At 45.7% G+C, this 72,089-nt stretch overlaps 7 pseudogenes; 1 reads left to right on the top strand and 6 right to left on the bottom strand.

The window, feature by feature from the left end:
• Window positions 1–38,445: 38,445 nt before the first annotated feature.
• On the bottom strand, window positions 38,446–38,565 carry LOC129633458 (uncharacterized; annotated as a pseudogene).
• A 3,431-nt stretch (window positions 38,566–41,996) lies between these two features.
• On the bottom strand, window positions 41,997–42,116 carry LOC129633408 (uncharacterized; annotated as a pseudogene).
• A 3,249-nt stretch (window positions 42,117–45,365) lies between these two features.
• LOC129633407 (uncharacterized) lies at window positions 45,366–45,485 on the bottom strand (annotated as a pseudogene).
• Window positions 45,486–48,734: 3,249 nt separating this feature from the next.
• Window positions 48,735–48,854, bottom strand: LOC129633406 (uncharacterized; annotated as a pseudogene).
• Window positions 48,855–52,103: 3,249 nt separating this feature from the next.
• LOC129633405 (uncharacterized) lies at window positions 52,104–52,223 on the bottom strand (annotated as a pseudogene).
• Window positions 52,224–55,472: 3,249 nt separating this feature from the next.
• Window positions 55,473–55,592, bottom strand: LOC129633404 (uncharacterized; annotated as a pseudogene).
• A 15,612-nt stretch (window positions 55,593–71,204) lies between these two features.
• Window positions 71,205–71,323, top strand: LOC129633455 (uncharacterized; annotated as a pseudogene).
• Window positions 71,324–72,089: the final 766 nt, after the last annotated feature.

Here is a 72,089-nt window from a genome sequence, read left to right as displayed (position 1 = left end):
CCCGATGCTTTCATTGGTAAAATCTAACAATTTTAAAGGAATACCAATTCTACACAATCTCTTCCAGAAAACAGCAGAGAACTAATCCGAACAAATTCTACGAAGTCCAGATTACTTAATATTCAGTTCAGTTTAGCTGCTCAGTCATGTCCAACTCTTTGAGACCCCGTGGACTGCAGCAAGCCAGGTATCCCTTCCATCAGCAACTCCCAGAGTTTACTCAAACTCATGTCCATTGAGTTGCTGATGCCATCCAACCGTCTCATCCTCTGTGGTCCCCATCTCCTCCTGCCCCCCAATCCCTCCCAGCCTCAGAGTCTTTTCCAATGAGTCAACTCTTCGCATGAGGTGGCCAAAGTATTGGAGTTACAGCTTTAGCATCATTCCTTCCAAAGAACACCCAGGACTGATCTCCTTTAGAATGGACTGGTTGCATCTCCTTGCAGTCCAAGGGACTCTCAAGAGTCTTCTCCAACAGCACAGTTCAAAAGCATCAATTCTTTGGCGCCCCAAAAATCAAGACACTGTGGTAGTGGTGGTGAAAGAGGCACAAAGATCAACAAGACAGAATAGAGAACCCAAATATAAATCTATACAAGGACAGATAACTGATTTCTGAGGAAGAAGCAAAAGCAGTTCAATGGTGGAAGGATAGATAGCCTTTCCAACAAATGGTGCTTAAGCTAGTGGATATTCACAGGCAAAAAAACGAAACTCACTTGATACAAATCAACTCAAAATTGATCATAGATTTAAATGTGAGACATAAAGCTATAAAACTTCAGAGAATTTGCAGACCCACTGAAGAATTCTTAGAAACGACACCAAAAATGCAGTCCCTAAAAGGAAAAACACTTGGTAAACTGGACAGTGTTAAAATTTAAGACTTCTAGTCTCCTAGACTTTCTTAAAAGGCTGAAAAAGCAAGCTATAGACTGGAATAAACTATTTACAAAGTATATTTCCAACAAAGGATTTGTATCTAGAATCTATAAAGAACTCTCAAAGCTCAAAAGTAAAAAGCAATTCAACTGAAAGTGAACAATAGACATGAACAGACATTTTATCAAAGAAGATACATGAATGGCACATGAAGATGTTCAATACTATTAGTCGTAAGGGAAATGCAAATTGAAATCATGTAAGGTATCAATCACATCATCTGAGAAAAGCTGAATAAAACATAGTGAAAATACCAAACGGCGGTAAGAATGCTGAGAACATACGTCTCTCATACACTGCTGGTAGAATGTAAAATGGTAGAACTTCTATGGAAAATAGCTGAGTAGTTTCTTAAAAATTCAAATACATGCTTATCCTGCAACCCAGCAATCACACTCCTGGGCATTTATTTACATGAAAGGAAAATTTATGTCTGCACAGAAACCTGTACATGAATGTTCAGAGCAGCTTTATTTGCAATAGCAAAAAGCTGGAAACAACTCAGTATCCTTCAGTGGATGATTAAACAAACTGCAAACCATCTCTGTAACGGAATACTACTCAGCAATTAAAAACAGTCACTACTGGTACATGAAGCAACTTGGATGGGTCTCAAGGTATTATGCTAAACGAAAAAAGTCAATCTCAAAAGATTATACACTGTATGAATCTATTTATACAACATTCTTGACAAAATTAGAGGGACAGAGAACAAATTAGTGGTTGCCTGGGAACAGGAAAGAGTGGTAGGGAGAAAGGAAGCACAAGAAAGATGTGGTGATAAAAACAGTTCTGTATCGTTTTGGTGTTTTGTTTTCTTTTTGCCACGCTGGGCGTCTTGTGGGATCTCAGTTCCCCAACCAGGGATCTGAACTCGTGCCCCCTGCAGTGGAAGCACAGAATCCTAACCACTGGACTGCCAGGGAACTTCCACAGTATCTTAACCAAAGTGATGGCTACATGAACTTATACATGTGATACAAATGCAAAGACAATAAAAATACATGGACATGTGCATATACAGACACAAAAATGAGTACATGTAAAAACGGGTGAAATATGATAAAGGGCTAAAGCGTATACCTATGATAACTTTCCTTTTTTTTTTTTTTTTTTTAAGATCACCTGTGCCTTTAAAACTTTTTATTTATTTATTTGGCTGTGCTGGGTCTTCACTGCTGAGTGCAGGCTTTCTCCAGCTGCAGTGAGTGGGGGCTACTCTCTAGTTGCGGTGTGCGGGCTTCTCATTGCAGCGGCTTCTCTTGTGGCAGAACACAGACTCTAGGGAATAGAGGCTTCAGTAGTTATGGTACCTGGGCTTAGCTGTCCCGAAGCATGTGGGATCTTCCTGGATCAGGGATCAAACTGGTGCCCCCAGTATCAAACTGGCAGGAGGATTCTTAACCACTTGACCACTAGGGAAGTCCAAGGTCCCAGTTTTGATACTAATGGCTACATAAGAGAGCAAGACACAGTTCCCCAGCCCCCCGCCCCCAGTGAAACTAGCTACAGTATATAGAATTTCTACCCGCCTTTCATTTCCTGAGCTGCTGCTGTTGCTAAGTTGCTTCAGTCGTGTCCGACCCTGTGCGACCCCCATAGATGGCAGCTCACCAGACTCCCCTGTCCCTGGGATTCTCCAGGCAAGAACACTGGAGTGGGTTGCCATTTCCTTCTCCAATGCATGAAAGTGAAAAGTGAAAGTGAAGTCGCTCAGTCGTGTCTGACTCTTAGCCAGCCCATGGCCTGCAGCCTACCAGGCTCCTCCATCCATGGGATTTTCCAGGCAAGAGTACTGGAGTGGGTTGCCATTGCCTTCTCCCTGTGAGTCTATAACTATTTTAAAGTTTAGGGAGTCCCTGGTGGTCCAGTGGTTAAGAATCCACCTTGTAATGCAAGGGACACCAGTTCAATCCCTGGTCTGGGAAGATCCCACATGCCACAGGGCAACTGAGCCAGTGGGCCACAACTAGTGAGCCCGAGCTCTGGAGCCTGCAAGTTGCAACTATTAAGCCCACGCTCCATGACTACTGAAGCCATGGCACTTTCGAGCCTGTGCCCTGGAACAAGAGCAGCCCCTGCAACGGAGAAGCTCTTAAACCACAACTAGAGAAAGACTGTGCACAGCAACAAAGACCCAGTGCCACCAAAAAAAAAAAAAAAAAATCAAAGCTTAAAAATGCATTATATTCACATGCTGATGTATGTATAGACTTCACACATACAAGCATATGTATGCCCTAAGTAAGTCTCAAACTTGCTTAGTCCTCAACTACACAATACCAACTATTCTGATATTGATATGTTACCATGTTAGTAAAACCTGCATTTGTGAGCCCCATCATGAATTATAAAACTGACTTGAATCACCATTTTGTGCTGTTTGCACTGAGTATAAGGCTTTAAGTGTACGCTTCTGTCACTCACTAGCTGTAAGTCTCTTGTGCTGTGGCTCAGCTAGCATTGATGGACACTCACTACAGGCTGGGCAGCGCTGTAAGTGCTTCACACACCTAACTTAATCTTCTCAACAATCCCATAAGGCAGGTACTATCATTAGTCATACCATTTGAAAATAAATGTGAAGAAAAGAAGACACAGAAAGCTAAGTAGCTCGCCGAAGATCACATAGCTACAAAGACAGTCCCAAGAGTTAAACCTTGGCATTCTTGTCCAGAGCCCTTGAGCTTATTAACCAGTTTGTTCTCTGTAACCTCTCTCAATTTCAGCTTTTCCTCTATAAAATGGTGTTAATATATATAGAAGTATTAAGGAGATCAAACCAGTCCAGTCAATCCTAAAGGGAATCAACCCTGAATATTCACTGCAAGGACTGATGCTGAAGCTCCAATACTTTGGCCACCTGATGTGAAGAGCCGACTCACTAGAAAAGACCCTGATGCTGGGAAAGACTGAGGGCAGGAGGAGAAGGAGATGACAGAGGATGAGATGACTGGATGGCATCACAGACTCAATGGAGATGAGTTTGAGCAAATTCCGGGAGATGGTGAAGGACAGGGAAGCCTGGCATGCTGCAGTCCATGGGGTTGCAAAGAGTCGGACACAACTTAGCGACCAAACAACAACAACATATACAAAGAAGAATATATAAAATAGGATACAGCTCCTAGTAAATGACAGCTTAAAAACAGATTAGGAACGAGTTACAAATTAATAAAGCTGCAGAAGGCCTATTTGATGGGCACCAGGAACCCTGCTCAATTCCCTGTGCTCAACTACCGAGTGAAAAAGTCAATTGTCAACTGGAATGGTGTTTTTAAAAAGCAAAATAAAACATGCATTAAAATCTAAATCACAATTCTGGGTGAAAGAAACCAGACATAAAAAAGTAGATGCTATATGTACATTCATATAAAACTCTAGAAAATGAACACACTCATCCACAGTGACAGAAAGCAGATCAGTGGTTGCTTCCACAGGGAGTCAACTCAGAGGGGTGGACTACAACGGGCACAGGGAAGCTTTTGCAGCGTAGTAGTGTTAGTTGCCTGGAGAATCCCAGGGACGGGGAAGCCTGGTGGGCTGCCGCCCATGGGGTCGCAGAGTCGGACATGACTGAAGCGACCTAGCAGCAGCAGCAGTGTTAGTCGCTCAGCTGTGTTTGACTCTGTGTGACCCCACGGACTGTGGCCCACCAGGCTCCTCTGTCCGTGGGATTCTCCACGCAACAATACTGGAGTGGATTGCCATTCCCTTCTCCAGAGGATCTTCCCAATCCAGGAATCGAACCTGGGTCTCCTGCATTGCAGGCAGATTCTTTAGTGTCTGAGCCACAGGGAAGATCCCTAGGAAGCTTTGGAGGTGATGGAAATGTATGATATCTTGATAGTGATGATGGTGTCACAGATACATACTTCTGTCAAAACTCAAGCTGAACGCTGTTCAATGGGTACAGTTAACTGTATACAAATCATACCTCAACAGAATTATGTCAAAACAAAAAACATTAATATTTTTCAAATAAGCAAACTGCCCTCATTATAACTCTTAACAAATTTTAACTTCATCAAAGTAAAAATTAAATGTTAGCCAGCATACTGCCAAGTTGAGAATATATATAAGGAACACAGACTATCAAAGCTCTATAAAGGAGGAAAAAAGAATCTTCAGCTGATAAAGTTTTTAGAAGAGTCTTACTGAGTACTCCCCTAAGCAGCAGCACTTTTATTCACTAAATTGAGACCAGGGTATATGAAGTTTACAAACTGAAAAATAACTTTCTAATATTAAATTTCTGGTTTCTTCAACAAAGGTGCAAGACAGGGAACCTTCTATTTTTTGTTCAAGTTCAAATCAACCAAGCCTTTGTGCTCCTATTCTCTTTCTTCTTTGAAATTTCCATTCCAAGCTTAGCAAGGAGTGTGAAAGGGGAACAGAGTCAAAGGCCAAAATTTGACTCGTGAGATTCAGAATTCCAATCTCTGTCACTCTACAAAGGGTCTGAGAACCACAGAAACTGTATCCTACTGGGTTTGGGAATATTATGACTAAATTTACTAAATGCGAAACCAAATGTGGAATGGCCTTGAAAATTCAAAAATGGTATTCATTCTATTTTAGATCCAAATTAGAGTAAGAAATTATTTTAAACAATTTTTTAGAATAATTTTAAGTGACGTAAAATAAGACCTTTGAAAACGTTTTTGTAAGAAAAAAATTCTAAAGAGATGAGGTCTAAAACTTTAAGAATTACTTTATATAGACTATATAAAAAATTCTACGTTTGTAAAATACCTCTAGTCCCATAGATTTGCTTTTCTTTTACAAATGTATTTTGTTAATGTCTTATGACAGCATATTAAATACTTTCCAATATTAGTTCAGTGAGCTAGTTTGCAGAAACATGACTTTATCACAGGAGTATATTTATCTTAAGTCAAAGGGGAGCTCCTGCAGCAGCCCATAAAATCTGACTTTGCTTCAGGAAGTACTTTTAACATGTCAAGTATCATGAATGGTTGTGAATTATAGTCTGACTCAAAAGATAAAACTTTACAAACCAAATTCATCACAATTAATACTTTAAAATAAGCATTTTAAGGCATTCTTTTAAAGTGATCTAAAATGCAAGATAATCAATTAAAATTTTAAAAGCTTATTTCTTCTTAAAGTCAGAAATCACTAAATGCAATTAATTCTCCACTACTTGTGTATTTTCCACACTTTTCGATTTAGAAGTTTCCTAATTCCTGGCTGGTTTCCCTATCACACAATAGGCTCTTCAATCCATTTCACCAGGCTGTTGTTTGCTTAGGGAAAACCACCGTAATAATACTAACCCAAATAGAAGATAATAAGTCAGTCTGCTGGGTCATGCACGTATCCTAAAAATATAAGCCATGAGCTTAAAGAATAAATACAATCAAACAAATTTCATTTCCTCAAATGCCTATCCACAAAATGTTAATCATGGGTACAAAGGGGTATTAAATTACAGTATCCTCTTAAAAACAAAACAACAGAAAACTCTGTCTTTCAAGGTCAAGTCAAACATCATCTGCAACTGATCCTTTCCACACATGATCCTTTTCTCTTTGAATCCTCGCAGCACTATATGCCTATTTATGGCATTTACCAAGTTCTTCCTTAAGTTTCAGTCATTCAGATAAAAACATATTTAATAAAAGTTACTAAGTCTTAGACACTGCAACTGGGAGCTAGACAAAAAAGGACAGCTGGGATTTTTAAAAATAAAGTTTCTGTACTAATTTTACTATTTTAAAAATACAATGTGTTTCTTACAAAAAAACCAGAAAACACAAACAGTAAATGAAAACCACAGAAAACACAATAAACTGTGCTAATGCAAGAACAATCACTGTTGGTCTTGACAAAAATCTTTCCAGATCACTTACACTACATGAACATGAATACACTTCTTTTCTTCAACAAAAACAGGATGATACCATATATAGTATTTTATGATCTCTTCCTATTTATTTCCTATTAATTAATGTATCAGATTTGGCTTCCCTGGTGGCTCAGTAGTAAAGAATCCACCAGGAGACTCTGGTTCAATCCCTGGGTCACAGAGAGTCCCTGGAGGAGGAAATGGCAAAGCCACTCCCGTGTTCTTGCCTGGGAAATCCCACTGACAGAGAAGCCTGGAGGGATCCATCAAGTATAACCATTAGAATTTGACAGGCAAAGATGGAGATGAGATGATTATTTAGGCAGAAAGAGAATGAGAGGTCTAGAGATAAGAAAGCAGGTTTGTTTTAGTCCTTTACTTTACTATACTACTTACAAGTGTAAACACATACTGTCGAAAGCTTCAAGTCACTTTGACCTCTCCCCGCTCCAAAAAAAAAAAGGGGGGGGGCCCAAGTAAAACACTGGTGTTCACAGAAAAGTGGTATCTCTGGTACTCCTGTCAGGGCTACCATTACTAACCCCAACAAACCCACAGCTACTTACAATTCCAGGAGATCATGTGCTTGGGTACAGCTCTACAACCTCTACACAACTACCACCACCTCTTCTGGAATTCACAGTTTATGAAGTTCATTAACTCACTCAAACATTTACTTAGCAGTTACCTATGACTGGTTCCAAATACGAAAAGGAGTATGTCAAGGCTGTATATTGTCACCCTGTTTAGTTAACTTATATGCAGAGTACATCATGAGAAACACTGGACTGGAAACACAAGCTGGAATCAAGATTGCCGGGAGAAATATCAATAACCTCAGATATGCAGATGACACCACCCTTATGGCAGAAAGTGAAGAGGAACTCAAAAGCCTCTTGATGAGAGTGAAAGAGGAGAGTGAAAAAGTTGGCTTAAAGCTCAACATTCAGAAAACGAAGGTCATGGCATCCGGTCCCAACACTTCATGGGAAATAGATGGGGAAACAGTGTCAGACTTCATTTTTCTGGGCTCCAAAATCACTGCAGATGATGACTGCAGCCATGAAATTAAAAGACACTTACTCCTTGGAAGGAAAGTTATGACCAACCTAGATAGCATATTCAAAAGCAGAGACATTACTTTACCAACAAAGGTTCATCCAGTCAAGGCTATGGTTTTTCCTGTGGTCATGTATGGATGTGAGAGTCGGACTGCGAAGAAAGCTGAGCACTGAAGAATTGATGCTTTTGAACTGTGGTGTTGGAGAAGATTCTTCAGAGTCCCTTGGACTACAAGGAGATCCAACCAGTCCATTCTAAAGGAGATCAGCCCTGGGATTTCATTTTTTTTTTTTTTTTTTTTTTTTAAGCACAGGAAGAGTTTTTTTTTTTTAATTCCAAAAATCATTTACTTTGTTGCAAGTATAGGAGTCAATGCACATTTTGCCATTTAAGAGGAAAGAATGTGTGGATATCTGAGGGAACATATTTGTGGCTTGTTTCCATGATAGTTCAGAGCTCCCTATCCTGCCTGCCTAAAAGAGATCAGCCCTGGGATTTCTTTGGAAGGAATGATGCTAAAGCTGAAACTCCAGTACTTTGGCCACCTCATGCGAAGAGTTGACTCATTGGAAAAGACTCTGATGCTGGGAGGGATTGGGGGCAGGAGGAGAAGGGGATGACAGAGGATGAGATGGCTGGATGGCATCACTGATTCGATGGACATGAGTCTGAGTGAACTCCGGGAGTTGGTGATGGACAGGGAGGCCTGGTGTGCTGCGATTCATGGGGTCGCAAAAAGTCGCACACGACTGAGCGACTGATCTGATCTGATGTGTTAGGTACTATGTTACCTGCTGGCCCTACAAAGATGAATAAGGACCTCAATAGCAAGTTCTGCTTTCAAAAGCAAATGTCCTGCAGTAGGACCTGAACTAAAAAATGAGGACGAGTTCGTACCCAATACAATGGCTATTATTCCAAAACAAAAACCCAGAAAATAACTAGTGTTGGTGAGGATACAGAGATACTGGAACCCTTGTGCATCGCTAGCAAAAATGTAGAATGGAGCAGCTGCTATACAAAACAGTTCGGAGGGTCCTCACAAAATTAAACAGAATTATCATGCTATCCTAAAATTTCACTTCTGAGAATAACCAAAAAAAATTTAAAGCAATGTCTGGAACAAATATTTATACATCTGTGTTCACAGCAGCTATATTCGTAATAGCCAAAAAGTGGAAGGAACTCAAGTGTCTGATGCATGAATGATTAAACTAAACGTTGGGCATAAATATGCAATGAAATATTATTCAGTCTTAAAAAGGAAGGAAATTCTGACACTTGTTACGACGTGCATGAATCTTGAGGACACTGGACAAAGTGAAATAAGCCAATCACAAAAGGACAAATATTTTATGATTTCACTTAGATGAGGTACTGGAGTAGTCAAATTCAGAGAGAAAGAAAAAAAGTAGAATGGTGGTTGCCAAAGGTTGAGGGGAGGGGAGAACAGAGAATTAGTGTTTAATAGGTACAGTGTTTCAGTTTCAGAAGCTGAAAAAGTAAAGGATAGTGGTAATGACATACCAAGGTGACTGTACTTAATGCCACTGAACTGCACACTTAAAGATGACTGGAATGGGGGAATTCCTTGGTGGTTTCACGGTTAGGACTCTGAACTTTCACTGCTGGGGACTGGGTTGAATCCCTGGCTGAGGAATTAAGATCCCACAAACTGTATGGCATGCCAAAAAACAAACAAGAAAAGATTCAAATGGTAAATTTTATGTTATATATATTTTGTGTACATGCATGCTAAGTCACTTCAGTCATGTCCAACTCTTTGCAACACTATGGATTGTGGCCTGTCACACTCCACTGTCCATTGGATTCTCCAGGCAAGAATACTGGATTGGGAAGCCATGCCCTCCCTCGAGGGGATCTCCCCGACCCTAGGCTCGAACCCACATCTCCTGCATTGGCAGGCAGTTGCTTTACCACTAGTGCAACATGTATATTTTGCCACAATTAAAAAAAAATTCTGAGGAATATTATCTATAAGTGCTACTATGAAATAGCCAGGATATATTGTTAAGTAAAAAAAACAAGGTAGAGAAAACAAACAGTATGACACTATACCAAAAGAGCGTGGAAGAATATATAGCTATACACAGATATTATATAGACATTTTCTACAATTACTATAACTTTTAATGGAAGGATAAACAAAAAGCTTTAAAAAAAACCAACTACCCCCAAGGGAAGGAAAGAATAAGGTTAGGATTCAGCTGGTAAAGAATCCAGCTGCAGACTCGGGTTCAATTCCTGGGTCGGGAAGATCCCTTGGAGAAAGGATAGGCTATCCACTCCAGTATTCATGGCCTTCCCTGGTGGCTCAGATGGTAAATAATTTGCCTGAAATTCGGGAGACCTGAGTTCAATCCCTGGGTTGGGAAGATCCCCTGAAGGAGGGCATGACTACCCACTCCAGTATTCTTGCCTGCAGAATCCCCACGGACACAGGAGCCTAACAGGCTCCAGTCCAGTGGGTCTCAAAGAGTCAGACACAAATGAGTGACTAAGCACAAACACAGTCCAGAAACTAGACTCCTCTCAATGTACCTTGTCATAGATCTCAAGTTTTTAAACATGATTATAAAATAAATTTAAACAAAAAAAATTTTTAAGTCGTTCCTCAAAATCAAAATGAAAAACAAACCTACACTGTATATTGAGTTAAACCAAACAGAGGAGTGCTTAACTCTGAAACACAGCAATCTGACTGCACATCCTTGGTGAAATGCATCCTAAGGACATAAGAAATACAAAGAAACCTTACAGTGCTTTCAGTAATGATACTGATATTATGCTGAAATTATGTCATGTCTGTATATCATAAGGTTTTGGTATGAGAAGAAACAAAAATTCTAAAATTTTAAATAAAAACTCTCCAATAATATTTCATTACAAGTTATCAGTATAAACTCATGCTGAACTTTCTTTTTTTAAAAAAGTATTTCCTAGCTCCATCTTTGAAGAGACCTATAAATTACTAACCTAGGATCAATAAGCATAGCACCCAGAGAGCAGTCTGTAAACGTCCGTGACAATTCCTTCCAACTCAAAGGAACCAGCGCTCACAAAAGAAACTGATAATTCAAGTTCTGAGGCAGAATTTTATGAAATGAGGTTGGATCATACCACTGGAAAAACCACAGCCTTCACTAGACGGACCTTTGTTAGCAAAGTAATGTCTCTGCTTTTTAATATGCTGTCTAGGTTGGTCATAACTTTCCTTCCAAGGAGTAAGCATCTTTTAATTTCATGGCAGCAATCACTATCTGTAGTGATTCTGGAGCCCCCAAAAATAAAGTCAGCCACTGTTTCCACTCTGTCCCCATCTCTCTGCCATGAAGTGATGGGACCGGATGCCATGATCTTCATTTTCTACATGTTGACCTTTAAGCCAACTTTTGCACTCTCCTCTTTCACGTTCATCAAGAGGCTCTTTAATTCTTCTTCACGTTCTGCCATAAGGGTGGTGTCATCTGCATATCTGAGGTTATTGATATTTCTCCCGGCAATCTTGATTGCAGCTTGTGCTTCTTCCAGCCCAGCGTTTCTCATGATGTACTCGGCATAGAAGTTAAATAAGCAGGGTAACAATATACAGCCTTGACATACTCCTTTTCCTATTTGGAACCAGTCTGTTGTTCCATGTCCAGTTCTTCCTGACCTGCATACAGGTTTCTCAAGCGGCAGGTGAGGTGGTCTGGTATTCCCATCCCTTTCAGAATTTTCCACAGTTTATTGTGATCCACATAGCCAAAGGCTTTAGCATAGTCAATAAAGCAGAAATAGATGTTTTGCTGGAACTCTCTTGCATTTTCCATGATCCAGCGGATGTTGGCCATTTGATCTCTGGTTCTTCTGCCTTGTCTAAAACCAGCTTGAACATCTGGAAGTTCTCTTTCCACGTATTGCTGAAGCCTGGCTTGGAGAATTTTAAGCATTACTTAATTGCCAACATCCGCTGGATCATGGAAAAAGCAAGACAGTTCCAGAAAAACATCTATTTCTGCTTTATTGACGATGCCAAAGCCTTTGACTGTGTCGACCACAATAAACTGTGGAAAATTCTCAAAGAGATGGGAATACCAGACCACCTGACCTGCCTCTTGAGAAATCTGTATGCAGGTCAGGAAGCAACAGTTAGAACTGGACATGGAACAACAGACTGGTTCCAAATAGGAAAAGGAGTACGTCAAGGCTGTATATTGTCACCCTGCTTATTTAACTTCTATGCAGAGTACATCATGAGAATCGTTGGGCTGGAAGAAGTACAAGCTGCAATCAAGATTGCCGGGAGAAACAGCAATAACCTCAGATATGCAGATGACACCACCCTTATGGCAGAAAAGTGAAGAAGAACTAAAAAGCCTCTTGATGAAAGTAAAAGAGGAGAGTGAAAAAGTTGGCTTAAAGCTCAACATTCGGAAAACGAAGATCATGGCATCCGGTCCCATCACTTCATGGCAGAGAGATGGGGACATGGTGGAAACAGTGTCAGACTTTATTTTTCTGGGCTCCAAAATCACTGCAGATGGTGACTGCAGCCATGAAATTAAAAAACGCTTACTCCGTGGAAGGAAAGTTATGACTAACCTAGATAGCATATTCAAAAGCAGAAATATTACTTTGCCAACAAAGGTCCGTCTATTCAAGGCTATGGTTTTCCCAGTGGTCATGTATGGATGTGAGAGTTGGACTGTGAAGAAAGCTGAGCGCTGAAGAATTGAAGCTTTTGAACTGTGGTGTTGGATAAGACTCTTGAGAGTCCCTTGGACTGCAAGGAGATGCACCCAGCCCATCCTAAAGGAGATCAGTCCCGGGTGTTCAATGGAGGGACTGATGCTGAAGCTGAAACTCCAATATTTTGGCCACCTCATGCGAAGAGTTGACTCATTGGAAAAGACTCTGATGCTGGGAGGGATTGGGGGCTGGAGGGGAAGGGGACGACAGAGGATGAGATGGCTGGATGGCATCACCGACTCGATGAACATGAGTTTGAGTGAACTCCGGGAGTTGGTGATGGACAGAGAGGCCTGGCGTGCTGCGATTCATGGGGTTGCAGAGTCGGATGCGACTGAGTGACTGAACTGAACTGAACTGAACTGGAGTGTGAGATGAGTGCAATTGTGCGGTAGTCTGAGCATTCTTTGCCTTTGTCTTTCTTTGGGATTGGAATGAAAACTGACCTTTTCTGGTCCTGTGGCCACTGCTGAGTGTTCCATATTTGCTGGCATATCGAGTGCTGCACTTTCACAGTGTCATCTTTTAGGATTTGAAATAGCTCAACTGCAATTCCATCACCTTCACTAGCTTTGTTCGTGGTGATGCTTCCTAAGGCCCACTTGACTTGACATTCCAGGATGCCTGGCTCTAGGTGAGTGATCACACCATCGTGATTACCTGGGTCGTGAAGATCTTTTTTGGACAGTTCTGTGTATTCTTGCCACCTCTTAGTATCCTCTGCTTCTGTTAGGTCCCTACTATTTCTGTCCTTTATTGAGCCCATCTTTGCATGAAATGTTCCCTTGGTATCTCTAATTTTCTTGAAGAGATCGCTCGTCTTTCCCATTCTATTGTTTTCCTCTATCTCTTTGCACTGATCGCTGAGGAAGGCTTTCTGATCTCTCTTTGCTATTGTTTGGAACTCTGCATTCAAATGAGGATATCTGTCCTTTACTCCTTTGCTTTTCCTTCCCATCTTTTCACAGCTATTTGTAAGGCCTCCTCAGACAGCCATTTTGCTTTTTTGCATTTCTTTTTCTTGGGGATGGTCTTGATTCCTGTCTCCTGTACAACGTCAATTGTACGTTGGAGACAACTGTACTGTACCGTGTACTTGGCAATTGAGACAGTTCAAAATGGTGTGCCAAACTCAGGAATGAGCAATCTTGTTTCTATCAAAAGCCACAATACTCGGGGAAAAGACAGACATCAAGTTAAGAACTTCAGAAAAATTTAATGCGTGTGTTTGTGTATAAATGCACGTTTTGTAAAGAGAAATAAACATACTAACATACTAACAAGGATCTTTTCTCCAATTTAATAAATGGACATTCACCCCATTTATTTGAACATGTTCCAATTTCAATCGAAGTATTGAGGAGGAATTCTCTATACCCAATGAAAGAACACCCAACTTGTTGATTGTGAACAATAATAAGCAAATTTGAAATAACCCAAATTCTGCAATTTCTCTCCTGGCATCCTTAGCTCAATACCATGTATTATTTCATTCGAAGCACTCATTTTGATTTCACCAAACATCAGTACAGGAATGAACCCAAGGCAGGCTTGAAGCCTGGGTCTGCTGAAAGATGCTTTACCTAGGAAATGTCTTTCGACTCATCCAGTCCCACAAAGAACACTCAAGAATGTGCTGGGGTTACCTGCTCCAATTATTTGCTCCCACTAAAAGCTGGCAAGCTGATCCAAAGTTCCTGGATCAGAGACAGGACGGTGTCATCAGCAGACAAGTCCTTGTAAGGACCTAAGAATCCTTACTTCTATTTGCAAGTGTGCTGTGTTGATTGCTGAATTTCCATATCCTTTGCTATTACGGAAACTTTACACTCTCAGACTGTCAGGAGACTCGGTCAGTGGCATCACTGGCCTGATATGACAACCAAGCCAACTATCCCCGACATCACTTCATATCACCAGAGCTTTCTCTTACACATCTAGGTGCTCTCCCTAGAATGAGTGAAATTCAAAAAGATGCAGTCTCACTGCCAGCAAAATGTCTAGCCTATATGGGCATGTTTGAAGAGAGGACAGAGACAGCTCACCATGCCACCACCATTATGAAAGCCCCAGGAGCCCACAATGAGAGATGCAAATTCATATGAAACAAATACATCGTCTTTCTAGTACTTTCTCTCTAGGGTCACTTAGAAATGAAATCTGGAATAGAATGAACACTTCTGGACCATCTATTCTGCATCATGCATTGTGCTAGCTGCTTAAATCTCTCACTTAATCCTAATAGCCATTCAAAGTATTTTTGTTATTAGTGCCTTTTCACAAATGATTTTCACAAAGATGTTGAAGTGAAGTGAAGTGACTCAGTCGTGTCTGACTCTTTGCGACCCCATGGACTGTAGCCTACCAGGCTCCTCCGTCCATGGGCTTTTCCAGGCAAGAGGACTGGAGTGGGTTTCCTTCTCCAGATCACAGAGATGTTAGGTGACTTAATTTCAAAGCCAGAGGGATGGTATGGGGAGGGAGGAGGGTTCAGGATGGGGAACACATGTATACCTGTGGCGGATTCATTTTGATATTTGGCAAAACTAATACAATTATGTACAGTTTAAAAATAAAATAAAATTTAAAAAAAAATAAAAAATAAACTAAAAAAAAAAAGTTCAAAGTCTGAAAGCTACTACGTGAAAGAGGCAAAAGTTAAACCCAAATCAGTATATAAATCTTTATGACTTCTTTCTTACAACTCTATTTGCTTTCCAAAGGGATTATACTGACTTAAAATGATACCAGAACCAAAGATAGTCCTCCTTCATTTTTTTGGTGAGAGAACTGGGTAGTTTTAACACCCAACAGGGACTACCATGCAAGGAACCAAATTCCTATATTAAACCAATACCCACAGTCTATACCAAATCTCTCCTTACCAGTTAGACTGTGTGTAGTCAGTGGAAGAGCAGAAATATTTTATTCAACCTCTACAATATTTTCAAGTATTTGGACTATACAAGTTGCCCTCTACGTTTCAAAATCTATCAATAATCATCTTTCTACAAAATTTCCCAGATTTATGCTAGTTTACTTGGAAGTATTAAATCTTTGAATTTTACAATAAAATGAAGATTCCAAAACAAGTAGTATTCGATTTGCTGAAAGCACTGTAACAAAGGATTAAAGACTAAAATTAAAACAACAACAACAACAACTTTAAATTCTAGGTTCTATGTAGCTACATTAATATTAGAATATGAGAAAACGGTAAAAGCTATCACTTTCACAGAACTTACTCCAAAAGCACTGTGCCAAATACTTTATAAATGCTTCATTTTGTATAAACGCTTCATTTTGTATCTTCCAAAGTGTTAACTCTATTTTACAAGCAAAGTGACAATGGTAAGAAAGCCCAAGTAACTTGACCAAAGTAATACAGATAGAAAGTGGTAGCTGCTGCTGCAGTTTATACACTTCCAAAGCTTTTACCTCTTGTCGTCACAGTTTACTGCCCCCTAATTCCTATCTGGTAAACATACCTTTGTCCACAATTCTAAAACCACTGTTGAAACACATACAAAATTATTTAAACCTATTATTAACTGTATCCACTAATTTGTCATAGCTTCTAAAGTAAGATAATTAAAAAGTGCCTAAAGATGGTAACAACAACCCTGTATGCGAGACAGCAAAAGAGACACAGATGTATAGAACAGTTTTTTGGACTCTGTGGGAGAGGGAGGGGGGGATGATTTGGGAAAATGGCATGAAAACATGCATAATATCATATAAGAAACGAATCGCCAGTCCGGGTTCGATGCGGGATACAGGAAGCTTGGGGCTGGTGCACTGGGAAGACCCAGAGGGATGGTATGGGGAGGGAGGTGGGAGGGGGTTCAGGATGGGGAACACGTGTATACCCGTGATGGATGCATGTTGATGTATGGCAAAACCAATACAATATTGTAAAGTAAAAAAAATAATAATAATAAAAATAAATAAATAAATAAAAGTGCCTAAAGATTTATCATTAGAAAAATTCAAGTCAGGCAACCGATTTTCAGGACGTATTGAGAGGTCAAGAACAGATAATTCACACAACAAAACCTCTATCACTGCTTGGGAGTTACTGTTCTTAAATTGATGTAAAGATAGTAAGACCAGGATACCATCTTAAGTATTTAAGACAATGTAAATACTGTAAACCCACCAGCCTAAAGGCTGAACCAAAGCACCCATTTTCAAAATCATGTTACCTTCAATATTTACTAAGTGAATTATGAAGAGTATTATTATAGTCTGCTCTTTAAAGTCTTATTATCAAATAACAGAAAAGATGTAACCATAACTTGGACAATTTAAACTTCTGAAAAGCTATTACTTCCCCAGTTCCAATGTTTCAAAGTTCTTCATAAAAGAATAATATCTGAAAACTAAGATAAGTAACATCCCCCAAACATGAAATCGTCAATCTATCAGAGTCTGAGCGTAAATACATAACTTTTTAATGTACAAGATGCAGTTAAAAATAACATGTTAGTTGTTCCTGTTGTTTATCAAACACATTCATTAGACTGATTAAAAGGGCAATACAAGAATAATTTTCTACAATATGCCAAATAATAGATGAAGTCTTACCTCCATTGCTAAAACTACCATCTGTTGGTCATAGTGATTCAGAAGATTGGGCATGAAGGCAGTGTTATAAGGCAAATCCTGGCACACCCTCAAGGTAATAGGCTCAAAGAAAATAAACTGTGCCTACCTGTATGGCCCACAAACATAGTCAAGGGCCACAGTTAAAAGATGATCCAACTCATAGCCACGCTTTCTCGATTGAATGGGATTCGGATGATCAGGCCTACTCAAGATGTATTTTAGATCTTTGTACACCTACAGGTCTCAGCTTGAAAGTACTTCTTCTATCTTACTGTTAAGTTCTTCAAACAGAATTACTCTGCACCGTCAGAGGTTTGTTAGCTTGGTCTCACAAAAGGCATTTGGTTTTGGTTTCACAATATGGGAAAATGACATCATCTTGCCTCTTCTTTTCATTTTCTTACATCGGGTACCATGTGGCCAACGTGTCAAGTTGATCAACCACATTCCCAAACAACAGATTCCATCTTAGGAGAAGAGCTATTTCTTCCTTTGACTGAAATATCTGAAAAATAATTGAAAAAAAAATGGGTGAAATTAGCAATTTCCTCTTAAAATATTACAAGCTTGATATTAAAACTTTGATTAGCTCAGTAAAGTTGCAGGATACAAAATCAGTATACAAAAATCAGTTGCGTTTCTACACACTAACAATCAGCTACTAGAAAGAGAAATTTTAAAATACTGCCTTTGGGACTTTCTGGTGGTCCAGTGATTAAAACTGCACACATCCACTGATGAGCTCCAGTGCACTCCCTGGTGGAGAACTAAAATTCCAAGTGCCAGGCGTGTGGCTAACAACAACAACAACGATCACAAACTTTGACTGCCTTACAGATAAAATACATGGATATTTCAGAAAAGATACGACAGTTTCTCTACCTTCTCATTCTTGCTATAGATATACAAGAGAATCCATAAACAGCATTTAAAGGAAAGCACTATTTCCTCCCTCAGTTGTTTATATAACATATAGTTTAATTTCCCATCTACAGTGGTAGTTTTTCATTTGTCACAAGACATAATTGATCCATTTTGAAAACCTTGCATGCTGCTGTCCTAAATTTTATTTAAATATCTGCCACACTTAATAACAAGTTATTTAAATGTTATTATATACGTTTTAATCATTACATGATTCAGCAGATGGTATCTGTGAAAGGTGTAAACTCTAAAGAAATCAAAAGATATGGATTGAAGCCTCTTTCCAACTATGTGAATCACTTAACTTCTCTGAGCTCAGAATTTTCCTTTCTAAAAACTGCACCTCCCTGTCAAAGATGTATGAGTGAATTATAAAATAATGCCCTCTATAAAAGGTAAAGCAACATCAAACTTTAGGTCGTTTTATTACTGAATGACAGCAGATACAAAGACTTACTTCTATCAACCAATACTGAACTGGCAAACAGAAGATTCTAAAAGTAGCATCAGGACATTTTCCCAACAATGCTTCATCCTTTTAGATAGTACAAAAATTCAGTACATAGATGGAGAAAACGTTTGATCAACAAATGCCTCATTATACACAGTCAGGCTGCAGAGAAGAGTCAACTCTAGAGAGTTACAGCATGGAATAGGAATGATTTCCAGTTAAGAGTTTCTACCAAGTTTCAGAGTTGGATTTGACACTGCCTTTCCTGGGGGCTTCCCTGGTGGCTCAGACGGTAAAGAATCCGCCTGCAATGCTAGAGACATGGGTTCGATCCCTGGGTTGGGAAGATTCCCTGGAGGAGGAAATGGCAACCCACTCCAGTATTCTTGCCTGGAGAATGCCATGGACAGAGGAGCCCGGCAGGCTACAGTCCGTGGGGTCGCGGAGAGTTGGATGCAACTTTCACATTCACTTTTTTTCTAGGGACAAAAATATGCATCTCTTTTGGGGCTGGAAGGGTAGGTAGAGCGGAAGGCAGGATTGGTAGGAAAAAAGCATATTCTAAAACTATCATACTTCCATTTGGTTTTGTAATGATGTTAAGTCTGCTTTTACTTTATTTTTGCTTCACAGATGTCAAATATTTCTGTTTGAAGTACACAACCTCAGCTGGGAAAACATGAGAAAGTCAGGTTCAGAAATTCTCAGAGACCCAGGTTAACAGGACAACTCAAATAGATATTAGGGCCTGTGACAGAGAACTTGAACCGTCTTGGCTAAAGCAGAGAAAGAAACTGTCCTTTGCGCACTACCAATGACAGGGACCTCTGCCTCCCAGGCTTTCATTACTGGGCAGAAAAAACTATTTGGAGAAAGTAAAGCCATGGCTGAATCTTGCCAATTTCTCCCCCAAGCATATGGTCTTGAGTAGAAGAAGAGAAAAGTAAAGTCTACAACCTTAGGAATTAGAGACACCGAAGTCACAAGCAACCTCTGCCCCAAACGTTTCATCTCTCTAATACGGAAATCTCTAAATCAGAAATATTTGTTAAAGCTTCTTGGCCTGCCATTTTCTTTCCTCCTTCAAGCTGGGCCCAGAAATGTGATGTCTGGCTATGGAAAAGAGATATTAAACACAGTCATGTATATTTAAGCTTAATTATCATGCAGCACGGTACCAATTATGCATATCATTACATGTGTCAAATAAGCCCTGAAAGCTTTATTTGGCTACAGTATCAAACATCCATAGAAGTTCCATTTTTGTAGTTTGCTCCTTATGCAGCATGTTCATCTGCTTGCAACTTAAAAAAAATTAAAGGGGACATTGCTCCCTACTGAATATGTGTATAACAATGAGAATTTCAAATTTTTCATTTAGACTATTATTCAAGCTGTATGGGTTCTAAATTTACGGTTCAAAGAAGATGACCACACAAAACTTGAGGCAGAAACAAGGTAATATTGAGTTTTTTAAACCAGATGAGAAACCCCCTTATACTTCTGTCTACTCTATTTTACTTGTTTTTCCCTCAGTTATTCCTTTTGCCTCATTTACAAACAATGCTTCTCACAGACTTACAAAAGTGCTTTCCTTTATGCACTTTAACATTCAAATTTCCATATATCCAAACATTTTTGTAAAATTATTGTTAGCCTGGGATAGGATAAAACCTTAATACATTAAGACTGTAGTTTACGATTATTAAGATAAATAAGAAAAAACAGTAGAATGCCATGAGACAAAAAGAAAAACAGGAACAGTAAAAATATTAAGGAATTCATATTTCTTCCAAATTAGAGGTTCCCTAATTTTAATGTGCAGTAGATTCATAGAAACCCCACGGGTCTAAGAAATCCAAACCTCTGGAAAATGAATGATATACATGCATTCTAATGATTATCTCTGTACTGTTACAAGTGATCTATAAGTTATATTTTGAGAAATGCTATCCTAAAATAGAATAACTTAAAACAGTACAGGATATTTGCACATAATTATGTGCTTAGCAAAAGTAATATATAAAATGAATTTTTTTAAAGCAGATAAAGAATACTACCTTAATAGAAAAATCGAAAAAGGACATAAATTTACAAATGGCCAACAAACATATGAAAAGATACTCAACTTTACTAATAAAAACAGACAAACATGATATTTAACATTTTTGCCAATCAGATGAGCAAAGTAAGAATAACAGAACACAGTATAGGAGAGGGTGCAGAAAAAGGAATATATTCAACATTCCAACACATGGAAGTACTTTTTTTTTTTTTTGGCTGTCCCACACGGCTTGCAGAATCTTAGTTCCCCAAACAAGGACTGAACCCGGGCCAGAGTAGTGGAGTGTTTAACCACTAGACCGCCAGGAAATTCTCCATTTTCAAATACTACTGGAGGAAAAGCAAAGTAGTTGGTATTTCAAAAAAGTAGCTATGGACATCAAAAGCCCTTAAAATGTATATAATTTGATTCAGCAGACCCATTCTACAATTTATGCTAAGAAAGTAAACACAAGTACACATGATGTATAACTGAAATGTTAGTACAAAAACCCAGAGAGAATCTGAAAGTCTGCCAATATGGAATTGGTTAAACTAAGGTACAACCAACCTATAACACACTCACTAAAAATGATGAGCAGGATCTGTATATACTGACTTCAAAAGACAGTAACACTACAAAAACTGAAAAATAAAATTTTAAATGGTTTACAAAACAGCATATAGTCTCCCACTTCTGTCAAAAATATACATACACGGTACAGAATAAAACTACCTGAACTGTTTAAAAATACAATATTATAGGGACTTCCCTGGCAATCCAGTGATTAGGACTCCACACTTCTATGTCAGGGAGCTCGAATTTCATCACTGGTCAGGGAATTAAGGTCCCACAAGCTGCACAGCGTGGTCAAAAAACAAAAACAAAACAAAAATGTAGTAAAGTATTATAAATGCTGCAATGTTATTTTAAAGTCCGTCGCATGTTATTTATGTATGGGAACATTAAGTGCTAAATCTATGAATGTGTGCTGACAATACTACTACTTGAATCAACGATTTACTGGCTGTTGATTAAATAACAAGCCAAGGGACACAAAAATACCCTCCTACAGGCAGCAAGAAAAGCGCCTTCTCAAGAGGGTCTTAGAAGCCCAGGCAGAAAAGTGAATTCAGAGGGCCTCTGTGCTCCAAAGAAATAGCCTGATAGAGAGAGAAAAAGAAAGACACGGGGATCAGAGCTCTGATGGAGCAAAGGTGTTTTAATTAACATGGTGTGGGCATATAGACTGTCTTACAAGGTAGTTTTTCTCAGCAAAGATAAAGATTAAAATTCCAGACTTACTAAACATAGGCGATCCATATTAAAGAGAGAGAGAGTTGTAAACAATCACTTTTACCGTATGGTTCACAAGAAGGAAGAGGGTACTTACCTCCGTATAGAAAATCTAGTGAAGGAAATGCCTGGATTTCTCAGCCCCCGGGAGACACTTGAGTCTTTAGGAATTAGTAAGGAACAGAGAATTTCTGACAGATCCAAAACAGCACACAGGAAGCCTCCTGTTAAATGCTTCCTGAAAACTAATTACCTTATTTTCCTGACATTTCAAAGCATTTGGGGGGAGGGGGGTAGAGGAGGAACCTCTTATTTCACTAAATAAAAGGCAACACTGTAAGAAGAACTGCATCTTAATTATCTTTTATTTTCAGCGACATCCTTGCAAGCCTGCCCACTTAAACTTTTACATCACTTTCCTATCTTATTACCTCTATGCTGTGGTTTGGTACTTCAAACAAACACTTTTTTTCCCCCTTCTTCTTATGGAGTAAAAAGATGGTATTGATTTGCTTAAAAGTACCGATGAGGGGGAAAAAAGGATGGAGGGAAATCATTATCTTGAGGAGTAAATGGTTCTTAATAACAGAACTATGGATTTATCCATCCCTTTGACTGTTAGCATGCCACTAAAGGCTAAAAGAAGGCTCAAGAGGGAGGTTAACATCCCCCTCGTCAAGTGTTTGTTTCCTTGCTCCTGCGGTATTGGCTTTGCCAAGTAACCCAATTCCCGTACATAAACGTTACAGGTCTCTCCAAACTACTTCTATAAAATAAGATATTGTTTGACCAATCTTATCGAGCAGTCATTTATTTCTATAGCTGCTGGTCTGCTCTGCTGCTCTGTCTGCCTACATTCAGAAGGGAACAAAAATTCAAAATTTCATTTATTCTGGGCCCAGAACCAGACCTTTTGTCCTTCCTAGATATTTTGCAACTTCGAGTTGACTCCTCTGCCTAAATTAGTGGCATATGTATGCTTTTGTTCTTTTAAGAAAGAAAGAAAGAAAAAACCACCCCTTATTCTCTTATTGAGGAAGGCAACTAATTCTGAAAAAAGCCTCTAGAAAGATGTTAAAATGTCTTGAAATGTTTAACAGAACCTTATTTCAGAGGCTATGGATGAACCTCCCCGAGGTACCCCAGGGCAAACACACGGAGCGTCCAAGGGGGCAGAGGGGAAAGCCTCAAGGAGGCATATGCAGACTTCGCAAAACTGACGGGAGGGAGGAGAGGGGACAACTTTCAGGACTAGAAACAGGAAGCAGTCCAGATGCTGCGATGCCGCCCGCACCCCCGCACCCAGCCCTCCGTGCATCGTCCCCCCGGCAAGCAGCCGCGTGCTCCACCCACAGCCCCCAGTGTCCCGGGAGCACCACACGCCCCTGCGGCGCCGACCGAGCCCCAGGGCTGGGCCGAGGGCGGCGTGCAGGGAGCGCGGGCCACACTCGAACAGGTTGCTCGGCGCAGATTCGGGACCGAGAGGGTTAATCCAGTCTGCGCACACAGTCCGCCCAGCGCCAAACTCGGGCTCCCCCGCCGGCCCGCCATCCACCCCGAGAAAGCCCGGAGACACCCCTCCACAGCACAGCGCCCAAGGCTTTTGTTTTGTCGGAGACGAGAATAACGATCCTTGAGGAGGAGGTGCCACAGCTGCTCGTGGCTCTTCGGCACAGGCTTAGACCGAGGAGCGGGCAGCCGCCGCGGCACCTCCTCATTCCCCACTCCCAAGTCCTTTTCCCGCTGAGCAGGACGGGAAGGGGCCTGCACGACCCGGGGCTCACCTCACACCTCGGGGCCGGGCTCCCGGGGGCCTTCAGCGCCGGCCGGGGGCGGCCGCAGTTCCCTCAGGTAAACAGAGCCAGCGAAGACCACCAGCGTGCGCCTCCGAGCGACCGAGAGCTTTCGCGATGGCCGCGGCACATGCGCACGCACGTACGGCGCAGGCGCGCTGCGCACGCTCGGCCTAGCGCTCCTATTTTGAGCCCAGCTTCTGGATACCATCTGCAGGTTTCGTTGCTCTTGACCTCGCGCCGAGGCTGATGCCCGGCCTTGTCCTGCTCCGGCGGAGTCGTTCCGCGCTCTGGAAGCTTTTCTTAAATGCCCTCAGTCCCCTTTGCAAAGCTCTCCCTCCCTTCCCTGCTGAGACAGTGCAGCGACTCTCATCACTCAAGCCTGGAACGCTATTATTGAGAGACCACCAAAACCTGTTTGAGAACCAGCGTGCCCCCTGGGAACCCGGGGATTGGAATTGATTAAGAGGCGGGTGCTGAGAGTGGTACTGGGTGCAGATAGAGGTAGTCAGCTTTCATATTGCAGAGCTCCAGGCTGAAGCAGCAGAGCAGATACCCTCTTTACCAACACCCACTTTAGTGAGCAGGTGGGGCTTGAGGTTATTGGTGACATGCCCCATCTTCTGTTCTTTGAGAAATGTTTCTTCTCTCTTTTTCTTCGTAAGTGATTTTATTTTTTTCTACCTAAGCTATTTCAGAACTTAAAGATTCCTTAGAAATCATCAAAACCTAACCTCTCATTATTCAGACGTGGAAAAGAATGGTCCAGAAAGGTTAAAAAGACTTAGCCAAAGCCAGGCAGCGTTTTAAGGGCTGAGTCTGGATTCACTCATTCCAAGCCAAAGCTGTTACCTTTGCCTCTATCATTTTACCTACCTTCCTTTCTCTTCCTTTCCCTCCCTTTTCAACCTAGACTTCACAGGCATCATTTTGTTCTATGGTAGCACACAGGACTTAAAGAAATACTTTGATCTTGTAGCATAGTATGACTGTACTTAAGGTTCTTCAACTGTACACTTGCTTAAAATGGTGTATTTTAGTATAATCTTCTGTCTGAATCTTTGCCACCCCATGTTAGGAGACTGACCAAAAACAGCTATATAATCTGTGGTTTGTCCAAACCCTTGGGACACATCTCTGTGGCCTCTTTAATTATAGGCAACTATTTTATACAAAGAAAAGTGGAAGTGTTAGTCCCTCAGTCGTGTCCGACTCTTTGTGAGTGATCCAATGGACTGTAGCCCACCAGGTTCCTCTGTCCATGGACTTCTCCAGGCAAGAATACTGAAGTCGGTTGCCATTCCCTTCTCCAGGGGATCTTCCCGACCCAGGGATGGAACCCAGGTCTCCTGCATTGCAGCCAGATTCTTTACTGTTTGAGCCACCAGTGAAACAATCTGTTTTGAAGATGCTCCCTAAATGACAATAAATACTGAGCTTAGACAGTCATAAATATCGTTTAATGTCAGAAGATGAGCTATGCGAATTGCACCATAAAGGGGATCTGAAATGACATTTTCAATTTCGTTAATAAATACTAATGCAGTAATACTTTCTTAAAAAAAAAATACCATTGATCCATAGGCTGATTCTTATCAAGTCATTGTGTCTTGTGGAGCCAACACTGCCTCTACTGAAGGTGAGTGAAGCAGCTAAGAGCATTTATGAAAAGCAGTATAGACCTGCTTCGGGTACTTCTAGATCCCTTGTACCTTCAGATCCTCTAGAGATGTGCTGCTCTCGCATTTTTATGCAGTTTACACATGGTCTTGTGAAAACTGTCAGGCATAGAACATATCTTGGCTCCTAGTGGGAGGTGGGAATGATGTAGAAATTATCGTTGAATGTATCAACATGATCACATCTCAGAAATAGACCACTGAGTGAAAGAAGCGAACTACAAAGTATGTAAATTATGATAGCTCTTTAAAACAGTCACACTGTTTACAAGGCCAAACATGTATATATAATAAGCAAAAAAAGTGGACAAGTAGGCAGCACACTAAATTTTATGACAGTGGATGCCTCTAGGCAGGCAGGGTGGGAAATGAGATCTGGGCAGCATGTAAAACAGGCTTCAACTCTTAATCACACACATGAAGCAAAATGTTAACATTTTTAAAAAACTCTGCAGGGAGAAAAGGGTGTTTCTTAGGCAAGTCTGTAAACTTTTCTTTATGGTTGAAATGTTTCCTTTAAAAATAATGTTGAGGGGCTTCCCTGGTGGTCCAGTAACTAAGATTCCACCCTCCCAATGCAGAGGACCTAGGTTTAATCCCTGGTCTGGGAACTAGTGAAAGACAGGGAAGCCTGGAGTGCTGCAGTTGATGGGGTTTCAGAGTCACACACGACTTAGCGACTGAAGAACAACTGGGAACTAGATTCCACAAACTGCAACTAAAGATCCAAGATCTTGTGTGCTGCAACTAAGATCCAGTGCAGCCAAATAAATATTTTTAAAAGGAATTAAAAAAAAATTAAATGAAAGTAATGTTAAATTTTCAAGGACATTGAGCCAATGTGCTCACCGTGAACACAATGTGAATGGTGGTGTTCACTGGGGGATCAGCAGTCACACTGATGAAGGGCTGAACAAGGAGAGGTCCAGAGGATGCTAGTTGAGAGGATCAATGAAAGGGACCTTATTTTCAGGGATAAAAATATTCAGATCTAACAGGGATAAAGTGTCGGGCTCTCTTTAATCCCATCTTTCTTTCATTCAATGTTATAACCACCAATAGAAAGTCTTTAGGGCTTCCCTGGTAGCTCAGGAACTTCACCGAGACCCAACACTCTCCCAGGGAGTTGTTAAAACTGGTCTCTTTCTGGATGAACCCATTTTGAAACCATCCATGTTAACCGGTAATACATGGTAATTCAGTAATGCATCTACTTACCTCCCCCAGGCCTCCACCCCTGCAAAAGTCTTTGTTTATTCATTTTACGTACAACCTGATCATAAAACTTACAACCATACTTAAAACCACTGGGATGGAATTCAGACAACATAAGTTTCAATTTGGCCACTTACTGATCCTTTGTCAACTCTAAAGAAAGCAGCAACCTCTATGAGCTTTACTTTTCATTTTCTTTTTAAACGGGAGATATACGAATGCTGCCTATTTCAAAACAATGAAACAATATAAACATAGGGTTTACATTTATTTACCTTGGAAGAGAGTACATTTTTATGTATTTTAGAGAACGTGAGATAATGAGAAAAGTCTTCTTTTTTGAATTTGGTTAGCTGCTGCCCATAAGAACTGTTTTACACTAACCAGATGTCCCTTCTGAAATGTTGTTTTTCTCCAGCATTAGTTTATAGTTCTATACCAGTAGTTATTTCTACATTGTACTTTCAAATCCTCCTCATTAGATTTCTTTTTTTTATTCTTGCATTCTCACTCTGCCTCTCATTACATGGTAGATGCTTCATAAATTTCATTAATGAAATTAGACCAGATTGAAAAATTCCCCAAATTTGGAGTTATCCTTATTCAGGCATGCCATCTGCTGGTTCCCTGGTGTATCTGTTAGTCGGCCTAAATTCCTTAATCCAATCAAGTACAATTCATGTGGAAGCATTGCTGAGTTTGTGTGTTGGGCAATTTTCCCACGTTCTTTCACTTCCTGTGTGCAGGTGCTATTCTTTCATTGAACCTCTCCATAATTGTTTTTCCTGCAACCTTCTTTTACCTGTTGGCCACTCTAAAAACCCGGAGAAACGGAGTTTACGTTTCAGAACCCCGGAGTGACCAGAACGATATAACTGGGCATGCTCAGTAGGTTGGCCTGATTTGGAACATACTTACAGCTTGAAAGGGGGCATTTAATGATGTTTGTTTCAGGATTGGCTGCATATTCGTCCTGGCACTCTATTGAGAGATGGCAGCCTTTCCCACCCTCTGGGCCCTCCCACTTTTCCATTTTGTCCCCGTGCCCAAATTTGGAGCCAGCCCTCCAGGATCTCCCAGCCAATCAAGAGACCACACATTGTTGCCTAAGAGACCCCGGATGCCAGCGAAAAGATGTATAGGTAGTGATTGGCCTACTGGAAGGGGTGGGGGCTAGACGGAGTCACAGAAACAGGAGCTATGGCAACACCAGCGCTAGAGGCTTGAGGAGAAAGACTTGAAGAGAAAGCCTTAAAGAGGTGAGAGCAGTGATCGCTGCATGAAAAAGATGGAGACTCTTTTGAGAGCTCTTCTCTCAGGTCCTCCTGGGCTTCTCACGAGGCTTGGCAGTGACCCCGGGAATTACATTTTGCTGTGTATTAGCAGTTAAATGACCAGGTGCATCATATATATGAAATTAACAACCAACAAATAATTACTTCTGTGCTTATCAAAGCACTAGGTCTTTGCATTGTCTTATAGTTTCTCTTTGTTTCCACCTAGTTGAATATAAGATGAATTCATATTTAAATCTAGATCAGATCAGATCAGATCAGTCACGCAGTCGTGTGCGACTCTTTGCGACCCCATGAATCGCAGCACGCCAGGCCTCCCTGTCCATCACCAACTCCCGGAGTTCACTGAGACTCACGTCCATCGAGTCAGTGATGCCATCCAGCCATCTCATCCTCTGTCGTCCCCTTCTCCTCTTGCCCCCAATCCCTCCCAGCATCCGAGTCTTTTCCAATGAGTCAACTCTTCGCATGAGGTGGCCAAAGTACTGGAGTTTCAACTTGAGCATCATTCCTTCCAAAGAAATCCCAGGGCTGATCTCCTTCAGAATGGACTGGTTGGATCTCCTTGCAGTCCAAGGGACTCTCAAGAGTCTTCTCCAACACCACAGTTCAAAAGCATCCATTCTTCGGTGCTCAGCCTTCTTCACAGTCCAACTCTCACATCCGTACCCTATTTCCTGATCATTTCCTGGCAGTCTCTATTTCCTTCTCTGATGATACTGCAGCGTACAATGGGTGAGCTGTGTGTTAGTGGAGAAACTCAACCGTGTTCTTCTCTGTAAACGCCAAATAGAAAACCCGATTATCCTGAGTCTAACCCCAATGTTCGGTTCCTAATGTTGAGTTGTACCTTCTTTGCCACTAGCTTTCATCCTTAAAGCACCTCACCTCCACTATTGTGTTCATTCATTCCGCTGATTGAGACAAGGTTTTATTGAGCACCTACTGTGTACTACTGAGTTTAGGATTCAGGTGAGCACATTCAGAAAACCACATTAGCAGAGAAGCACCAGTTTTGTACCACATTCTCTGATCTGAAGTTCAGTGTGTCTGTACAGATAGTGCATGAAGGGAGAGGAAGGAGGATGAACCAAAAAGGTAAATTCATGGTGCACCTAGATCAGCATGCTAAGGATTCTGTAGCCCTTACTGAGTCTCTGAAGGTTTTTGAGCTGACAAATGACAAACAGACCTTTAAAAAAATACTTCCCTGAATAGAGTAGTGGTTAGCCAAAGTTGGGGAGGAGGGAAGTGTGGAGATATTGATCAAAGGGTACAAACCTTCAGTTATAAAAGGAATAAGTTCTAGAGACCTTATGTACAGCAAGGTGACTATGTGGTGATGGTGGTGGTAGTTTAGTCGCTAAGTTGTGTCCCACTCTTGCAACCCCATGGACTGTAGCCCACCAGGTTCCTCTGTCCATGGGATTCTCCAGGCAAGAACACTGGAGTGGGTTGCCATTAACTTCTTCAGGGGATCTTCCTGCCCAGGGATCTTGGTGACTATAGTTAATAATAATATATTATATACTTGAAATTTACTAGAAGAGTAGATCTCAAGGGTAATCACACACACAGAAGCACACACATGCACACACACGCACACATGCACACACACACAGTAACTATGGGAGGTGATGGATATGTTACATAGTTTGGTTGTGGTAAGCATCCCACAATGTGTACATATACTAAAATATCACCTTAAATATATACATTTTTAATATATGTATATTAATTATATACACACATTATGTACACATGTATACATGTATGTATACATGTACATGTATACATGTACATGTGTATACATGTATACATACATGTATACATTTTAATATATGTATATTAATTATATACACACATTATGTACACATGTATACATGCGTGTATACATGTACACGTATACATGTACATATGTATACATGTATACATACATGTATACATTTTAATATATGTATATTAATTATATACATATATTATGTACACATGTATACATGTATGTATACATGTATGTATACATGTACATATATATACATGTACACATATAATATGTACACATAATATGTACATATTAATATATGTACTAAATATATACATTAAAAAAAAACCCTCTTGTAGTAGACTGTAATCTCCATTATAGGCAAGACTTGTCTTTATACCTGTAATACAGACCTAAGAAGTCTTTAGTGAAGTTGTGCAATGGTGACAGTGTGAAGAATGGCTTTGAAGATGGGATTGGAGGTGTGTTACCACTGGAACTTGACCAGAGGACCTAGCCTTGCCTTTAAGCATGACACTAGAAGCACACACTGGGGGTAAGGGCCAGAAGCCCTTTTTCTTCCCCTTTATCCAAAGAAAAATTAAAGGGGAACATGCAAGGACAGCCATTAAGGGGGAAAGAGGTCATGAAAAAACAACAGCCAGGTTTGTATGTAGAAGGAGGGAAGGCAACTTGCTTTGTCTTGTAATTTTTTGGTATGTTGTATGAAAGCGTCTGAGTGGTCTATACTGTGAACCAGTGTGGACATGCAGATATGCACACTGCCCATCTTCTAGAGTGGACAGAGGAAAAAAACTGTAAAAGGATAATGACAAAAACCAGGGCAGGATACCTCCATATGCCTGCTTCAGGAAGACTATTACCAAGAGGGCTCTTTTGCTCAGCCAGGCCCATCTCCTGAAAACCAAACTTTACTCAAATTGATTTGAAAAAAAAGCCTAATTCAAATGATTTCTAGCTCTGAAGAACCAGGAATGAAAAAACAAAAACAAAAAAAAAAAAAAACAGCAAAACCTTAGGGAGGACCTGGAAAAACTACTTTGTTTTAATCAGAAATCGTGCTTAGAATCAGTCAGATTGTTTTCTACTCAAACTGGGAAAAGAGAGTTTCTGAGCTTACAACAGAAGGTTTTAACCTGGTATAAGCAAAATGTAATGTTAATATGCGGAGAAGGCAATGGCACCCCACTCCAGTACTTTGCCTGGAAAATCCCATGGATGGAGGAGCTTGGTAGGCTTCAGTCCATGGGGCCACTAAGAGTCGGACACGACTGAGTGACTTCCCTTTCACTTTTCACTTTCATGCATTGGAGAAGGAAATGGCAGCCCACTCCAGTGTTCTTGCCTGGAGAATCCCAGGGACGGGGGAGCCTGGTGGCTGCCGTCTGTAGGATCACACAGAGTTGGACACGACTGAAGTGACTTAGCAGCAGCAGCAGCAATGTTAATATGAATTTTTCTAGGGAGAAGATTCATAGTTTTCATCGTATCCTCAAAGAGTTTTATAGCCCTGAAAAAAATAAAATAAAAGATGGAAAACAATTGGTTTAAGGAATTCCCTGGCAGTCCAGAGGTTAGGACTCTGTATGTTCATTGCCGAGGACCAGGGTCAATCCCTGGTTGGGGACTAAGATTTTGCAAGCCGAGTGGCTTAGCCTAAACAGATAAATAAAAATTGTTGTGTACACACAACTTCAATCAATTTAAATAGAAGAAACATCAACCATGAATAAATAGCAATAAAGAAGGAAATATGTGATTTTTAACTGAGCAGATCTAGACTCAGTGACCATGCTTTATATATTTGCCTGCTCATGTGTATTTTTATAGCAGCCAATTAATAATACTGTAATGAAATCATTTCTTACATCTTTGCAACTTAGCTGTTAGGAGCTAAGAATGTGAGGGCTCATCTGAACCTCCTTTATTTCCCCTTATTCCAGTGGAGTGGTATCAGCAGGCAACTGCAGGAAGACATTATCTATGGTTTAAAACCCTGAGGTTTTAAAACTATTGGCTTTCTCTTCAGCTCTAATTTAAACCTGAGAGGGAATATTACATGTCAAGTGAGAGTCACAAAATTTCAGATCTAGCATTTGGGGGAATCCTCTGTAAGTCCAAAACTAACGGTTAATTTAAAAAATATATATTTGTTTTTATTTATTTGGCTGTGCCAGGTCTTCGTTGTGGCATGTGGATCAAAATATTGTCTGGGTGAATTCCCTGGTGGTCCAGGGGACCTGGGTTCTATCCCTGGTCAGGGAACTACATCCCACATGCCCTAACAAAGACCTGGCTCAGCCAGATAAATAAATAAAAATAAATCTTTTTTTAAATTGTCTTATATTTGTTGCTATACTTTTTGGAGCCCTGGGTCAGGCAGGCAAATCCTGTGCAGGCTCCAACTCAGCACCACTGCTTTGGATCTGAAACATACCTTCAGAGAGGAAGAAGGCACAAACAAACAGAAACACTGAAGCTATATACTGAAAAATGCCATCCATCTGCTTTAAATATTTTTTACCTTAAAATATTTTGTTGTGCCCCCTTCAAGGAGAGGCTTTGAAGAACTCTGGAAATAACAGGAAGTTCTAAGAAAGTCTGTGGTGATGCTATTTTTTTTTTTAACTTTTTATTTTGTGTTGGAGTATAACCAATTAACAGTGTTGTGGTAGTTTCACATGAACCATGAAGGGTCTCACCCATACATATACATGTATCCATTCTCCCCCAGCCAGGCTGCCATTGAGCACAGTTCCTTGTGCTATATCATGGGTCCCTGTTGGTTATCCATTTTAAGTATAGCAGTGTGTACCTGCCCAAGTCAATCCTAAAGGAGATCAGTTATGAGTATTCATTGGAAGGACTGATGCTGAAGCTGAAGGTCCAATTCTTTGGCCACTTGATGCGAAGAGCCCACGCATTAGAAAAGACCCTGATGCTGGGAAAGATTGAAGGCAGGAGGAGAAGGGGATGCCAGAGGACGAGATGGTTGGATGGCATAACTGACTCAATGGACATGAGTTTGAGTAACCTCCGGGAGATGGGAAAGGACAGGGAAGCCTGGCATGCTGCAGTCCATGGAGTTAGTCGGACATGACTGAGGGACTACTTGCAAAAAGTTTCAAAGCTAGTAAGTTTTAGAGCCAGGATCCAAACTGTGTAATGTAAAAAGTTTTGGTTGCAAACAACAGAAATAGATTCTAGCTAATGTGTGTGTGCTGTGTGCTTAGTCGCTCAGTTGTTTCCAACTCTTTGTCACCCGCCAGGCTCCTCCGTCCATGGGGATTCTCCAGCCAAGAATGCTGGAGTGGGTTGCCATGCCCTCCTCCAAGGACTCTTCCCAACCCAGGGATCGAATTCAGGTCTCCCGCACTGCAGGCAGATTCCTTACCATCTGAGCCACCAGGGATGCCCCTACAAGAAGGGTCTTCTAGCTAATGTAGGTGAAATTTATTGAAGGCTATCAGGTGGCTCACAAAATGGATAAGAAAGGACATGCATGCACGCTAAGTTGCTTCAGTCGTGTCTGATTCTTTGTGACCCTGTGGACCATAGCCCACCAGGGTCCTCTGCCCCAGGGATTCTCCAGGCAAGAATACTGGAGTGGGCTGCCATGGCCTCCTCCAGGGGATCTTCCTGGCCCAGGGATCAAACCTGCATCTCTTCTGTCTCCAGAATTGGCAGGCAGATTCTTTACCACTAGCACCACCAAGGAAGCCCCTCCAAGAAGAGTCTAAGAACAGCTTAACAGTCTACTCAGAGCATCTATGGTACTTTGAATGATCACCTTGGCTGTAAAGCAAGGATAAGCCAGCATCAGTTACCTGGCCTAGCTTAGTCTTATGACTGGGCAAGGGGAGGCCGCCTCGATTAACCAACCCAGCAGACCCTAAACACTGAGGGAAAAGTAATCCCTCGTGGAAATTAGAGTGCTTTAATCCAATGAAGACATACATAGGGACTTCCCTGGCTGTCCAATGGTTAGAATTGGATCATAAAGAAGGTTGAGCATTGAAGAATCGATGCCTTTTAATTGTGGTACTGGAGAAGACCTTTGAGACTCCCTTGGACAGCAAGGAGATCAAATGAGTCCATCCTAAAGGAAATCAACCCTGAATATTCATTGGGAGGACTGATGCTGCAGCTGAAGCTCCAGAACTTTGGCCACCTGATGCAAAGAGCCGACTCCTTGGAAAAGACCCCGATGCTGGCAAAGATTGAAGGCAGGAGGAGAAGGGAGGCAAAAGAGGATGAGATGGTTGGATGGCATCACGAACTCAATGGACATGAGTCTGAGCAAACTTGGAGATAGTGAAGGACAGGGAAGCCTGGTGTACTTCAGTCCATGGAGTTGCAAAGAGCTGGGCACAACTTAGTGACTGAACAACAGCAGTCATGGTTAAGACTCAACATTTCCGATACAAGGGATGTGAGTTCATCTCCGGTGGGAGAACTGAGGTCCCACATGCCGTGAGGCCACAAAAATGAAGGCAGACATATACAGTACTGGGTGTACTGTATATTTTCCCCAGTGTATTTTTCTCAATAAACCCAAATCTGTCCATATATAAATTCTTGGCCTTGTCCATTGTACTATTCTACTTCTTAAACATGGTAGCAAGCTAGAGCCCTTGTTAGCTAGATGTCAGAAAGTTAACAGAGGAAGAAGGAGGTCACAAGGGACAAAATGGAGTAGATCAGATTGCACAGTGATTTTATAAATACTTCTTTCTGACCAATATGGTGTGTTCTTAGCTAAGAGTGATTCTGATTTTTCCCGCTTGGTCCAATGAAAATCAAACAGAGTTAAACAGACCTGGGTCTGATTCTCTGTTTCACCACCTACTGTCTGTATAACTCTGGGCAAAGCAAAGTGAGCCTCATTTTCTTCATCTGTAAAATAAGCTAAAACCCACCACCTTACCATATTGTTATGGGTTTAATTGAGCAAACCTGTTAAGTGCCTGACATATAAAATACTCCCAGTAAATGTCACTCTCCCCCTAGTCCCTGTCCCAGTGTATTGAAAAAGATTATATGGTATTAGTATTTTTAGTATTCTGAAGATTGTATGATTCATTTCTTCTGAAGACATAGTTTTTCTTACAGAAGAATATCCAGTTATTTCATGATGGCATTTGCACCTCCAAAAAACACAAATGGTCCCAAAATGCAGACAAAGATGAGTACCTGGACACCCCTAAACCATCAGCTTTTGAATGACCGGGTGAGTAATAAGAACTATTGTATTAGTTGAAATCATACTTTGAAGGGAGAAAATGCATTAAAATTTTGGTAATCAAAACATGAACAGGAATTGCTTAGGATTGTATAGTGGATAAAAAAAAAACAAAAACAAAAAACAAAATGAAGGATTTCTTCAAAAATTTTAATTGAAAAAAACTGAAATACATTTAGAACAAAAATAAAGAAAACTTTAATTGAGCCCCAGTTACCTGGCCAGAGTTGGCAAGAGATACAAAGTTCCTGCTTAGAAAGAAAGATCTTAGGGACTTCCCTGGTGGTCCAGTGGCTAAGACTCTTTGCTCCCAGGGCTGGGGCCCAGGTTCTATCACTGGCCAGGAAATTCAGTCCCACATACTGCAACTAAAGACCTTGTGTGCTGCAACTAAGACCCAGCACAGCCAAATAAATTAATAAACATTTTTTAAAGATTTAGGAGATGAGAAGGAAGAGTGTCTACCAGCTCCCCTTCACCTCCATATCCAACTGGTTTTCAGGTTCTGTGAGTCTTCCTCCGAGGTCTCTTCATCCAGACCCCTTTTCTCCTTTGACTTGTGCACATCCAGCTCCACGTTCTCAGTTCACACACTCACCCCCCTTTGCCTGGCACATTGCAGTAACCCCTCAGCTGGTTTCACTGTCTCTAATCCATCCTCTATTCTGGTCCCAGAATGATCTTTCTAAAGTACCAAACTAATCCTATGAAGCAAGAGATAACAGACTGTTCCAAAGAATAAATTCCACCCTACCCACCATGCATAGCACTGAGGACCCCTTCATGTGTGTTAGTCACCGAGTCATGTCCGACTCTTGGAGACCCCATGGACTATAGCTGGCCAGGCCCCTCTGTCTGTGGGATTCTCCAGGCAAGAATACTGGAGTAGGTTGCCATGACCTCCTCCAAGGGATCTTCATGACCCACGGATCGAACCCAGTGTCCTTTATATCACCTGCATTAGCAAGTGAGTTTTCTTTTCTTAATTTATTTGGTTGCAATTTTGTTGAAGCATGTGAACCCTTAGTTGAAGCATGTGGGATCTAGTTCCCTGACCAGAAATCAAACCCAGGCCCCCTGCATTGGGAGCATGGAGTCTTAGCCCCTGGACCACCAGGGAAGTCCCAGCAGGTGAGTTCTTTAACACTGGCTCCACCTGGGAAGCCTGAAGAGCTTTTGTCAAATTTTATGAGAATTTCTAGGGAATTCCCTGGTGGCCCAGTGGCTCAGTCTGTGCTCCCAATGCAGGGGGCTGGGTTCCATCTGCGTTCAGGAAACTAGATCCCACATGCCGCAAGAGTTTGCATGCTGCAGCTAAAGAACCCACATGGCACAACTAAGACCCAGTGCAGTCAAATAAATAAAAATGTTTAAAAATTTCATGATTATTTCTAGATGAGCAATGATAAGAGAAATAACAATTTCTATTAGAAATGATATTTATTTTGTTGTTCAGAACTCCCATTTTATCACCCCCCCCCATTTTTAGTTTGGTTTAGTTAGGTTCTAGTTTGGAGTAAAACTATTTTCAAAAATCTTAGCCTGCCATATGTAAAATAGATAGGCAATGGGAATTTGCTGCATGGCTCAGGAAACTCACACAGGGGCACTGTATCAACCTAGAGGGGTGGGGTGGGGAGAGAGAGGGGCTGCCAAGTCACTTCAGTCGTGTCCGACTCTGTGCGACCCCATAGACGGCAGCCCAACAGGCTCCCCGGTCCCTGGGATTCTCCAGGCAAGAACACTGGAGTGGGTTGCCATTTCCTTCTCCAATGCATGCAAGTGAAAAGTGAAAGTGAAGTCGCTCAGTCGTGTTCGACTCTTCGCGACCCCATGGACTGCAGCCTACCAGGCTCCTCCGTCCATGGGATTCTCCAGGCAAGAGTACTGGAGTGGGGTGCCATCGCCTTCTCCAAGAGAGAGGGGAGGGAGGTTCCAAAGGGAGGGGATATATGCATACCTATGGCTGATTCATGTTGAGGTTTGATAGAAAACAACAAAATTCTGTCAAGCAAAATCCTTCAATAAAAAAATAATTAAAATTAAAAAATTGTCAAATTACTATGTTGTACACCTGAAACTAACATTATATTGTATGTCAATTATAATTCAATAAAAATTAAATATAATACAAATAAAAAAAATCTTGCACCGTGTATATACCCATATGTATGTGAATGAATGTATCAGTACTTAGACACACACATGGAATTTGCATATGTATACAGCAAACTGATAATAGTGAGTGCACAAGTGCTCAGTCTTGTCTGACTCTTTGCAACTCCACAGACTGTAGGCCTCCAGGCTCCTCTGTCCGTGGAATTTTCCAGGCAAGAATATTAGAGTGGGTCGCCATGCCCTCCTCCAGGGAATCTTCCCATCCCAGGGATTAAACCCACGTCTCTTTATGTCTCCGGCATCGGCAGGTGGGTTCTTTACCGGTTGAGCCACCAGAGAAGCCCAACTATCAATAGTGGTTTCCCCTAAAAAGTTGGACAACATGGAAGAGTGGGAGGAAAGTCTGTTAGAAGAGAGAGTTTTTGTTTTTTTTTTTTTATCCTATTCAGTGCAATATTTAACCATTTAAAAAACAAATATAAGTAAAAGCGAGCAAAGAACAGTAATGCTGAGAATTAAAAAACACGGGTTCCAGATCAGCTATACAAAATAATCTCCAGGGAAAAGAAAACCGAGAAGAACGTGAGGAGCAAGCATGAAGGGAATTGGTCGTATCTTCAATATGATGGGAAAATACAAGAGCCGGTGGAGCAGGATGGTGACAGAATTGCATCTGCATTTCCAAACGGTCATCTTGCTCCACATCACTAATGACTGGAGAGACTCAACTCCAAACGCCAATGGGGACCACTTCGCCTGAGTCCGACTGGGCCTCATTGCAATGTCTGTCCATAGCAGATGCTGGAGAAGCTGTGGAGCAAAGGGAACTCTCCTCCACGGTGAGTAGGAATGGGAGTTGGTACAGCCGGGATGGAAAAGAGTATGGAGGTTCGCGAAGGAACTAAAAGTAGAAGTAGCCTATGGTTCAGCAGTCCCACTCCCAGGCATAGATCCACCCCCAGTACAAGCCAACAAGCTAGATGCCCCTTTTGGGCACATTGATCTGTGCGCGCGCTCGCATGCGCATGCGCGATCGCCTGCGAGGCTGGGGGTGGGGCGGGGGCTGGGGCTCTGGCTGGAGTCGGTGCAAGCCCCGGGATTGCCTGAGGCAAGCCAAAGGAGCCCCAGATGGAGACGGGATGGCCGGTCGTCTGGTTTCCTGAAAGCCGAATGCGAATGCGGAGGGGCTCGCGGGCCGCGGGGAGGCAACCCAGGTCTGCAGCGGGAGTCGGGGCCCCGGCCACCCACTCACTATCCCCCGCCCCGGGAGGGGCTGGAGCTGCGGGGGTGGGGGGGGGGCGAGGGGGGTGTGGGTCCAAGAATTGGGACCCGGGGCGGGGGCTAAAGGACCTCTTCTGGTAGGCAAAAAAGCCTCCAGCTCCCGGAATTCCCAGGTGGTCTCCCATCCAAGATACTAAACAGACCCGACCCTGCTTAGCTTCCGAGATCAGACGAGATCGGGCGCCTTCAGGCCGATAGGGCCGGAGACGGGCGCGGCCGCCGCGGGGCGCCCTAAGAGCCTTGCGCTTCGCCTCCCTTTCGCTCTGACCTGCAGGTCGGGCCAACGGGCCGCACCTCTCCTCGGGGGCCGTGCTGTACTTGAGCCGCACGACCCGCGACCGCACTCCAGCCTGCTGACGCCGGCCCGGCCCCCGAACACCGCCAACACCAGACCAGCAACCGCCTGGCCGGGCCCGGGGGCCCGATGGGCTTCCAGGACCCCCCAGTGACCGGGAGGGCGTGCGTGCGTGCGTGCGCGCGGGGCCTGGGCGGTGGGCTGAGGGGTGCGGAGGTCTCGGCGCCCTCCCACGCCCGGCCACTCCAGACCCGGCCGCGCTGGCTGAGCGGGGCCTCCCCCCCCCCATCCCGTTCGCTGCTCGGGGCCGCGCGACCCCGGAGGTGTCGGTCTTCGGGGCCCGCCGCCTCCCGATCCCCGCGGCCCGGGGGCCTCTGAACCTCCTGCGGGCCTAGGCTCAGCGAATCTTGAGCGCCCAACTTGCCCGGCACCTGCCCGCTGCCCAAACCCACCTGGAGCCACGGAGGCGCGGTCGACCGGAGCGCCTCAGCCCCGCCCCTTTGCCCTACCGAGGCGCCCCCCTTGTCCCCACGCCGCCCGCCAAGCACCCTACCTTCCTGAGAGAGCAGATGAAACACAGGCAGGCACACAGACAGACACACACTCGCACGCACCCACGCCATGGGAGACAGCTGGCCTGCGCGAGCTCCTCAGCCAGAGCCATAGCACCTGGGAGAGGCCGGGGCCAGACCAAAGGCCCGGCGGACGGCTGTCGGGAGAGACAGAGGCAGAAATCCATGAAGCTTCCGAGACAGACTCCAAGACGGCGAGAGGGAGATACAGACACACACACACACACACACTTGAGTGTGGTCTTTGGAAATACTTCTGTTCGTAGTTGCTGGGTTGAGCCCAACTTTTATAGGACCCATGGAGTGCGGCCCATCAGGCTGCTCTGTCCGTGGCATTTCCCAGGCGAGAATACTGGAGTGGGTTGCCATTTCCTTCTCCAGGGGATCTTCCCGACCCAGGGATCAAACCCGAGTCTCCTGCGGGCGGATGCCTTGCCATCTGAACCAGCACATTGCGAATTCCCTAGGCAAAGCAAAATACAAAGAAAAGAGCTCGTGTGCTACTAAGTGGAAAGATGATTGAAGAAACAGAAGGTGTCCTTTGTTGGTATCTTGGAATCTTTCTTTAGTTTTCGTTGATTTTTACTCTTAAGGCTACTTGAACAAGGCAAGAGAGAAACCCCAGAACTGAAAAGCAATTGACTTTTTTGAAAGAAACCTGTGCAGGTTAAGCACTCTTCGTTTTTGAGAGATGGTGAAATGCAAAATCTTGATTCAACACATATGACTTTGGTGAACTTTATTTCAAATCTCCATGATGAACCCCTAAGGCGTCCAGGAAGAAAGGAGTAGAGCGGGAGACAAAAAGAGCAACCTTTCCCCTTGGCGCCATCCCAACCAGCTGCTTAGTTCCTTCATCTCATGGACTACCATCTGGGCTTATCTGGTTTGTCTGATTCTTGTTTCGGGGCCCGTTTCTAGTCACAAGGCTGTCAACAGTGGGGGGTGGGGTGGGGGGTGGGGGAAGCCCTTCTTTCCATTCCACATGAGACCCAGTGGACAATCCAGGCCCTGGCCACTGCATAGAGCGTGCAGCAACAATATCAACGGTGATGCTGGTTAACAACGCATATTCCTGGAATCCACTCCGTTGGCTACTGAGTGTGTGCGGTGGTGGTCTGGAACCTATACCTGGAAGCTTTCTTGATGATTGCAAATGACACCAAAGTCCGAGGACGATGGAAGATCTTCACGTTTCTGCAAGAGCCACACACCTCCAGAAGGAACCGCAAGACTTGCCTGACATGGTCAAGGTCTAAGTATTGGACTACACGTCGGAAGGTCTCCACCTTTGCTATGGAAGTCAAACGATCTTTCTTGGAAATGAAAATGGATCACACTGAACGTTCACATTCTTCTAGAGCATTTGAAAAGCCCTAAACTGTAGAAATCTGCTGTACGAGTTCCTTGAAAGCAAGAACCCATACTGATGGATATGTCTTAATGCCTTAGATTGTGCCTTGAATATAGCGTACACATGAACCCAGGAAAGGAAAGAATGGAATCGCCAAATACACAAAGAGATCAAAAGTGCCGAGCCAAGTGACACCTTGAGGCTTCCAAGAACTTTTCTGTCTTTCACACACTAAGTAAATCCTGAGCACCTACGATGAGCTGGGAGGCATGTAATAAGTTTCTGGAACTAGAAGGCGGAGAGAAGCAGACACAGAGTTCCTGCTTTCACTGAGACGAATCTAATGATACATCACAGGCAGATCCTTTGAGAACTTGTCGAGGGGCCTCTACCCTCACCAAAACCTGGGTGTCAGGGAAGGCTTTTCAGAGTAACCATTGCGTTGAGGTCCATAGGTTGAACCTAGGTAAACCAGGGTTGAGATGCAGGAAGAATTTCAGGCAGGGAAAACAGCATCCTGGAAGTCTAGGTGACCAGGGAAACTTAGGACGTTCAAGAAATGAAAATGCCCTATGGGATGGAAGCCAAAGAGTGCAGAGGGCATTCCAGGGAAAAGACATCCGAGAAGAACGTGAGGAGCAGGCATGAAGGGAATTGGTCGTATCTTCAATATGATGGGAAAATACAAGAGCCGTTAGAGCAGGATGGTGAGAGAATTGCATCTGCATTTCCAAACGGTCATCTTGCTCCACGTCACTAATGATTGGAGAGACTCAACTCCGAACGCCAAGGAGGGACCACTTCGCCCGAGTCCGATTGGGCCTCATTGCAATGTCTGTCCATAGCAGATGCTGGAGAAGCTGTGGAGCAAAGGGAACTCTCCTCCACGCTGAGTAGGAATGGGAGTTGGTACAGCCGGGATGGAAAAGAGTATGGAGGTTCGCGAAGGAACTAAAAGTAGAAGTAGCCTATGGTTCAGCAGTCCCACTCCCAGGCATAGATCCACCCCCAGTACAAGCCAGCAAGCTAGATGCCCCGTTTGGGCACATCGATCTGTGCGCGCGCTCGCATGCGCATGCGCGATCGCCTGCGAGGCTGGGGGTGGGGCGGGGGCTGGGGCTCTGGCTGGAGTCGGTGCAAGCCCCGGGATTGCCTGAGGCAAGCCAAAGGAGCCCCAGAGGGAGACGGGACGGCCGGTCTTCTGGTTTCCTGAAAGCCGAAAGCGAAGGCGGAGGGGCTCGCGGGCCGCGGGGAGGCAACCCAGGTCTGCAGCGGGAGTCGGGGCCCCGGCCACCCACTCACTCCCCCCGCCCCGGGAGGGGCTGGGGCTGCGGGGGTGGCGGGGGGGCGAGGGGGGTGTGGGTCCAAGAATTGGGACGCGGGGCGGGGGCTAAAGGACCTCTTCTGGTAGGCAAAAAAGCCTCCAGCACCCGGAATTCCCAGGTGGTCTCCCATCCAAGATACTGAACAGGCCCGACCCTGCTTAGCTTCCGAGATCAGACGAGATCGGGCGCCTTCAGGCCGATAGGGCCGGAGACGGGCGCGGCCGCCGCGGGGCGCCCTAAGAGCCTTGCGCTTCGCCTCCCTTTCGCTCTGACCTGCAGGTCGGGCCAACGGGCCGCCCCTCTCCTCGGGGGGCCGTGCTGTACTTGAGCCGCACGACCCGCGACCGCACTCCAGCCTGCTGACGCCGGCCCGGCCCCCGAACACCGCCAACACCAGACCAGCAACCGCCTGGCCGGGCCCGGGGGCCCGATGGGCTTCCAGGACCCCCCAGTGACCGGGAGGGCGTGCGTGCGTGCGCGCGGGGCCTGGGGGGTGGGCTGAGGGGTGCGGAGGTCTCGGCGCCCTCCCACCCCCGGCCACTCCAGACCCGGCCGCGCTGGCTGAGCGGGGGCCTCCCCCTCCCCCCCCATCCCGTTCGCTGCTCAGGGCCGCGCGACCCCGGAGGTGTCGGTCTTCGGGGCCCGCCGCCTCCCGATCCCCGCGGCCCGGGGGCCTCTGAACCTCCTGCGGGCCTAGGCTCAGCGAATCTTGAGCGCCCAACTTGCCCGGCACCTGCCCGCTGCCCAAACCCACCGGGAGCCACGGAGGCGCGGTCGACCGGAACGCCTCAGCCCCGCCCCTTTGCCCTACCGAGGCGCCCCCCTTGTCCCCACGCCGCCCGCCAAGCACCCGACCTTCCTGAGAGAGCAGACGAACCACAGGCAGGCACACAGACAGACAGACAGACAGACAGACACACACACACACGAGTGTGGTCTTTGGAAATACTTCTGTTCGTAGTGGCTGGGTTGAGCCCAACTCTTATAGGACCCATGGAGTGCGGCCCATCAGGCTCCTCTGTCCGTGGCATTTCCCAGGCGAGAATACTGGAGTGGGTTGCCATTACCTTCTCCAGGGCATCTTCCCGACCCAGGGGTCAAACCCGAGTCTCCTGCGGGCGGATGCCTTGCCATCTGAACCAGCACATTGCGAATTCCCTAGGCAAAATACAAAGAAAAGAGCTCGTGTGCTACTAAGTGGAAAGATGATTGAAGAAACAGAAGGTGTCCTTTGTTGGTATCTTGGAATCTTTCTTTAGTTTTCGTTGATTTTTACTCTTAAGGCTACTTGAACAAGGCAAGAGAGAAACCCCAGAACTGAAAAGCAATTGACTTTTTTGAAAGAAACCTGTGCAGGTTAAGCACTCTTCGTTTTTGAGAGATGGTGAAATGCAAAATCTTGATTCAACACATATGACTTTGGTGAACTTTATTTCAAATCTCCATGATGAACCCCTAAGGCGTCCAGGAAGAAAGGAGTAGAGCGGGAGACAAAAAGAGCAACCTTTCCCCTTGGCGCCATCCCAACCAGCTGCTTAGTTCCTTCATCTCATGGACTACCATCTGGGCTTATCTGGTTTGTCTGATTCTTGTTTCGGGGCCCGTTTCTAGTCACAAGGCTGTCAACAGTGGGGGGTGGGGTGGGGGGTGGGGGAAGCCCTTCTTTCCATTCCACATGAGACCCAGTGGACAATCCAGGCCCTGGCCACTGCATAGAGCGTGCAGCAACAATATCAACGGTGATGCTGGTTAACAACGCATATTCCTGGAATCCACTCCGTTGCCTACTGAGTGTGTGCGGTGGTGGTCTGGAACCTATACCCGGAAGCTTTCTTGATGATTGCAAATGACACCAAAGTCCGAGGACGATGGAAGATCTTCACGTTTCTGCAAGAGCCACACACCTCCAGAAGGAACCGCAAGACTTGCCTGACATGGTCAAGGTCTAAGTATTGGACTACACGTCGGAAGGTCTCCACCTTTGCTATGGAAGTCAAACGATCTTTCTTGGAAATGAAAATGGATCACACTGAACGTTCACATTCTTCTAGAGCATTTGAAAAGCCCTAAACTGTAGAAATCTGCTGTACGAGTTCCTTGAAAGCAAGAACCCATACTGATGGATATGTCTTAATGCCTTAGATTGTGCCTTGAATATAGCGTACACATGAACCCAGGAAAGGAAAGAATGGAATCGCCAAATACACAAAGAGATCAAAAGTGCCGAGCCAAGTGACACCTTGAGGCTTCCAAGAACTTTTCTGTCTTTCACACGCTAAGTAAATCCTGAGCACCTACGATGAGCTGGGAGGCATGTAATAAGTTTCTGGAACTAGAAGGCGGAGAGAAGCAGACACAGAGTTCCTGCTTTCACTGAGACGAATCTAATGATACATCACAGGCAGATCCTTGGAGAACTTGTCGAGGGGCCTCTACCCTCACCAAAACCTGGGTGTCAGGGAAGGCTTTTCAGAGTAACCATTGCGTTGAGGTCCATAGGTTGAACCTAGGTAAACCAGGGTTGAGATGCAGGAAGAATTTCAGGCAGGGAAAACAGCATCCTGGAAGTCTAGGTGACCAGGGAAACTTAGGACGTTCAAGAAATGAAAATGCCCTATGGGATGGAAGCCAAAGAGTGCAGAGGGCATTCCAGGGAAAAGACATCCGAGAAGAACGTGAGGAGCAGGCATGAAGGGAATTGGTCGTATCTTCAATATGATGGGAAAATACAAGAGCCGTTGGAGCAGGATGGTGAGAGAATTGCATCTGCATTTCCAAACGGTCATCTTGCTCCACGTCACTAATGATTGGAGAGACTCAACTCCAAACGCCAAGGAGGGACCACTTCGCCCGAGTCCGATTGGGCCTCATTGCAATGTCTGTCCATAGCAGATGCTGGAGAAGCTGTGGAGCAAAGGGAACTCTCCTCCACGCTGAGTAGGAATGGGAGTTGGTACAGCCGGGATGGAAAAGAGTATGGAGGTTCGCGAAGGAACTAAAAGTAGAAGTAGCCTATGGTTCAGCAGTCCCACTCCCAGGCATAGATCCACCCCCAGTCCAAGCCAACAAGCTAGATGCCCCGTTTGGGCACATCGATCTGTGCGCGCGCTCGCATGCGCATGCGCGATCGCCTGCGAGGCTGGGGGTGGGGCGGGGGCTGGGGCTCTGGCTGGAGTCGGTGCAAGCCCCGGGATTGCCTGAGGCAAGCCAAAGGAGCCCCAGAGGGAGACGGGACGGCCGGTCGTCTGGTTTCCTGAAAGCCGAATGCGAAGGCGGAGGGGCTCGCGGGCCGCGGGGAGGCAACCCAGGTCTGCAGCGGGAGTCGGGGCCCCGGCCACCCACTCACTCCCCCCGCCCCGGGAGGGGCTGGGGCTGCGGGGGTGGCGGGGGGGCGAGGGGGGTGTGGGTCCAAGAATTGGGACGCGGGGCGGGGGCTAAAGGACCTCTTCTGGTAGGCAAAAAAGCCTCCAGCACCCGGAATTCCCAGGTGGTCTCCCATCCAAGATACTGAACAGGCCCGACCCTGCTTAGCTTCCGAGATCAGACGAGATCGGGCGCCTTCAGGCCGATAGGGCCGGAGACGGGCGCGGCCGCCGCGGGGCGCCCTAAGAGCCTTGCGCTTCGCCTCCCTTTCGCTCTGACCTGCAGGTCGGGCCAACGGGCCGCCCCTCTCCTCGGGGGGCCGTGCTGTACTTGAGCCGCACGACCCGCGACCGCACTCCAGCCTGCTGACGCCGGCCCGGCCCCCGAACACCGCCAACACCAGACCAGCAACCGCCTGGCCGGGCCCGGGGGCCCGATGGGCTTCCAGGACCCCCCAGTGACCGGGAGGGCGTGCGTGCGTGCGCGCGGGGCCTGGGGGGTGGGCTGAGGGGTGCGGAGGTCTCGGCGCCCTCCCACCCCCGGCCACTCCAGACCCGGCCGCGCTGGCTGAGCGGGGGCCTCCCCCTCCCCCCCCATCCCGTTCGCTGCTCAGGGCCGCGCGACCCCGGAGGTGTCGGTCTTCGGGGCCCGCCGCCTCCCGATCCCCGCGGCCCGGGGGCCTCTGAACCTCCTGCGGGCCTAGGCTCAGCGAATCTTGAGCGCCCAACTTGCCCGGCACCTGCCCGCTGCCCAAACCCACCGGGAGCCACGGAGGCGCGGTCGACCGGAGCGCCTCAGCCCCGCCCCTTTGCCCTACCGAGGCGCCCCCCTTGTCCCCACGCCGCCCGCCAAGCACCCGACCTTCCTGAGAGAGCAGACGAACCACAGGCAGGCACACAGACAGACAGACAGACAGACAGACACACACACACACGAGTGTGGTCTTTGGAAATACTTCTGTTCGTAGTGGCTGGGTTGAGCCCAACTCTTATAGGACCCATGGAGTGCGGCCCATCAGGCTCCTCTGTCCGTGGCATTTCCCAGGCGAGAATACTGGAGTGGGTTGCCATTACCTTCTCCAGGGCATCTTCCCGACCCAGGGGTCAAACCCGAGTCTCCTGCGGGCGGATGCCTTGCCATCTGAACCAGCACATTGCGAATTCCCTAGGCAAAATACAAAGAAAAGAGCTCGTGTGCTACTAAGTGGAAAGATGATTGAAGAAACAGAAGGTGTCCTTTGTTGGTATCTTGGAATCTTTCTTTAGTTTTCGTTGATTTTTACTCTTAAGGCTACTTGAACAAGGCAAGAGAGAAACCCCAGAACTGAAAAGCAATTGACTTTTTTGAAAGAAACCTGTGCAGGTTAAGCACTCTTCGTTTTTGAGAGATGGTGAAATGCAAAATCTTGATTCAACACATATGACTTTGGTGAACTTTATTTCAAATCTCCATGATGAACCCCTAAGGCGTCCAGGAAGAAAGGAGTAGAGCGGGAGACAAAAAGAGCAACCTTTCCCCTTGGCGCCATCCCAACCAGCTGCTTAGTTCCTTCATCTCATGGACTACCATCTGGGCTTATCTGGTTTGTCTGATTCTTGTTTCGGGGCCCGTTTCTAGTCACAAGGCTGTCAACAGTGGGGGGTGGGGTGGGGGGTGGGGGAAGCCCTTCTTTCCATTCCACATGAGACCCAGTGGACAATCCAGGCCCTGGCCACTGCATAGAGCGTGCAGCAACAATATCAACGGTGATGCTGGTTAACAACGCATATTCCTGGAATCCACTCCGTTGGCTACTGAGTGTGTGCGGTGGTGGTCTGGAACCTATACCTGGAAGCTTTCTTGATGATTGCAAATGACACCAAAGTCCGAGGACGATGGAAGATCTTCACGTTTCTGCAAGAGCCACACACCTCCAGAAGGAACCGCAAGACTTGCCTGACATGGTCAAGGTCTAAGTATTGGACTACACGTCGGAAGGTCTCCACCTTTGCTATGGAAGTCAAACGATCTTTCTTGGAAATGAAAATGGATCACACTGAACGTTCACATTCTTCTAGAGCATTTGAAAAGCCCTAAACTGTAGAAATCTGCTGTACGAGTTCCTTGAAAGCAAGAACCCATACTGATGGATATGTCTTAATGCCTTAGATTGTGCCTTGAATATAGCGTACACATGAACCCAGGAAAGGAAAGAATGGAATCGCCAAATACACAAAGAGATCAAAAGTGCCGAGCCAAGTGACACCTTGAGGCTTCCAAGAACTTTTCTGTCTTTCACACACTAAGTAAATCCTGAGCACCTACGATGAGCTGGGAGGCATGTAATAAGTTTCTGGAACTAGAAGGCGGAGAGAAGCAGACACAGAGTTCCTGCTTTCACTGAGACGAATCTAATGATACATCACAGGCAGATCCTTTGAGAACTTGTCGAGGGGCCTCTACCCTCACCAAAACCTGGGTGTCAGGGAAGGCTTTTCAGAGTAACCATTGCGTTGAGGTCCATAGGTTGAACCTAGGTAAACCAGGGTTGAGATGCAGGAAGAATTTCAGGCAGGGAAAACAGCATCCTGGAAGTCTAGGTGACCAGGGAAACTTAGGACGTTCAAGAAATGAAAATGCCCTATGGGATGGAAGCCAAAGAGTGCAGAGGGCATTCCAGGGAAAAGACATCCGAGAAGAACGTGAGGAGCAGGCATGAAGGGAATTGGTCGTATCTTCAATATGATGGGAAAATACAAGAGCCGTTAGAGCAGGATGGTGAGAGAATTGCATCTGCATTTCCAAACGGTCATCTTGCTCCACGTCACTAATGATTGGAGAGACTCAACTCCGAACGCCAAGGAGGGACCACTTCGCCCGAGTCCGATTGGGCCTCATTGCAATGTCTGTCCATAGCAGATGCTGGAGAAGCTGTGGAGCAAAGGGAACTCTCCTCCACGCTGAGTAGGAATGGGAGTTGGTACAGCCGGGATGGAAAAGAGTATGGAGGTTCGCGAAGGAACTAAAAGTAGAAGTAGCCTATGGTTCAGCAGTCCCACTCCCAGGCATAGATCCACCCCCAGTACAAGCCAGCAAGCTAGATGCCCCGTTTGGGCACATCGATCTGTGCGCGCGCTCGCATGCGCATGCGCGATCGCCTGCGAGGCTGGGGGTGGGGCGGGGGCTGGGGCTCTGGCTGGAGTCGGTGCAAGCCCCGGGATTGCCTGAGGCAAGCCAAAGGAGCCCCAGAGGGAGACGGGACGGCCGGTCTTCTGGTTTCCTGAAAGCCGAAAGCGAAGGCGGAGGGGCTCGCGGGCCGCGGGGAGGCAACCCAGGTCTGCAGCGGGAGTCGGGGCCCCGGCCACCCACTCACTCCCCCCGCCCCGGGAGGGGCTGGGGCTGCGGGGGTGGCGGGGGGGCGAGGGGGGTGTGGGTCCAAGAATTGGGACGCGGGGCGGGGGCTAAAGGACCTCTTCTGGTAGGCAAAAAAGCCTCCAGCACCCGGAATTCCCAGGTGGTCTCCCATCCAAGATACTGAACAGGCCCGACCCTGCTTAGCTTCCGAGATCAGACGAGATCGGGCGCCTTCAGGCCGATAGGGCCGGAGACGGGCGCGGCCGCCGCGGGGCGCCCTAAGAGCCTTGCGCTTCGCCTCCCTTTCGCTCTGACCTGCAGGTCGGGCCAACGGGCCGCCCCTCTCCTCGGGGGGCCGTGCTGTACTTGAGCCGCACGACCCGCGACCGCACTCCAGCCTGCTGACGCCGGCCCGGCCCCCGAACACCGCCAACACCAGACCAGCAACCGCCTGGCCGGGCCCGGGGGCCCGATGGGCTTCCAGGACCCCCCAGTGACCGGGAGGGCGTGCGTGCGTGCGCGCGGGGCCTGGGGGGTGGGCTGAGGGGTGCGGAGGTCTCGGCGCCCTCCCACCCCCGGCCACTCCAGACCCGGCCGCGCTGGCTGAGCGGGGGCCTCCCCCTCCCCCCCCATCCCGTTCGCTGCTCAGGGCCGCGCGACCCCGGAGGTGTCGGTCTTCGGGGCCCGCCGCCTCCCGATCCCCGCGGCCCGGGGGCCTCTGAACCTCCTGCGGGCCTAGGCTCAGCGAATCTTGAGCGCCCAACTTGCCCGGCACCTGCCCGCTGCCCAAACCCACCGGGAGCCACGGAGGCGCGGTCGACCGGAACGCCTCAGCCCCGCCCCTTTGCCCTACCGAGGCGCCCCCCTTGTCCCCACGCCGCCCGCCAAGCACCCGACCTTCCTGAGAGAGCAGACGAACCACAGGCAGGCACACAGACAGACAGACAGACAGACAGACACACACACACACGAGTGTGGTCTTTGGAAATACTTCTGTTCGTAGTGGCTGGGTTGAGCCCAACTCTTATAGGACCCATGGAGTGCGGCCCATCAGGCTCCTCTGTCCGTGGCATTTCCCAGGCGAGAATACTGGAGTGGGTTGCCATTACCTTCTCCAGGGCATCTTCCCGACCCAGGGGTCAAACCCGAGTCTCCTGCGGGCGGATGCCTTGCCATCTGAACCAGCACATTGCGAATTCCCTAGGCAAAATACAAAGAAAAGAGCTCGTGTGCTACTAAGTGGAAAGATGATTGAAGAAACAGAAGGTGTCCTTTGTTGGTATCTTGGAATCTTTCTTTAGTTTTCGTTGATTTTTACTCTTAAGGCTACTTGAACAAGGCAAGAGAGAAACCCCAGAACTGAAAAGCAATTGACTTTTTTGAAAGAAACCTGTGCAGGTTAAGCACTCTTCGTTTTTGAGAGATGGTGAAATGCAAAATCTTGATTCAACACATATGACTTTGGTGAACTTTATTTCAAATCTCCATGATGAACCCCTAAGGCGTCCAGGAAGAAAGGAGTAGAGCGGGAGACAAAAAGAGCAACCTTTCCCCTTGGCGCCATCCCAACCAGCTGCTTAGTTCCTTCATCTCATGGACTACCATCTGGGCTTATCTGGTTTGTCTGATTCTTGTTTCGGGGCCCGTTTCTAGTCACAAGGCTGTCAACAGTGGGGGGTGGGGTGGGGGGTGGGGGAAGCCCTTCTTTCCATTCCACATGAGACCCAGTGGACAATCCAGGCCCTGGCCACTGCATAGAGCGTGCAGCAACAATATCAACGGTGATGCTGGTTAACAACGCATATTCCTGGAATCCACTCCGTTGCCTACTGAGTGTGTGCGGTGGTGGTCTGGAACCTATACCCGGAAGCTTTCTTGATGATTGCAAATGACACCAAAGTCCGAGGACGATGGAAGATCTTCACGTTTCTGCAAGAGCCACACACCTCCAGAAGGAACCGCAAGACTTGCCTGACATGGTCAAGGTCTAAGTATTGGACTACACGTCGGAAGGTCTCCACCTTTGCTATGGAAGTCAAACGATCTTTCTTGGAAATGAAAATGGATCACACTGAACGTTCACATTCTTCTAGAGCATTTGAAAAGCCCTAAACTGTAGAAATCTGCTGTACGAGTTCCTTGAAAGCAAGAACCCATACTGATGGATATGTCTTAATGCCTTAGATTGTGCCTTGAATATAGCGTACACATGAACCCAGGAAAGGAAAGAATGGAATCGCCAAATACACAAAGAGATCAAAAGTGCCGAGCCAAGTGACACCTTGAGGCTTCCAAGAACTTTTCTGTCTTTCACACGCTAAGTAAATCCTGAGCACCTACGATGAGCTGGGAGGCATGTAATAAGTTTCTGGAACTAGAAGGCGGAGAGAAGCAGACACAGAGTTCCTGCTTTCACTGAGACGAATCTAATGATACATCACAGGCAGATCCTTGGAGAACTTGTCGAGGGGCCTCTACCCTCACCAAAACCTGGGTGTCAGGGAAGGCTTTTCAGAGTAACCATTGCGTTGAGGTCCATAGGTTGAACCTAGGTAAACCAGGGTTGAGATGCAGGAAGAATTTCAGGCAGGGAAAACAGCATCCTGGAAGTCTAGGTGACCAGGGAAACTTAGGACGTTCAAGAAATGAAAATGCCCTATGGGATGGAAGCCAAAGAGTGCAGAGGGCATTCCAGGGAAAAGACATCCGAGAAGAACGTGAGGAGCAGGCATGAAGGGAATTGGTCGTATCTTCAATATGATGGGAAAATACAAGAGCCGTTGGAGCAGGATGGTGAGAGAATTGCATCTGCATTTCCAAACGGTCATCTTGCTCCACGTCACTAATGATTGGAGAGACTCAACTCCAAACGCCAAGGAGGGACCACTTCGCCCGAGTCCGATTGGGCCTCATTGCAATGTCTGTCCATAGCAGATGCTGGAGAAGCTGTGGAGCAAAGGGAACTCTCCTCCACGCTGAGTAGGAATGGGAGTTGGTACAGCCGGGATGGAAAAGAGTATGGAGGTTCGCGAAGGAACTAAAAGTAGAAGTAGCCTATGGTTCAGCAGTCCCACTCCCAGGCATAGATCCACCCCCAGTCCAAGCCAACAAGCTAGATGCCCCGTTTGGGCACATCGATCTGTGCGCGCGCTCGCATGCGCATGCGCGATCGCCTGCGAGGCTGGGGGTGGGGCGGGGGCTGGGGCTCTGGCTGGAGTCGGTGCAAGCCCCGGGATTGCCTGAGGCAAGCCAAAGGAGCCCCAGAGGGAGACGGGACGGCCGGTCGTCTGGTTTCCTGAAAGCCGAATGCGAAGGCGGAGGGGCTCGCGGGCCGCGGGGAGGCAACCCAGGTCTGCAGCGGGAGTCGGGGCCCCGGCCACCCACTCACTCCCCCCGCCCCGGGAGGGGCTGGGGCTGCGGGGGTGGCGGGGGGGCGAGGGGGGTGTGGGTCCAAGAATTGGGACGCGGGGCGGGGGCTAAAGGACCTCTTCTGGTAGGCAAAAAAGCCTCCAGCACCCGGAATTCCCAGGTGGTCTCCCATCCAAGATACTGAACAGGCCCGACCCTGCTTAGCTTCCGAGATCAGACGAGATCGGGCGCCTTCAGGCCGATAGGGCCGGAGACGGGCGCGGCCGCCGCGGGGCGCCCTAAGAGCCTTGCGCTTCGCCTCCCTTTCGCTCTGACCTGCAGGTCGGGCCAACGGGCCGCCCCTCTCCTCGGGGGGCCGTGCTGTACTTGAGCCGCACGACCCGCGACCGCACTCCAGCCTGCTGACGCCGGCCCGGCCCCCGAACACCGCCAACACCAGACCAGCAACCGCCTGGCCGGGCCCGGGGGCCCGATGGGCTTCCAGGACCCCCCAGTGACCGGGAGGGCGTGCGTGCGTGCGCGCGGGGCCTGGGGGGTGGGCTGAGGGGTGCGGAGGTCTCGGCGCCCTCCCACCCCCGGCCACTCCAGACCCGGCCGCGCTGGCTGAGCGGGGGCCTCCCCCTCCCCCCCCATCCCGTTCGCTGCTCAGGGCCGCGCGACCCCGGAGGTGTCGGTCTTCGGGGCCCGCCGCCTCCCGATCCCCGCGGCCCGGGGGCCTCTGAACCTCCTGCGGGCCTAGGCTCAGCGAATCTTGAGCGCCCAACTTGCCCGGCACCTGCCCGCTGCCCAAACCCACCGGGAGCCACGGAGGCGCGGTCGACCGGAGCGCCTCAGCCCCGCCCCTTTGCCCTACCGAGGCGCCCCCCTTGTCCCCACGCCGCCCGCCAAGCACCCGACCTTCCTGAGAGAGCAGACGAACCACAGGCAGGCACACAGACAGACAGACAGACAGACAGACACACACACACACGAGTGTGGTCTTTGGAAATACTTCTGTTCGTAGTGGCTGGGTTGAGCCCAACTCTTATAGGACCCATGGAGTGCGGCCCATCAGGCTCCTCTGTCCGTGGCATTTCCCAGGCGAGAATACTGGAGTGGGTTGCCATTACCTTCTCCAGGGCATCTTCCCGACCCAGGGGTCAAACCCGAGTCTCCTGCGGGCGGATGCCTTGCCATCTGAACCAGCACATTGCGAATTCCCTAGGCAAAATACAAAGAAAAGAGCTCGTGTGCTACTAAGTGGAAAGATGATTGAAGAAACAGAAGGTGTCCTTTGTTGGTATCTTGGAATCTTTCTTTAGTTTTCGTTGATTTTTACTCTTAAGGCTACTTGAACAAGGCAAGAGAGAAACCCCAGAACTGAAAAGCAATTGACTTTTTTGAAAGAAACCTGTGCAGGTTAAGCACTCTTCGTTTTTGAGAGATGGTGAAATGCAAAATCTTGATTCAACACATATGACTTTGGTGAACTTTATTTCAAATCTCCATGATGAACCCCTAAGGCGTCCAGGAAGAAAGGAGTAGAGCGGGAGACAAAAAGAGCAACCTTTCCCCTTGGCGCCATCCCAACCAGCTGCTTAGTTCCTTCATCTCATGGACTACCATCTGGGCTTATCTGGTTTGTCTGATTCTTGTTTCGGGGCCCGTTTCTAGTCACAAGGCTGTCAACAGTGGGGGGTGGGGTGGGGGGTGGGGGAAGCCCTTCTTTCCATTCCACATGAGACCCAGTGGACAATCCAGGCCCTGGCCACTGCATAGAGCATGCAGCAACAATATCAACGGTGATGCTGGTTAACAACGCATATTCCTGGAATCCACTCCGTTGGCTACTGAGTGTGTGCGGTGGTGGTCTGGAACCTATACCTGGAAGCTTTCTTGATGATTGCAAATGACACCAAAGTCCGAGGACGATGGAAGATCTTCACGTTTCTGCAAGAGCCACACACCTCCAGAAGGAACCGCAAGACTTGCCTGACATGGTCAAGGTCTAAGTATTGGACTACACGTCGGAAGGTCTCCACCTTTGCTATGGAAGTCAAACGATCTTTCTTGGAAATGAAAATGGATCACACTGAACGTTCACATTCTTCTAGAGCATTTGAAAAGCCCTAAACTGTAGAAATCTGCTGTACGAGTTCCTTGAAAGCAAGAACCCATACTGATGGATATGTCTTAATGCCTTAGATTGTGCCTTGAATATAGCGTACACATGAACCCAGGAAAGGAAAGAATGGAATCGCCAAATACACAAAGAGATCAAAAGTGCCGAGCCAAGTGACACCTTGAGGCTTCCAAGAACTTTTCTGTCTTTCACACACTAAGTAAATCCTGAGCACCTACGATGAGCTGGGAGGCATGTAATAAGTTTCTGGAACTAGAAGGCGGAGAGAAGCAGACACAGAGTTCCTGCTTTCACTGAGACGAATCTAATGATACATCACAGGCAGATCCTTGGAGAACTTGTCGAGGGGCCTCTACCCTCACCAAAACCTGGGTGTCAGGGAAGGCTTTTCAGAGTAACCATTGCGTTGAGGTCCATAGGTGGAACCTACGTAAACCAGGGTTGAGATGCAGGAAGAATTTCAGGCAGGGAAAACAGCATCCTGGAAGTCTAGGTGACCAGGGAAACTTAGGACGTTCAAGAAATGAAAATGCCCTATGGGATGGAAGCCAAAGAGTGCAGAGGGCATTCCAGGGAAAAGACATCCGAGGAGAACGTGAGGAGCAGGCATGAAGGGAATTGGTCGTATCTTCAATATGATTGGAAAATACAAGAGCCGTTGGAGCAGGATGGTGAGAGAATTGCATCTGCATTTCCAAACGGTCATCTTGCTCCACGTCACTAATGATTGGAGAGACTCAACTCCAAACGCCAAGGAGGGACCACTTCGCCCGAGTCCGATTGGGCCTCATTGCAATGTCTGTCCATAGCAGATGCTGGAGAAGCTGTGGAGCAAAGGGAACTCTCCTCCACGCTGAGTAGGAATGGGAGTTGGTACAGCCGGGATGGAAAAGAGTATGGAGGTTCGCGAAGGAACTAAAAGTAGAAGTAGCCTATGGTTCAGCAGTCCCACTCCCAGGCATAGATCCACCCCCAGTCCAAGCCAACAAGCCAGATGCCCCGTTTGGGCACATCGATCTGTGCGCGCGCTCGCATGCGCATGCGCGATCGCCTGCGAGGCTGGGGGTGGGGCGGGGGCTGGGGCTCTGGCTGGAGTCGGTGCAAGCCCCGGGATTGCCTGAGGCAAGCCAAAGGAGCCCCAGAGGGAGACGGGACGGCCGGTCGTCTGGTTTCCTGAAAGCCGAATGCGAAGGCAGAGGGGCTCGCGGGCCGCGGGGAGGCAACCCAGGTCTGCAGCGGGAGTCGGGGCCCCGGCCACCCACTCACTCCCCCCGCCCCGGGAGGGGCTGGGGCTGCGGGGGTGGCGGGGGGGCGAGGGGGGTGTGGGTCCAAGAATTGGGACGCGGGGCGGGGGCTAAAGGACCTCTTCTGGTAGGCAAAAAAGCCTCCAGCACCCGGAATTCCCAGGTGGTCTCCCATCCAAGATACTGAACAGGCCCGACCCTGCTTAGCTTCCGAGATCAGACGAGATCGGGCGCCTTCAGGCCGATAGGGCCGGAGACGGGCGCGGCCGCCGCGGGGCGCCCTAAGAGCCTTGCGCTTCGCCTCCCTTTCGCTCTGACCTGCAGGTCGGGCCAACGGGCCGCCCCTCTCCTCGGGGGGCCGTGCTGTACTTGAGCCGCACGACCCGCGACCGCACTCCAGCCTGCTGACGCCGGCCCGGCCCCCGAACACCGCCAACACCAGACCAGCAACCGCCTGGCCGGGCCCGGGGGCCCGATGGGCTTCCAGGACCCCCCAGTGACCGGGAGGGCGTGCGTGCGTGCGCGCGGGGCCTGGGGGGTGGGCTGAGGGGTGCGGAGGTCTCGGCGCCCTCCCACCCCCGGCCACTCCAGACCCGGCCGCGCTGGCTGAGCGGGGCCTCCCCCCCCCCCCATCCCGTTCGCCGCTCAGGGCCGCGCGACCCCGGAGGTGTCGGTCTTCGGGGCCCGCCGCCTCCCGATCCCCGCGGCCCGGGGGCCTCTGAACCTCCTGCGGGCCTAGGCGCAGCGAATCTTGAGCGCCCAACTTGCCCGGCACCTGCCCGCTGCCCAAACCCACCGGGAGCCACGGAGGCGCGGTCGACCGGAGCGCCTCAGCCCCGCCCCTTTGCCCTACCGAGGCCCCCCGCCCCCCTTGTCCCCACGCCGCCCGCCAAGCACCCGACCTTCCTGAGAGAGCAGACGAACCACAGGCAGGCACACAGACAGACACACACACTCGCACGCACCCACGCCATGGGAGACAACTGGCCTGCGCGAGCTCCTCAGCCAGAGCCATAGCACCTGGGAGAGGCCGGGGCCAGACCAAAGGCCCGGTGGACGGCTGTCGGGAGAGACAGAGGCAGAAATCCATGAAGCTTCCGAGACAGACTCCAAGACGGCGAGAGGGAGATACAGACACACACACACACACACACACACACACACACTTGAGTGTGGTCTTTGGAAATACTTCTGTTCGTAGTTGCTGGGTTGAGCCCAACTTTTATAGGACCCATGGAGTGCGGCCCATCAGGCTCCTCTGTCCGTGGCATTTCCCAGGCGAGAATACTGGAGTGGGTTGCCATTTCCTTCTCCAGGGGATCTTCCCGACCCAGGGATCAAACCCGAGTCTCCTGCGGGCGGATGCCTTGCCATCTGAACCAGCACATTGCGAATTCCCTAGGCAAAGCAAAATACAAAGAAAAGAGCTCGTGTGCTACTAAGTGGAAAGATGATTGAAGAAACAGAAGGTGTCCTTTGTTGGTATCTTGGAATCTTTCTTTAGTTTTCGTTGATTTTTACTCTTAAGGCTACTTGAACAAGGCAAGAGAGAAACCCCAGAATTGAAAAGCAATTGGCTTTTTTGAAAGAAACCTGTGCAGGTTAAGCACTCTTCGTTTTTGAGAGATGGTGAAATGCAAAATCTTGATTCAACACATATGACTTTGGTGAACTTTATTTCAAATCTCCACGATGAACCCCTAAGGCGTCCAGGAAGAAAGGAGTAGAGCGGGAGACAAAAAGAGCAACCTTTCCCCCTGGCGCCATCCCAACCAGCTGCTTAGTTCCTTCATCTCATGGACTACCATCTGGGCTTATCTGGTTTGTCTGATTCTTGTTTCGGGGCCCGTTTCTAGTCACAAGGCTGTCAAGAGTGGGGTGGATGTTTGGGAGGGGGAGGAAGCCCTTCTTTCCATTCCACGTGAGACCCAGTGGACAATCCAGGCCCTGGCTACTGCATTGAGTGTGCAGCAGAAATATCAACGGTGATGCTGGTTAACAACGCATATTCCTGGAATCCACTCCTTTGGCTACTGACTGTGTGTGGTGGTGGTCTGGAACCTATATCTGGAAGCTTTCTTTATGATTGCAAATGACACCAAAGTCCGAGGACGATGGAAGATCTTCACGTTTCTGCAAGAGCCACACACCTCCAGAAGGAACCACAAGACTTGCTTGAAATGGTCAAGGTATAAGTATTGGACTAAACGTTGGAAGGTCTCCACCTTTGCTATGGAAATCAAAATATCTTTCTTTGAAGTGAAAATGGATCATACTCAACGTTCACGTTCTTGTAGAGCTTTTGAGAAGCCCTAAATTGTAGAAATCTGCTGTACGAGTTCCTTGAAAGCAAGAACCTATATTTATGGATATGTCTTAGTGCCTTAGATTGTGCCTTGATTATAGTGTACACATCAACCCAGGAAATAAAGAATTGAATCGCCAAATATACGAAGAGATCAAAAGTGCCGAGCCAAGTGACACCTTGAGGCTTCCAAGAACTTTTCTGTCTTTCACACACTAAGTAAATCCTGAGCACCTACGATGAGCTGGGAGGCATGTAATAAGTTTCTGGAACTAGAAGGCGGAGAGAAGCAGACACAGAGTTCCTGCTTTCACTGAGACGAATCTAATGATACATCACAGGCAGATCCTTGGAGAACTTGTCGAGGGGCCTCTACCCTCACCAAAACCTGGGTGTTAGGGAAGGCTTTTCAGAGTATCCATTGCGTTGAGGTCCATAGGTGGAACCTACGTAAACCAGGGTTGAGATGCAGGAAGAATTTCAGGCAGGGAAAACAGCATCCTGGAAGTCTACGTGACCAGGGAAACTTAGGACGTTGAAGAAATGAAAATGCCCTATGGGATGGAAGCCAAAGAGTGCAGAGGGCATTCCAGGGAAAAGACATCAGAGACTAACGTGGGGAACAAGCATGAAGAGATGTGATCATATATTCAATATGATGGGAAAATACAAGAGCAGTTGGGGCAGGGAGATGATAGAATTTCTCTGCATTTCCTAAATGTCGTCTTGCTCCATAACACTAATGTTTGGAGCGACTCAACTCCAAGTTACAAGGAGGGACCGCTTCCACGAGTTCGAATAGTCCTCATTGCAAAGTCTGTCAATAACGAATGCTAGAGAAGATGTGGACCAAAGGGAACTCCACTCCACAAGCAGATTGTGTGGGTGAATTCTCTAAGAAATTAAGGGAAAGAGTGCTACATCTTGTTTATTGTATTGTGTTTAGGGGGAACTATTTTGGAATTAGAGGAGCCCATTCCTCAGTATATGATTTCCAAACTAGGCAAGTATAATTACAGTCTGATAAGATGTAACTCAAATAACTTCTGAATGTTAATTGATTTTGAAAGAGGAAATAATCTTGCAAGAGAAATATAGACAAACAGGAAAAGCATAGTTGTCAATATATTAACCTAGAGATGCTACAAATATTGTTTAAGAAATATGAAAGTTTCATGGAGTATTTCTCATGAAGGAATTATTTCCTCTTAAAAGTCAAAAGGGCTTCCCTGGTGGCTCAGAGGTTAAAGCATCTGCCTGCAATGCAGAAGACCTGGGTTTGATCCCTGAGTCAGAAAGATCCCCTGGAGAAGGAAATGGCAACCCACTCCAGTATTCTTGCCTGGAGAATCCCATGGATGGAGGAGCCTGGTGGGCTACAGTCCACTGGGTCGCGAAGAGTCAGATACTACTGAGCAACTTAACTAACTTAACAGTCAAAAAGGATCATGAGTCCACTCATAAAAATGATTTGTTCTTCAGTTTTATCATGAATTACCTGACTAAAGGATGATTATGTATTGTATTATTCCTTCAAAATTATAGCACATTGTTCACTTTCCAGATTTTTTTTAATTGATATTTATTTAACATTGACTCTGTGCCAGCACTGCAAAGCCCACCCACACACCCTACACCAATTTTGTGACTTCATTAGAAACCACTTAATCAAGCAAATTCTATAGTTGCCTCTATTTTACATCCTAAATCGGCACATTATATGTCGCCCTACTTAACACTATTAAGATTATCTCTTTTTTAAAAATTCTTGATAAATATAATTCCTGGCTTCCTCACAAAATAATTTAAATTATATAAAAACTGGAACTTTGTCTAATTTATCACTGTATTCTTAGCTCTTCGAGGAATATTAGTACTAGATATTCAAAAGACTCGTATTAAATGAAAATGATTTCAGTGGGTCTCAAAAGAACTTGTCTTTAAAAGGCATTGGTGCGGGGAGCTGCCCGTCAGAACGGGGTCCTTTGTCCGAAGGACACAGCTCTGGGAGCTGCCTCAGTCCTTGAGGGTTTGCTTGCAAACATAGCTCTCTGTCCCGCCACCCCAGAGATTAGGCGCTTATTTACTGCAGGCACCTGGAGTTCTGTGCAAACTTCTCACGCACAGAGAAATATTATCTGGTGTAAGAAATAATAACAGGGTGCCATTCCCATGCTCTCAAGATTTCTTGTGACTGTTTGTAAGATGTGTAGGTCAAACAAAGAAAATGTTAACTGTCTTGTCTTTCTCACGCTCTTCTGTATAAATGTGAGATGCTGAATAAAGTTGGTGTCAGACTGCGTCCCTTCGTGGAGACGTGTCTGAACCTCTCGACCGCATCTTTGTTGGAGATTTCTCTTGCTTTCGTTTCTTTTCTCAGCCCCGCCGTGCACGTTCTCGGGACCTGATCGACTTTGCCGTCTAGCACCGGCACATTGGTGCCATTTAAAGTAGATATTAGGTTTCCATTTTCTCATCAATGATTCGTTTCATTGGTTTTGTCATTTCAGATAACTTTCTTGAACATCAGATCATGGAAGATAGAAATAATGTTACTGAATTTATCCTCTTAGAACTTTCTATGGACAAGAAAGTCCAGATCCTCTGCTTTTTATTTTTCTTATTCTGTTACCTGGCTATTTGGTTGGGGAATTTGATCATTGTGATTTCTATTACATGCAGTCAGCTAATCACCCAGCCCATGTACTTCTTCCTTAACTGCCTTGCACTCTCAGATCTCTTCTACACCTCCACTGTGACACCCAAACTCATGACTGACTTACTGATGGAAAAAAGGCCATTTCCTATAAAAACTGCATGACACAGCTTTTCACCACCTACTTCTTTGGGGAGGGGGGAATGAGGTCTTCACCCTCACAGGGATGGCCTGTGACTGCTATGTGGTCAACAGCAAACCTCTCCACGACGCCATCACCATGAACAGGCAAAAACGTCACTCAATTCTCATAGCGTCGTGTGCAGGGGGACTTCTTCATTCTCTTGGTCTCTTTCTTCTTGCGATTGTTTTACCTTTCTGTGGCCCCAGTGAAATAGACCACTATTTCTGTGATGCATATCTTTTGTTGAAACTAGCCTGCACTGATACACACAAAATTGGCTTTTTTGTCATTGCCAATTCTGGCTTGATGGGACTGGTGCTCTTTGTGGTTTTGATGGCCTCCTACATTTTGATTCTGTATAATGTGTGCACATATTCTGCAGAAAGCCACCATAAAGCACTTTCCACCTGTAGTTCCCACATCACAGTCCGTGATCCTCTTTTTCACACCTGTCATCTTTGTTTACATTAGACCTGCCACAACATTACCAGAGGATAAAGTGTTTACGCTCTTCTACACAATTATTGTCCCCATGCTCAACCCGCTTATCTACACACTTAGAAACATGGAGATGAAAAATTCCATAAGAAGAGTTTGGTGCAATAAAAGGTTCTGGGAAAGGAGCTTAATGATCTGAAGGTCATTCATCTCTGACGCCAGTGACTGTCTTCTCATCACTCCCTCTGTTGCTGAGTCTCTCCTGCTAATGGGAACATCAGGCAGAATGTGTAAAAGCCAAGCCTCCAACAACAGCTTGCCTTCAGTGGTTCCTTCTTTATTTTCCTCTCAATGCGTTTTCCTTGATTTCACTTTTCACTAATAATCCCCTTTGTTTAAAAAAAAAGAAAAGGAAACTTTTTACAGAGTAAAAACACACTGAAAAATCTGGAGGGAGAGTGATCCTGCCTGTATTGAAGGCTAAACCTGGGGGAGACTTCGCTCTCAAAATACTTGGCCTCAAGGTATAAAAGGTAATAATATGTTACAAGGTAAAAGACAGTTAAAGAATCCACCTGCTAATGCAGGAGACACATGTTCAATCCTTGGGCCAGGAAGATCCTCTGGAGAAGGAAATGGCTACCCACTCCAGTGTTTTTGCCTGGGAAATCCCATGGAGAGAGGAATCTGGTGGGCTACAGCCCATGGGGATGCAAAACAGCTGGACATGATTCAGCGACTAAACAAAAACAAAAAGGCAGTTATAGGAAAATAAGAACAATCACATACTGCAAACTCCTTTCAGAACTATATACCTAGCCTCGTATCCTACAACTCTAGATTTCTTTTAATCAAGTACCTAGAGATTTTTTTGTGTGTATTTGTGAACTGCTATTATTTTACTTAAGTGAAAAGAATATATAGATCTAAATACAACATAGTGTAAAGTCCAGCCTTATAGTCGACATGGCAAGTCTTACAGTCTGAAAAGCAAGTCACTGTGTGATCTGTTTGTGAAGTAACATTGTAAGTATTGGGGGAAATATATGTGTATATATATATATATATATATATATATATATATATATACAAACTCATGCTATTTGAACTGGGTTTGATATTAAGTATACATGATCAAGGAATAAATAAACTACAACTGACTTTGCTACAAAAAAGAAGAAAATATAAATCCTTTAGTTCCTCAAAACAGATGATTTATCTCAAAGTAAAAGACTTTCACTTACTATCTAAATTCAAGTGTAGAATAATCCTAAAATAATATTTGACAAAATATAGATCAGACTCAGTGATGGGAATATATATATATATATATATATATATATATATATATATATTCTGCTGCTGTGCTTAGGTGTTTCTGACTCTGTGGCCACATGGACTGTAGCCCACCAGGCTTCTCTGTCCATGGGGATTCTCCAGGCACAAATATCGGAGTGGGTTGCCATGTTCTCCTCCAGGGGATCTTCCCAAGCCAGGGACTGAACCCAGGTCTCCCACATTGCAGGCAGACTCTTTACCAACTGAGCCATCAGGGAAGCCCAAGTATACTGGAGTGGGTAGCCTATCTCTTTCCCAGGGGATTTTCCCGACCCAGGAATCAACCAGGGGTCTCCTGCATTGCAGGTGGATTCTTTACCAGTTGAGCTACCAGGGAAGTCTAATGTGTATACATCCATACCTATAGGATTTTCATGATTTTCTAGGGCAAAGTATACATTTTGTTTGAAATACATTTTTAAGATTGCTGCATTTTCTTATGAAAATGTGCATAGTTTTGGATATAAAATGTAACTATTAATAGTATAGATTTGTATTCTATATAATGAGTTAAACTATATTTAATACTATAGATTTATTTTAGGTAATAGGATATTTTCTAATGTTTCTCTCTCAAATAATGTAATATTTTGTAGAATTAATAGGACAGATGATGGATTTTAAAGAATCATATTATTACTATGTCATAAAAATGTTGTTAACTGTTCTCCACACAAAGATAGGCCATATTAATATTTGGCTATATTATGTGTGTGTCTCCTTCAGAATTTTCCACAGTTTATTGTGACCCACACAGTCAAAGGCTATGGCATAGTCAATAAAGCAGAAATAGATGTTTTTCTGGAACTCTCTTGCTTTTTCGATGATCCAGCAGGTGTTGGCAATTTGATCTCTGGTTCCTCTGCCTTTTCTAAAACCAGCTTGAACATCTGGAAGTTCATGGCGCATGTATTGCTGAAGCCTGGCTTGGAGAATTTTGAGCATTACTTTACGAGCAACAAAGATCTGTCTAGTCAAAGCTATAGTTTTTCCAGCAGTCATGTATGGATGTGAGAGTTGGACTATAAAGAAAGCTGAGGGCCGAAGGATTGATGCTTTTGAACTGTGGTGTTGGAGAAGACTCTTGAGAGTCCCTTGGACTGCAAGGAGATCCAACCAGTCCATCCTAAAGGAGATCAGTCCTGGGTGTCCATTGGAAGGACTGATGTTGAAGCTAAAACTCCAACACTTTGGCCACCTGATGAGAAGAGCTGACGCATTTGAAAAGACCCTGATGCTTGGAAAGGTTGAGGGGAGGAGGAGAAGGGGACAACAGAGGATGAGATGGCTGGATGGCATCACGGACTCAACGGACATGGGTTTGGGTGGACTCTGGGAGTTGGTGACGGGACGGGGAGGCCTGGTGTGCTGCAGTACATGGGGTCTCAAAGAGTCAGACACGACTGAGGGCCTGAACTGAACTGAATATGTATGTGTCTTATTTTTGTACTTGCAAGATACTTTGCAAATATTATTTTGCATATTTTGCTGAATATTTAAATGTCAAAAAAGAATGGTGTTTCAGAATTGTAAATAATAATCTTAAGGAGGCAGAAGTTATCAAAGTAACTGAATGAATATGTTGTAAATAATGTAAATCAACCAAATCTTACTTAATTTCCCAATTGAATTATCTCCTCAAGTGGATCAGTTGTTTGGAGTTACATTTTCATAAAGATCATCCATTCGTCTTCCCAGATAGTTGCGAATATCTGGTAATAACTGATATTTTTCAATATCCCCATCTCTGTGTTTGCTTATAGTGTTTAACAGCCTTCCATAGAGACCTCAGCTCTGCCTTCATGTGTAAATTAAGCAGAAACCATAATCCATGACCTTCAGCCATGAACTACAGAGTTTAATACCAGATATTTTGGGTGAGGAATTTTTAAAAAAGATGCTTACAATATATGCCATTCTTATCTCTCCTGTTAATAAATACAAGTACCAGGAAATAAAGAGGCCAGAATATATTGCTTCATTTCACAGAGACATCATTCATACAAATCTCTCTCTCTCGGAATGAGGCTTAAAATAAGACATTATTCTGCCTGCCTCATTCAGTCTGGATTCATGAGCAGTTCAGGTTGTGGGGTGGTGGTTGCTTTTCGCTAGTAAATCACACTGTATGAGAAAACTCATATATTGAGTTTAATTCCTATTATGTGGGGATTTCTTATGTTATGTCAGTTCAGTTCAGTTCAGTCGCTCAGTCGTGTCCGACTCTTCGTGACCCCATGAATCGCAGCACGCCAGGCCTCCCTCTCCATCACCAACTCCTGGACTTCACTCAGACTCACGTCCATCGAGTCAGTGATGCCATCCAGCCATCTCATCCTCTGTCGTCCCCTTCTCCTCTTGCCCCCAATCCCTCCCAGCATCAGGGTCTTTTCCAAAGAGTCAACTCTTTGCATGAGGTGGCCAAAGTACTGGAGTTTCAGCTTCAGCATCATTCCTTCCAAAGAAATCCCAGGGCTGATCTCCTTCAGAATGGACTGGTTGCATCTCCTTGCAGTCCAAGGGACTCTCAGGAGTCTTCTCCAACACCACAGTTCAAAAGCATCAGTTCTTCGGTGCTCAGCCTTCTTCATGGTCCAACTCTCACATCCATACATGACTACAGGAAAAACCATAGCCTTGACTAGACGGACCTTTGTTGGCAAAGTAATGTCTCTGCTTTTGAATATGCTATCTAGGTTGTTCATAACTTTTCTTCCAAGGAGTAAGCGTCTTTTAATTTCATGGCCGCAGTCACCATCTGCAGTGATTTTGGAGCCCCCCAAAATAAAGTCTGATACTGTTTCCACTATTTCCCCATCTAGTTCCCATGAAGCGATGGGACCAGATGCCGTGATCTTCGTTTTCTGCGTGTCGAGCTTTAAGCCAAGTTTTTCACTCTCCACTTTCACTTTCATCAAGAGGCTTTTGAGTTCCTCTTCACTTTCTGCCATAAGGGTGGTGTCATCTGCATATCTGAGGTTATTGATATTATCCCGGCAATCTTGATTCCAGCTTGTGTTTCTTCCAGTCCAGCGTTTCTCATGATGTATTCTGCATAGAAATTAAATAAGCAGGGTGACAATATACAGCCTTGACGTACTCCTTTTCCTATTTGGACCCAGTCTGTTTTCCCATGTCCAGTTCTAACTGTTGCTTCCTGACCTGCATACAGATTTCTCAAGAGGCAGGTCAGGTGTTCTGGTATTCCCATCTCTTTCAGAATTTTATACAGTTTATTGTGATCCATGCAGTCAAAGGCTTTGGCATCGTCAATAAAGCAGAAATAGATGTTTTTCTGGAACTCTCTTGCTTTTTCCATGATCCAGCAGATGTTGGCAATTTGATCTCTGGTTCCTCTGCCTTTTCTAAAACCAGCTTGAACATCTGGAAGTTCACGGTTCGTGTATCGCTGAAGCCTGGCTTGGAGAATTTTGAGCATTACTTTACTAGCATGTGAGATGAGTGCAATTGTGCGGTAGTCTGAGCATTCTTTGGCATTGCTTTCTTTGGGATTGGAATGAAAACTGACCTTTTCCAGTCCTGTGGCCACTGCTGAGTTTTCCAAATTTGCTGGCATATTGAGTGCAGCACTTTCACAGCATCATCTTTCAGGATTTGAAACAGCTCCTCTGGAATTCCATCACCTCCACTAGCTTTGTTCGTAGTGATGCTTTCTAAGGCCCACTTGACTTCACATTCCAGCATGTCTGGCTCTAGGTCAGTGATCACACCGTCGTGATTATCTGGGTCGTGAAGATCTTTTCTGCACAGTTCTTCTGTGTATTCTTGCCCCCTCTTCTTAATATCTGCTGCTTCTGTTAGGTCCATACCATTTCTGTCCTTTATCGAGCCCATCTTTGCATGAAATGTCCCCTTGGTATCTCTAATTTTCTTGAAGAGATCTCTAGTCTTTCCCATTCTGTTGTTTTCCTCTATTTCTTTGCATTGATCGCTGAGGAAGGCTTGCTTACCTCTCCTTGCTGTTCTTTGGAACTCTGCATTCAGAGGCTTATATCTTTCCTTATCTCCTTTGCTTTTCACTTCTCTTCTTTTTCCAGCTAAGTCATACAGTGACTCACTTAGTGGCTCAGTCACACACTTGATAATGTAAGGAACAACACTTCTTGAAACAGGCAATATAGAAAACGATAGCAGTAATAGTAGAATCATAAGTAAGAAGTTAGGTCAAGAACTTCTAGTAGGTGTAGCCCAGTGACATCTCCATGTCATCTGACTTAGTTTGCTAAATGACTATAGCTTGCTGTTGATATCGTGGTTGTAGATCCTGAGCATCTGATCTTGATTCAAAGACTGGTTATTGAGATAAGCTTTAGAAACAAACTCAGAATGTCCTTTTTAACAACTTAATTAAACCTCTTAGCAATGTAACATAACCACAAGGAACTATCTCAGGAGTGCGTCTTAGTAAATACAGACCTTAACTTAAAAAACTGGAACTTAATATTCAGTGAAACATAATAGATGCCATAGGCCTGACATCAGTTAGGTGGATTTTTCTTTTAGAGCTCCCCAGTATACGTTGAGATTTCTGTATATGTCGGGAGACAGTCTTTTTATTTACCTGATAAGGCTGTTCAGAACCCAAGTGTCTCCAGCTTCTGGAGGGATGAGGCAGAGAGAAAAAAGGTATAATTTTACCCGTAGGAGTAAATCACTAGATTGTTTTAAATGATCAGTAACTCGAGGAGAAGTGCTTCTTTATATCTGAAAACACAGAGTAAAAATCAACAATATGTCAGACAAAAAGTCGTGAAAATTGCGGTCATATTTAGCAGTCTACTCCATCCCATGCAATTGATCCCTTTGTTCTGCTGTCCTTGCCCAATGGCCAAGGACATCAGTGAAAGCAGTAGTCTCGAAGAAACTCATGAAGCTTTTGTGAATGTCTGTATGACCTGTCCAGCAAAGTGGGTGCCCTGATCACTGGAGATTGTGGAAAGCACCTTTTAACCATTTTTTCTATTCTGAGATATTAATTCTGAAGCCAGGAAAGGCATTATCAAATAAAAATGAGGTTTGTCAGGGAGCCAGGAAAAGCCAAGTGGCCACGTTGGACCTCTCATAGCCCCAACCCTTTGGTTTATGGCCATTTTTAATCCATTTTAAATTCCCTGAAGAGGCGTTAACTTTTGTAGAAGCAGAATGAGCTGTGTTCATATGTGCTGTAGTCTGTTATCAAAAGCCACATTCCAAGAAAACTTTGTTCTTTTAATCAGTGAGAGAAAACCAAATTCCAGTTTGGTAACAGCTTATATTCACTGGGAAACAATAGTTATTCACTTAGTCATAGTCACAATAAGACTTCAAAGGCAGTTTAATGTCTTAACAAACTTGTAGCATGCACAAAACTCTTCTTTCACTTGCAACACACCTTTTTGCACTTTCTGTATTCGTCACTTCATTTGTCCACTTAGAGGACAGCCACCTGTACGTTTAGACTTACTTTGCTTTTCCTTAATAGAATGTAATTCCATTCCTTATTACTTTTTATTAAAAACACACATCTTACTTTTCTTCAGAAACCATGACTTGTACTTTACATCATCATTCTGTCGATTGGTAAGGATAAATCACCCAAAGTTATATCATTTATAAAAGTATCTGCACAATGTCTCTGTTAATTAGATCAATAAACAAACATCAGTATCATGTATCAATACAATAATGATTATTTCCCAGTTCACACAAGCCTCGAATTCATTTACTTTAATTTCCTTGAATTTAGAATTGTTTGATTTGTAAGCACTTACTTCTCTTTAGGCCAATTAATTAGAGCTCATTGAACCACATAGCCTTTAGCAATTTTTTCCAAGGATGGAGACATACACCGAGACACACACAAATCTGGACAGACAGAAACCTCACAGTTTTCCACCTGAAATTTAAATTGTCTCTTTGTCCCTTTTATTTTCTTGGCTTGAGTTCCAGCTCATGGCTGGAGTCCCGGATCGAGTGGGCTGTGTATCTCAAGGACATGATAAGAGTTAACTCAGGTTTTTCCCCAGGCATGTTTCTGTTTCTCAGGCAGGATCAGAGCTCCCCAAAAGAGTATTTTCACAAGTCAAACTTTTAGTAATTACATGTGCAAAAGGAACCAGTTTTGCAATTTCAAAAAGATTCCATTTTACCTAGTTTTCTCCGGAGTCTAAAGAATACACATGGCCATTCAGGGTTCAAAATGTCATTTCTCCTTCATGTAGTCATAGCTTCATAGCTAAAATTTAAACCAGAGAGTGCTCAAATTGGCTCTGATGACAGGGGTAGACTGATCGAGAAGATGTCCCAGCAGGGATTATCTCTCTGGGCAGGTGAGGTCGTCTCTTAAAGCAAAGAAACCCCATATATAAGGGATTTTTAGGCCTTGAGGATCAAAATTATCCCAGTTTTTCAAGATATTATTCAAGGGGTGGGGGTGGTTCTGGACTGTTAGGCCCCATCTGTAAGAGAGAAAAAAGCAGTGCCCAGTGCCATGGCTTTTTTCTACCAGAGGTGTCTGCCCCTGCTCTAGACGGGGTTGGAGACTGATTTTCCACCTAAGCTTCCTTCCCTGGCCAGAGCTAACCTGTCTCTTACAGGTGAAGGTGTTCTACTCCCACCCCCCTCATTCTACCACCCAGGCATGGTGGAGATGCACCAGGGTTAGACCTGATGGCATCCCAGATGGATGTCCAGGTCCTCACCATTAAAACCTTGGTTTGATTTCCCTTTTATTCCGGCACCACCTGGGGTGGAACAGAGTAGTTTTCCGGATGCTCGCCGAGCCAAGACCACTAGGGGAAGCACCCAACTTCTGTGTACCTGCGCACATTCCTCATAACAGTATAAGTGGCAAGTCATAAAGGGATGAACAGAAAACCCAAGACATCCTCCTGAGAGTGGCCACACGAGTCTATTTAATAACAAAGGAGGCGATGGAGGGCCCGCCTGCGAGGAAAAACTAATCCTTCATATGCATGGAGTGCCAACATCATCCTTTTGATTCCTGTCCCTCAGACTGTACAAAAAGAATACCTAAGGAGTTGAGACAAGAGCCACTGGAGGGCTTCGTCTGCTCTGCTAAGAGCTAGCGCTACTAAGGGAAGAAGCCCAATGCACTTTCAATCTGCCCAAATCTGGGGTGTCCCAATCTGTGTCCTCAGGAATCTCATGCTCACCAGCAATGCCTCAATCCACATAGTCCAGAGGCATAGCCACGACAAGAACTTGCCTGTGTGTCTGTGGGGTCAGGATGGTGATTTCCAGTCTGAGAGATGTCCCTGGAGCTAGAGCTCCAGCTCGCTCCCTAAAGTGCTCCTGTCTGCAGTGTCCTGTAAAACTTGGAATGGGGGCCTTGCTAGAAAAGCACAATAACAGCATGGATTGCAAGTCCCTTGAAAGTCTACAATCCGGCACACGAGGTTAATAACTTTAATTCCCCAAGCAGATATGAAATGGTCAGAGGGACCAGGAAAAGCTGACTGGGGAAAAGAAGTTCAGTCCACATGCTTCTGATTTAGTAAAGTAGCTGCTGCTGCTGCTGCTGCTGCTGCTGCTAAGTTGCTTCAGTCGTGTCCGACTCTGTGAGACCCCAGAGTTGGCAGCCCACCAGGCTCCCCCGCCCCTGGGATCCTCCAGGCAAGAGTACTGTAGTGGATTGCCCTTTCCTTCTCCAATGCAGGAAAGTGAAAAGGGAAAGTGAAGTCACTCAGTCGTGTCCAACTCTTAGCGACCCCATGGACTGCAGCCTACCAGGCTCCTCCGCCCATGGGATTTTTCCAGGCAAGAGTACTGGAGTGGGGTGCCATTGCCTTCTCCGTAGTAAAGTAGAGACCACAGTAAACGAGCAAAAGAATCTCAACTCTGAGTGTTCTTACCTTGTCTTGAAGATCTTGGACAAGCCCCCAAGATGATAACCTAGCAGTCAACGGTGACCGATGCCACTGGATTCATGGTGTCTGAAGAAGAAGATATTACTCTGGGGCCAAAGACAATCTCAGTCACTCAGAGCTTTGTGTATATTTTATTTAAAGTGAAGGTGACAGAAAAAGCTTCTGACACAGACATCAGAAGGGGCTCATTAATTTAAGTGGGGCCATATATACGTCTCAACTAGCCTCTGAGAATAGACAAAAAACATCTCAAGGATGTGAGCGTTTTGCCCAGACCCTTTCCTATAGCATACATCCAAAGCTCAAAAAGAGGAATGTCCTTGAACCTGAGATACTGCTCCCTACAATGCCTACTTGTCTTAGGCCAAAGAATGTGAAAAAGCAAGCAAGCTTGCCTCCTCCTTAAAGGGGCTTTAGGCTTGGATTCTTTATCAACCTGCTGGGACAGGTAAGTATACAGTTAAAATCAGAAAACTCTAATGTTGTAATGGTGGTGAGTAAAGCATTTGTATAACATACCACTGATAACTCATATAAGTATATCACTTATAAATTCAGTATGAAGGTCAAAAGATAAAATATCAAAATAATGATAACTACAAAATGAAATAATGGAACCATGTTTGAAGAATTAGATGACAGTATGATACTAAGTCAACAAACAGAGAGACCCAATGAAGAGCTACAAATTATTTTTTTTAAAGGAAACTAACATAAATTCTGGATTTGAAAACTAAAATAATTGAAATGAAAAATTGATAGGTTCAATAGCACATATGAGATGCTGGCAGAAATAATCCATAAACTTGAAGATGAATTCATAGAAATCAATGTAAAAATAAAGAGAAAAAAATGTTGAGGGAAAATGATCTAAGGCATCCATTCATTACACCATCGAGTATGGAAGGAGAGAGACTCTCAGAAAGCAGGGAGAGAAAGGGGAAGGAGTAAAATTACTTGTAGTCGGAATGGCTGACCGGCAGGTCAGAGCGAAAGGGAGGCGCAGCGCAGGGCTCTTAGGGCGCCGGGCGGCAGCGGCCTCCGTCTAAGGCCGGCCTCCGTCTAAGGCCATAGCACCCTGAACGCGCCCTGTCTCGTCTGATCTCGGAAGCTAAGTAGGGTCGGGCCTGGTTCTTACTTGGATGGGAGACCGCCTGGGAATACCGGGTGCTGTAGGCTCTTTGCCTTCCCTCTCCTTTAGCCCCCGCCCCCACGTCCCAACTCTTGGGCTCCCGGACCCCAACCCCTCCTGGGGGTGGGTGGCCAGGGCACCGACTCCCGCTGCAGACCTGGGGTGCCTCCGCGCGGCCCGCGAGCCCCTCTGCATTTGGCTTCCAGGAAACCAGAGGACCGTCCCGCGGGTCTCCGTCTGGGGCTCCCTTGGCGTGCCTCAGGCAATCCCCGGGGGGCTGCACCAGCTCCAGCCCCAGCCCCAGCCCCAGCCCTACCCCCAGCCCCACCCCCACCCCCACCCCCCCATCCTTGCAGGCGAACGCCCGAGCTCGCGCGCATCTGCGTGCACACACAGATATATGTGCACAGATGGTGCATGTATCTTGTTCAGTTATACTTTTGGTGGATATGTGCCTGGGAGTGGGACTGCTGAATCATATGGTACTTTTAGGTTTAGATCCTTCAGGAACCTCCATACTCTTTTCCATAGTGGCTCTACCAACTCACATTCCTACTAACGGTGGAGGCGAGTTCCCTTTTCTCCACATCCTCTCCAGCATTTGTTATCTACAGACTTTTCCATGAGGACCATTCTGACTAATGTGACGTGGTACCTCGTTGTAGTTTGGAGTTGAGTCTGTCCAATCATGAGTGATGTGGAGCAAGATGACCTTTTTAAAATGCAGATGCAATTCTATCACCTCCCTGCTCCAACTGCTCTTGTATTTTCCCATCATAGTGAAGATATGACCAAATCCCTTCATTGCTTGGT

The sequence above is a fragment of the Bubalus kerabau genome, chromosome 18 (genome assembly GCF_029407905.1).
Source record: "Bubalus kerabau isolate K-KA32 ecotype Philippines breed swamp buffalo chromosome 18, PCC_UOA_SB_1v2, whole genome shotgun sequence".
Classification (NCBI taxonomy): Eukaryota; Metazoa; Chordata; class Mammalia; order Artiodactyla; family Bovidae; genus Bubalus; species Bubalus kerabau.
The sequence above is the reverse complement of the archived record's forward strand: the minus strand, read 5'-3'. Positions and strand labels throughout refer to the sequence as shown.